This window comes from Prionailurus bengalensis, chromosome B3 (genome assembly GCF_016509475.1).
Source record: "Prionailurus bengalensis isolate Pbe53 chromosome B3, Fcat_Pben_1.1_paternal_pri, whole genome shotgun sequence".
In the NCBI taxonomy this organism is placed as follows: Eukaryota; Metazoa; Chordata; class Mammalia; order Carnivora; family Felidae; genus Prionailurus; species Prionailurus bengalensis.
The window spans coordinates 32,463,684-32,524,631 of NC_057355.1; the positions used below are offsets into that span (position 1 = coordinate 32,463,684).

At 53.9% G+C, this 60,948-nt stretch overlaps 2 protein-coding genes across 5 annotated transcripts in view; one reads left to right on the forward strand and one right to left on the reverse strand.

Annotated features, from left to right (window-relative positions):
* Positions 1-9,725, forward strand: part of INSYN1 (inhibitory synaptic factor 1) — an 11,665-nt gene extending 1,940 nt beyond the window's left edge. The window contains exons 2-3 of one of the 2 annotated variants that reach the window (XM_043555051.1): positions 8,963-9,037; positions 9,133-9,725. In XM_043555051.1, the coding sequence (XP_043410986.1) occupies positions 9,230-9,685 (456 nt within the window). In that variant the 5' untranslated portion in view covers positions 8,963-9,037; positions 9,133-9,229 and the 3' untranslated portion in view covers positions 9,686-9,725. Of the gene's footprint in view, positions 1-8,962 lie in introns of both variants that reach the window. The other variant, XM_043555050.1, reaches the window with a different exon arrangement.
* Positions 9,726-30,205: 20,480 nt separating this feature from the next.
* Positions 30,206-58,478, reverse strand: CD276 (CD276 molecule). Of its 3 annotated transcripts, none has more exons than XM_043555052.1 (10): positions 58,242-58,478; positions 44,535-44,673; positions 41,689-42,027; positions 41,168-41,482; positions 40,215-40,553; positions 39,712-40,008; positions 36,277-36,411; positions 35,329-35,370; positions 33,841-33,876; positions 30,206-31,729 (listed from the first exon to the last, which is right to left on the reverse strand). In XM_043555052.1, exons 2-10 carry the CDS (start codon positions 44,617-44,619, stop codon positions 31,707-31,709), a joined length of 1,611 nt encoding a protein of 536 aa, XP_043410987.1. In that variant the 5' UTR covers positions 44,620-44,673; positions 58,242-58,478; the 3' UTR covers positions 30,206-31,706. The 3 variants fall into 3 exon arrangements, with proteins under 3 accessions (XP_043410987.1, XP_043410989.1, XP_043410988.1); XM_043555054.1 differs by having other exon boundaries at positions 57,979-58,476; XM_043555053.1 differs by lacking the exon at positions 58,242-58,478 and adding an exon at positions 45,690-45,884.
* Positions 58,479-60,948: the final 2,470 nt, after the last annotated feature.

Below are 60,948 nucleotides of genomic sequence, written 5' to 3' on the forward strand. Positions count from 1 at the left end.
GCGTGTTGTGGGCCCGTGGCCTATGGTTAGCCCTCCGGGCTGCCAAGGTGACAAATATAGACTAAATCCTACCATAGCCTCTTAGTGGGAGACACTCTTCTGGGGCCCAAGCTGGCTTTTGACCCCACCATCTGCCTCGCAGACTCTGACCTACTCAGAAAGTGGCTCTGAGAGAGTGTTGCTGGCCCTACTGAGAAGCTCTGAGCATTCTCCAGAAATCACACAGATACTCAGGACCCTTGACCCGGGAAAAAGTTAAAGCCAGCTAGGCCTGCCCTGCCCTGAGGTGGGAATGTGTCTGGGGGGCCACTAGTGGGTACCAGAGTTCCTGGGTACCTTGGCAGGGGCAGGAGTCTCGTCTAGAGGCATGCATCCCCGTCCACAGTTGTGAATGTTTTTGCCAAGGCTGAAAAGTCACTGAGAGATCCCGGGATGTGTGTCCCCTCTGTCTAAGTGGAGCCCGGTTTAATTACTGCTTCCCACATCGCTGGGGTAATGAGGTACACACGTCCTCAGCCCTGCCCCTTGGGCTGTGTTCGAGCCCAAAATGCATGACCAGCGTTCTGGGCCGCTGGCCTGAATTTGCCCACTGGGTGCCATTAAGCCGGCCAGGTGGGCTTTAGGCAAATTTCAACTCCCTGTAACCAGGGCCCCTGCAGAGACAGCAGAGAGAGTGATTGAATGGGAGTTATGGGTTCATTCTTTCCGCAGCCAGCTGTGCAGGGAGGCTCCTGGAGGACTGAGGAGGGAGGTGGGGTGATGGTGGGTACCCACTCCGGCCTGGAGAGCCAAGGAGCAGGGCATGTTTGAAGGGAGCTGTGTCCCAAGCAGAGGGGTTGTGGAGAGGCTGGAACAAGAACTGAGGTGAGGCAGGGCAGTCCCCTCAGCCCAGAATCAGCATTGTGGTCGAAGACCAGATGCCCCTGAGCAACCCCCAAACTCGTTGGTCCAAAGGACTACAACTCCCCTTCATCCGTCTCTACCCCATCTTTTCCAGATGCTCCTGTGGGTCCGTCAGGGCCATGGGAACCGTCCAGAGTCTCAGTCTTGGGCAGGGGCATGGGACCTGTGCCCCAGTAGGCCCACCCAGAAAAGAGCCAGGATGGACTCTAAGCCTGAGAGTCCTATGGCCCGGAGCCTACTCTCAACTGAGCATCTTCTGAGATCTGCCTCTCCTGTCTCCCCAAGCATAGTCACCCGGAGCTTAAAGACATCTCACAGATCACCCATACCAGCCCTGTCCATTTTCTGTTTGAAGAAACTGAGGCCCAGAGAGGGCTGGGGGCTTATCCAAAGTCACAGAGCCTACCAGTGGCAGAAGTAAGCCCAGAACTCAGGTTCCCGTGGCCTATTCTGAGGCTGGAGCAGGGGGACTAGTGGGTGACCTTTTTGCATTTTGACAGGGGCCTTCTAGAGATGACACCTTCTGCTCGCGCTGTGATGCTCTGAGGGGATGCCCTTTCGAGGATGAGGCAGGGAGATCAGAAGCACTAGGATTTATCTGCAGATCTGTTACATGTTCCCTCTCTCCCTTCTCAGCATATATAGACCCAGCCCCATGTCCTGCACAGCAGAGCTTCAGGGTCACAGGCCGTGCAGCCCAGAGGCCTGAGCCAGGACAGAGAGAGATGAGTTCCCTCCCCCTACACACCCTGTAGGCCATGTGCCTCCACCCAAGACTTTGGCAGGTTGCTACGGCAACCAGCGTCTACCCCGTATGCCACAGCCTGCCCGCTGCCAATGGCACCCAGCTGGGAGGGGGGCAGGCCTCAGAGCTCCCCCATCCCCCAGGCAGGGTCTGGACATGGGGAGATGGGCAGAAACAAGTGTTGGGGAAAGCAGGGAAGGCTCTGGGAGGCCCAGGCAGAAGAGGAGACACCATAACTGACTTCCTGTGGGATGGGGTTTATCAGGAATGGGGTTACCCGGTGGGGGTGCCAGGCATTAGTTTGGGGTAAAGGGTTGCAGCCCTCTGTTCCCTAGAACCTGCAATCTTGGCTCTTGATCCTGAAAGGGGGCTTATAAAACTGGATCTACCTGGCTCTTCTCAGTCCCTTTGTGTGGCGTTTTTCCATCAGGGGCATGGGTAGACCCAAGGTCTAGAGGGTGGCAGGCACTTCTTCCCTCATTATACCCCCTTCCCCAGATACCACCGGGTCAGCGCTCATCAGCTGTGTTGTCATCAGGAGAGCACATACCACTGATCAAGGCAAACCCTCCTCATCCTCTTGAGCACAAAGCCTGAAACTCACAGAGAGAGATGGGAGACCCTAAAGCACTTCCTCCTGAGGCCCCTGAGCCTCAGTCTACTCATCTCTGAGATGGGGATGCTGATCATTCACATCTCAGAGTGGTCTTGCAAGGGTTTATCAGAGGCTTGGCACGTGGCAAGGTGGGGGGGGCGGGGCGCTAACACTCACACCCCTAAAGGTTTTGGAGTTCCCTCTCCCATACCTCCCTCACCCTCCCAAACCCCTGCTGCAGCTCTGTCACTGGCTCCCCAGGTGATAGGGAGCAAGTTCCGTCCCATGGGTGAGGAAAGTACCCTCATGGACTAAGTAAGGTGAAGAATGTAAACGTGCGTTGAAAGCTGAAGTTGTGTTCCAGAGGGATGTGACTGTCAATCATTAATTAGCCCTCATCCCTCCTAGGCTCCCCAGTACTCCAGGACGCCAGGCCAATCCCAGCAGGCTCTCCAAACTCCTTAAATTTCTGCGAATCTCAACTTAGATAGAGATGCAGCACAGCCTTAAGGCCAAGAGCGTGGGCTCTACAGCCAGACGTCTCGGGTTCAAATCCAAGCTCCACCCCCTTCCTAGCTGTGTGAGCTTTGGAAAGTTACTTCACCTTTCTGGGCTTCTGTTTTCTGGCAAATGGGGATACTGAATCTTATGCCTGCCCACCTGCCCCAGGGTTGTTGTAAGAATTAAATGTGATACCATGTATAAATTACATGCACCGTGAGGGACACCAAACTAGCTCCACATCTTTTAGAGATTATTAAGGAGATATTCTTGCACCGGCCGGCTTCTTACTCCATGGATGGCCTCGTTCTTTTGGAGTCACATCAGCTTCTTAGCCATGATCAGAGTGGTCAGAGCCAGGACCCTGGCCTCCTGGCTGGCACCCTTCAGTATCTTCGGCCGTACGGCAGTGTCGCCCTCTTCCAGCATGGAAAGAGGTAGAGAGCGATGGTGATGGGGGGGGAGGGGTCTCCAATAAGATGCCTTTTGAACAGAGACCCAAAGGGGAGGAAGGTACAAGACAAATGGGTATCTGGGAGAAGAGCCTTCCGGGCAGTGGGAGCAGCCAGTGCAAAGGTCCTGAGAAGGAAATGTGGAAGTGAGCTCGGCATGTTGGGAATCAGCAAGGAAGCCAGGGCGGCTGGAGTGGAGTGAACCAGGAGGAGAAAAGCAGGAGGAAAGGTCAAAGACAGAGCCGGGAGCTAGATCACACAGAGCCTTAAAGGCCTTGGTATGAAATTCAGATTAATCCTCAGTGAGAATCCCCCACCATCTCCAGGAAGCTCCTGCTTGTGTTTCTGGGTGGGAATCTGCCTCCCCATTGGGCTCCCTGTTCCTCACCAGCTGGGGGACCCCAAGGGCAGGGGGAAGGGCCCTCATCCTTGGCCCCTTAGATGGTGAGCATATCTTAACCAGGTACTTGGCCTCCTCCTCCCCCTCCTCCCCACGATGTCACTCAGCATGGGGGCTCAAAAGTGATCCTCGAGTTCGCCGCTGGTGACTGTCATGTCGTCACTGACTCTTGGGTGGGACCTAACTTAGGAGCACAGTGGCCCACCTGGCGTGGCAGCGGAGGGTCCCCCCACCTGATTTGCATGGGGAACAGGCCCAGTGGCAGCCGTGCAGTCCCATCAGCAAGGTGCTGCGTATGACGTGGCATGGAAAGCCAAGGGCTTTCATGAGATGAATGTGGCCCAGCCAAGAAGCAGCTGGGGCAGGAGAGGCTGGGGACCACGGAGCTGTGCCAAAGTGGGTCAGCGCCATCACCCGCAGCTCAGCAAGAATTGTGCGGATTTTTTTCTTCTTATTTTTTTTTTTTCCCTCACCTTCCTTTCCTCCCTCTTTCCCTTTGCGTTCTCCTCCTTTGGACAGATTCACAAAGCTCCCTGGCCAATTAGGCCAAATTGCAGGATGAGAGTCATGAATCACAGTCAACTCTCCCCACCCCCTACTCCACAGCCCCCCCCCCCCGAAGACAATAAATAACATAATCACAGAATTAAAAAATAATCAGTGGTCATAAATAATGCAGATCCCCAGTTATGTAACCAGCTGCCTGGGGAGCTGGGTGGGAGGGGAGGAGGTAGCAGCTTGTTGAGTGAGGGGAAGGGGCCAGAGGTGAGGGAGATGCTCGTTCTGGGACTCCTGGGTCCTCGGTCCTGGCTCTGGGGCCTTAAGGAACACAGATGTGCTTTCCTTGGAGAGGGGGCTCAGCCAGGGCTGGAGAGAGGGCTGGGGCGGGCAAGATAGGACCATGCAACTCCTTCTCAGAAAAGCAGCCCCAACGGTTTTTATCAGCTTCCTGTCTCAACTCATCCACTCATCCCATGGCTGTATTTGTGAGGAGTGTGCCAACCCCTGTGCCAAGCTAGGGGTGCCATGGCGGGCAAGATGCTCCCAGTCCCACCCCTCATGGGGCTTACTGTCTAGTGGGAAGACATCAATCCTGTAACATACATGTATATGCAATCGCAGCAGTGATAAATATTGGAAAATATTTTAAGGAAAGGTGCGGAGTGCCTTGAGAGCCTATCCTAGGGAACCTGTTCCCCACGGAGGATCAGGGACAACTCCTGATGGAAGTGAGATGGGGTGAATAGAAAAAGAGGGAGCATTCCAGGTGAGGCCCAGAGGCCGAAGTGGGCTCGGTGGAGTGGGTAGAGCTGGGGAGGCCCGCCTGGCAGGGCGGTGGCTGCCTGCTGGAGAGAAAAGTCCCTGTGGCCAGAGTTGTGGGGTTTGTGTTTGAGACACTCGGGGGTTTGGGGAGCAGGGCGGTGCTGGAAGCAGAGGGGTGACGCGGTCCTGTTGGCTGATTCTGAGATGCCCTGAATGCAGCGCGCAGCAGGAGCTGGGCAGGAAGCTGCCGGCAGATGGGTGTGGCTGTTCAGGTGAGGTTGCTGAGGCTATGAGCAGGACAGAGGTTGGGGGCGCCCTTGGGACGGGGTCTGTCACGGCACTCAGCCCTGCCTTTCTAGTGCTCCTTCTTGCCCGCTCCAGATCAGCTAATTCTTGTTCTTAAGGTGCCAGACCCAGCAGTCAGGACTCCTGACTTGTGGTCTCAGCTCTGCTCCTGCCAGTTTCTGGCCCTCAGTCTCCCCCTCAGCAAGCACAGTGAGAGGGGTGAAGCCGACAGCGACTCCAGTCCTCTGGCTTTGAGGCTCTAGGATTCTGTGATTTTTATGCTGTCATTTCTCTCTCCGTTTGCTCTCTCCCCATCTCTTTCCTTCTGTATATATAATTATTTCCCTGTCCTCCAAGACAATCCTGAATTACATGTAGGCAAAATGATTATTAAATCTCAGAGAGAAATCACAGATTTCAAGGCATCCGAAGCAGAGGGGCAGGTAACGTGGGGCCTGCCTGTCCTCTGCCCGCCCCACTGGCCCCACGAAAGGAGGTATAGGGACAGGTGGTGGGGTTTGTGGACTGACCCAGGCCCTGCATACAGGCTGGGTACCCTTGGCCCATCATTCCTCTTCTGGTCCTCACTCATGTCATTCATCAAGTGGGTGTGCCTGTCCCTAGTGGTCTGGGCCAGCTTTGCCTTTGAGTTTCATTAGCGTTTGGCATCTAGACCCTCTTCTGCTCCTGCTCTGTCCGGAGACAGAGCAGGGGACATAGGTGCCACCCATGTGCTGGGGTTCGGAATACCCAATAGGTCCCATTATTCTGCCACGAGCATTGGAAATGTCCCCATCAGAGTGCCATTCTGTGGGTGAAGAAGTGACTCCCATCAGCTCTTGGGCCTGGTGCCAGGGGCCTGGTTCTACCTTTTCACCCACTGGTGCACAGTGGAGATTGATAGTCTTTGTTGTCCTGCCTGCTTTCTGGGCATCATGTCATTAACTACTCCCAACAGCCCTGTCAGGTAGGTACTACCAGAATTCCCTTCTATGACGACACAGGCACAGAGACACCGGGTCATTTGGCCAAGGTCACACAGCCACTCGGCGGTTGCACCTAGCTAGGTCTGACTCCAGAGTCCAGGTTCGTAAGTGCTTGGCTGTGCTGATTCCACCGTTTAAATCACGTTCTATTAAACCCCCATCACCTTGGGGAGGAGAGGATTGTCCGTCCCATTTTTGTAGAGGAGGAAACAGACATGGGGAGAGAAAATCACCTGCTTCAAGTTCCTTAGCCAAGATGTGGCCGACTTGGGATTTGAACCCAAGCCTCCCTCTGTCCTGTCCCTCCACACCCCAGGATGGAACCAGAGAAGGGCGTTCTAATGGAGAAGGGGAAGGGCCTGAATGTGAAGGCTGCCTGAGCAGGTGGCCAGCCAGAAGTTCTTGGGTGGAAAAGAGTATGTCCAAGCCTGACAGCTTTAGGGCCCCTGCCCTGTGCACCCTGGGTCTTCCTCATGGGCATTAGGAGCCCAGCTTCTGGGCTTGGCCTGGCCTCAGCCAACCCTGTGTGGTCACACCCAGTCATTTAATGACATTTCTATTAGCTGTGTCCCCATGCTTCCACAGCAGAAGTCTCAGGCTGAACTTGATCAGGAGAGCCTAATTTGCCCCCAGACACTCAGGGCCTCCCCTGAGACTGGCAATGCTCCGAGGTGCTATGTCTTTACCAGCTTAAATCCCCAGACCCCTAGTCCAGTGGTTCTCAAAGTATGCCCCTGGATCAGCAACACCCAGAAGCGTGTTGGATGTGCACCTTCTCAAACCCCACCCGGGTCCTACTGAATCAGAAACTCCGGTGTGCATCAACCCACTCCGGTTTGAGAGCCCCTGCTCTGGGCCAGGACTCCCACCCCTCAGGTGGGGCTCGGGTTGAACAGGGGCTTCTGGGGAAGATGAGCTTCTCTGAGGTAGGGGGAGTCACTCGGGGGTGGGGGACACAAGAAGGGATTGCCGGATTGGAGGGTGGGGCCCTCTCCACATTTCTTGCCCAAGCCCAGACATCACAGTAGCACCTCACGGTGGTGAGCAGTCTTGCAGGGGAGCGGCAGGAGAGGGTGGGAACCTCGGCTCCCCCCTGTTACTGGTGCCTCGGGTGCAATTTCTGGAAGCTCAGGAGGCGATGATCTCATGGGTGGAAAGCCTAACGCTTAGTTGGTGCTCAGAGATGGGAGATGATGTCACTTTTATCACCAGTGCCCCACAGAGCCCCTTTACTGCCCTTCTCACCATTCCTCGATGAGGGCCCTGGTGAGGATGGCAGCCCTGGAGTCATTGTATTCAAATGGTGGCAAGTGAGGTTTGAGATCCAGAGAGGTTGTGTGACTTACCCAAGGACACACAGAGCAATGTCTAAGCTGAATCTAGAACCCAAGTGTCTTGACTCCCCCAGTTCTGCAGGCGCCAGCCAAATGATCCCACCACCCCCTGGGGCCTGGGGCCATGGGGAGTGGGTACCCCTAGGCATGGACACCCCAAAACAGCTTCCCAGTCATCCCTGTAAACCCAGAGTCGTAGAATCTCCGAGATGGAAGGAACCTTGGAAATAAACCATTCACCCAACCTCCCCATTTACAGATCAAGAAACTGAGACCTCAGAGGGAAAATGACTGATCAGGTCACCCACGTAGGACCCTCTGACTCCTAACCAAGTAAACTTCTCACTGACCCATACACCTCCTGGCCCACTGCTTATGCCCTTGCTTTTGTCTTGCATTTGGGGGCATCCCCCACCCCCACCCCTCACCAGACACCTAGCACATCACTGGACAGCAGTCATCCTCATACAAGTTTGTTGGACTAGGGGCTTCCTTAGTTAATTCATTACCTCACTGCTCTGACCCCAGGGAAAGAACACCAGAGAGGCACCGGGAGCTTGGGGACGCACTGTGTATGTTTTGTCCTTGGGTCTCTTGGTCCCTCTGCTTTGCTGTTGTTGTTGTTTTGCTGTTTTTGTTTTTGGTCTGAATCGTTTCCCCCTTCTCTTAATCTGCCCATTCTGGACCCTCTCTGATGGGGTCTCCCTTTTCCCCCTTCACTGTCTTCATCCCTGATTTCTGCACTGACAGGGTCTAGGCGAGGAGTCCTGAGGCAGGGCACCTCTATAGAGGCAGGGTGCTGCTTCATGTGGGATGGGTGGGGTCGGTGGTCTCTGTGACCGAGCTGCCCCCCACCCCCCGAGTGCATGTGATGAGCGGCCCTGGACCCAGGATGAGGGGTTTTCTTATTCCTTCCCCAACGAGCCAGGGTTGATCTCCACTCATCAGGGGGCAGGAAAGGGAAGGAAGGAGGAGGTTCCGGGGTACGTGGGGATACGGTGATGGAGACTCATGGGGGACAGTCACTGACCAGCGGCACAGGCTGGTCCAGGATGCTTTGGAAAACCTGGGCAGAGTCTTCCTCGTGGTCACCCCGTATCGTTTCCTCTCCAACTCATCCATCATGTGGTCTGCTCATCTCTCCACCGTGCGGCCTGGCTGGAGTGTCAGCTTCTGTAAATGGCCGCCTCTCAATCGAAGGAAGATGGAACTCTGAGCACCAGAACAGCAGCTGGCTTGGGGGGAGAGGGGTGTGTGCGTGGATGGGGTGTGGGTCTGGAAGGAGGGACTGAGGACTAGAAAATAGGAGAATGGCCCAGACAGGCTCTCCTCACCCTCGTCCAACGTGGGCCCTCACTGGGGCAAACGAACCTGGGACCTCAAGCCCAGTCACCATCCTCTGGGGTCATCAGCCAGGCATCTAGCAGGGTGGGACAGGGGCACGCTCACACCCACGTGATGCTAGGCCCCCCTCACTCGTCTCTCCTTCCGTGGCCAGGTGGTGAGCCAGATCGATAAGCTAACCTCAGACTTCGACTTTGAACTGGAGCCAGACGACTGGACCACGGCCACTGTGAGCAGCACCTCCAGTAGTGACAAGGCGGGCGTGGGCGGCCCCTTCGACCTGGGTCACCTAGACTTCATGACAGCTGACATCCTTTCGGACAGCTGGGAGTTCTGCTCCTTCCTGGATGTATCTACCCCCTCGGACTCCGTGGACGGCCCAGAGTCGACCCGGCCAGGGGCTGGCCCCGACTACCGGCTCATGAATGGTGGCGTGCCCATCCCCAATGGGCCACGAGTGGAGACCCCGGACTCCTCCAGTGAGGAGGCCTTCAGCGCTGGCCCCACAAAGGGCCAGCTGCCCCAGCGGACCCCAGGCACACGGGAGAGGGTGCGGTTCAGCGACAAAGTACTCTACCACGCTCTGTGCTGTGACGATGAGGAAGGGGACGGTGAGGAGGAGGTGGCAGAGGAGGAGGTGGGCCTGTCCCCAGAGCCTCCCCGTACAGAGGCCCACGTGGGCCCCCTCAAGCCCTCCCCGGCTCCCTACAAGCCAAGACGCTCTCCAGTGACCAGCCGCCGCTCAGGCCCCACCTTGGCCCCTGAGCAGACCCGAAGGGTCACAAGGAACAGCAGCACCCAAACAGTGTCAGACAAAAGCACGCAGACGTTGCTGCCCTACACGGCTGCCAGACAGAAAGCCAAGGGGAAAAACTAGGGGCTGGGGAGGGGGCTGGGGGGCAGTGGGCACATAGAGCTATAAATATATATATATATATACATATATATATATTTAAACAAACGCAGTCATAATAAAATTTTAAAATGCTAAGGATCCAACCCCGAAGGCCCCAGAGCTTTCACGGAGCTCATCTTAGACACAAAGATGCCTACTCACCATCTAGGTCCCAGGAGGTGCGGCCGGAACCACCCTCCCTTCCTTCTCATGGCAGGGCTCCCGAAAGGGGCGTCCAAAAGCATGTAAATTAGGTGGGACTCCTCTTCCAGGCCCCCGAGCACGGTGGTGGAGTCTGGCTGCTGGCCTGGGCCCTGTCCCAGAGGGGATCCATCGACAGGTGGCAGGCTCACAAGGAGCAGTGTCCAAGGCCAAGGGCTAACCGTAGGTCTGACTGCAGGATGGAGGGCCTCGGGGTGGCATCACTCCACACACACACCTCCCCCCATACTTTCCACTCCGAGGCTTGTGCCTCTCCTTCCCAAAGGCAGACTTACCTGGGGAGATACACAACCCCACCCCACTCCCCTTCCAACTCAGGGTTCCCCAGGACCCCGATCGTGCTGATGTGGAGGACGAAGAGAAGGAGCAAGCTATTCCCATGGGGCAGGCCTCCCTGCTGGGAAGCTGGGTTTCCCCAGACCCTAGAGGACCAGACTAGATTCGGAAGGGGTTTGGAGAGACTAGACCACCCCATCCTTCCAACTCCTATCCTCAGCTTTGTCCTCTAGGGCAAAGCCAGCCAGCCCCAGAGTTGGCCCTGTGCAGAAACTGAGGTCCACGTGAGAGGGCAGCCAGCGGCCACTGTGGGGCTGTGAAAGGGCTAAAGGCAGGCTCCTGAGCTCCTTCTCTAGGCAGGCAGACCCGGAGAGGAATCCCATGGCCTTACTCTGCCCCCGCTTCCTCACACAAGGACCCCGAACCCACCCTCGCAGGTCTTGAATGACACCAACAGAGACAAGATGGGAGCCTGCAGGTAACAAGGCTTCATCTGGGGTGGGGGGCCGACCCAGGCACAGCATCTGGATATCCTGGAGATCATAATCATAATCATTGCTCAGGCCTCTGGGCCACTCCTATGCTAAGTATGTTTTATAGTATTATCTCATGTAATCTTCGCAACAACCTCATGTGATAGGAACTGTTCCTTAGCCCCATTTTTCAGATGAAAAGGCTGAGGTTCAGGGATGTTAAGTCACTGGCCCGAGGTCACAGGGCCCGTGCTGCCCTGCCTCCCATGAGCGTGTGGTTCCCAGGCTATACCTGGCTTTGCTATCTAGCAGCCGTGTGACCTTGGGCGAGCCCATTTGCCTCTCTGAGCCTCTCTACCTCATCTACAAAATGGGCCTAATAATCTTCACCTACCTCACCGGCTGCTGTGGGGCCTCAACAAGATGGGAAACGTGAAAGTCCTTGGGAAGCGCCGTGGCCCTGGATAGGCACTGTGGTCAGTGTGACCCCAACCTGGATTCCAGCGTTTTTCAAGGATGAGGAGCTTTGAGGGGGGTGTGGGAAAGAAGTCACAGTCACGGGAGCTGTCCGTGGGTCACTGCTCTGCTTCGTCCTCCACATCAGCACGATACACCACCGTGCGCTCAGAACAGGGAGGTGTCGGGGGCGTCACTGTAAGGACATCAGTCCTCGTTGGGGGGGGGGGGCGGTCTGCTGCACGTTTCCATTAAAGTGGATTTACAGCCCACCGGGACCCATTGGAAGGGTCTGTGCTCCTCACAGGGGTACCTAGGAGGGCCTGACCAGCAGCCGGGTAATACCATTGTCTCTGCCCGAGGGGAGACAGAGAGATTGTTCAGGCCACCTGGAGCGGAGGCCAGGGATGCTATCTGGACGGCCCATCCTGATACGGGCCGGGTCGAGGATGTGTGGGCTGTAGTGTGGGGATCGTGGACTGAGGTCAGAGTCCTAAAGAGCTAGCCACGGTGCGGCCTCCAGGGTGGAAATCTGGGGATAAGGTGGGCCGTGCTATGTCTGCCCCGGGCCAGGCCTGAGAGCCAGGGGTCTGTCTCCGGCAGTGCGGTGATAGGACGTGGCTGGGAGCACGAATGCCAGGGGCTGCCCCGAGGAAGGGGCCCGCTGGGTTCTGCCCTATGTGACCAGGAGGAGGGGGCAGTGAGGGAGTGCCCGGCACCCCTAGCTCTGAGGGGAGACATTCACTTCTTTTTTTATATATATATGAAACCAACTTTATTGAGGTGTAATTTATCAGCTTTTTTGAGGTACCATAGCTATATATCCTTAACGTGTACAATTGGATGAATTTGAATGTACGTACACACCCGTGGACCCATTACCATAACCAAGGTAGTGAACATATTTATCACAGCAGAATTTTTTTTTTTTTAGTTTAAATCCAAGTTTGTTAACATATAGTGTAGTAATGATTTCAGGAATAGGGTTTAGTGGCTCATCGCTTCCATATAACACCCAGTGCTCATCCCAACCAGTGCCCTCCTGAGTGCCCCACGCCCCTTTGGCCCGTCCCCCCACCCAACACCCCCCCAGCAACCTTCGGTAAGTTCTCTGTATTTAAGAGGGAAGACATCCATTTCTACCTCCTAGACTTGTCCTGCCTCTCCAATGGCAAGATTGTTTCTAGACTTATAGCCTCTCATCTTTACAACAGTCAGGGGAAAGAAACCTACAGAATGGTCCCCATTTCACTGAGGAAGAAACTGAGGCCCAGAGCCAGAGATCTCTGAGAGAGCCCTGGGTAAGGCTCTGTCCTCTCCCGGCAGCCCCCCCCACACACACACCCACTCTGGCTCTGTGATCACATGTGGTCATGGCTGACATCTGTCGGTTGTTCCCTGGTCCACCACTTGGGTACTTGCCTCAAATGAGCCAAAGGGGCCAGGGGATCCTAGAAGAGGGAAATGGGTATAGGTTCTGGACCAAAAAAGTAATGGACTCCTCTCATAATTACACCACACCCAGTGTGGGCCTCCCTGACAGTGGCGTGGGATGCCCGTGGCTTGCTTATGACCTGAAACGCAGAGTGTGGCCACGCAGGGAAGGAGCTGGGGCCATCAGAGCTGTTGAGCCATGGAATGCACCACTGCTGAGTAGTGAGCTCCCTGTCCCTCAGGCAGACACAGTCATCCCTGAGACCTTCCTCCAGACCTGCCCGCGCCTCCACGGACAGCCCCCCACTGCCCTTCACCCCCACCTCCAAACCTCTGCCAGGTCCTGGGTATCCTCACCCACCCTGTCTATCAGATCCTCCTGTTTCCAGAAAATCATTTCACTAACCAGCTACTGCGTGCTCAGGCTTGTGCTGAACCTTGCTGGGGCAGAGGGGGAGGGGGGTGGGCACTTGTGGCAGAGAGAGGTCATAACGTAATAAACCGCTCACGTTCACTGAGCATGTACTATGCACCGGGCAGTGTCCTAAGCATACGCCTCCTCTCATTTATTCCCCACAGCAAATACGAGATCAGCAATTTTAGTCATGCCTGTTTTCCAGGTGAGGACAATGAGGCTCTGAGAAGCTAACTCGCCGAAGGGCACGGGGTGAGTCATGGCACCAGGATTTGACCCCAAATTCAATGAGCTGGCACTCAAACATCTGCTGCAGCCAAAATCAGTGGTGGAGCCATGGTCTCGTCTCTGAGGGTGAGGGAGGGGCCAGGGGTCTGAGAGTCAGGTGGCCCGGTGGGGATGGGGAGGTGTTGAGAGCAGGAAACCTGTGCACAACATCCAGTCTTTGGAGAGCTTGGCGATTGTTGAGCAAATGCCGTGGCCCTTGACAGAGCTTGGCACCCAATGGATTATGAGTCCGATAAATGTTTGTTCATTGAGTGAATGAGCCCCATTTGCAGAGGGGGCATCCATTGTGGCTTCGTTCAATCAACTTTTATTGTAGACCTCGTGTGTGTCAGGTCTCACGCTGCTTATGCACGGTCACACCCAGCTCCCCTGTGAGGATCTGGTCTGGTATGGCTGGGGACTGGACAAAGTCAAAAAGGAAGGGAGGGAAATTTCCGTGCTGAGAATCCAGAGGCGACACTGGGTCCAGACTCTGGTCCCCGGGAGAGGAGCCAGGTGCTGAGGCAGGAGAACAGCTTGATGAGGAGACCGCTCTTAAGGAGGTGGGCACATGGCAGGGTCCCCGGTGTCTGAGAATCAAGAGGCACCACTGTCTCCATTTTAAAGGCAATGGACAGATGATCTAGTCTGCACAAGTGATCTGATGGGACCACGGGCAGAAAGGACAGAAAACGATTCAGAGACCCAAGCGCCACCCCCCACCCTTGGAGGCAGAGCGAAGCCAAGTTGATAGAGGGGGAAATGGTGGGGAGGAAGCTGGGATTTCAAGGCAGCCCCAGCCTTACCCGCCTCCCCCTCCTGAGTTCCCTTCCTCCCTGCCAACCCCTCCCTCTCCCATTGTCCAGCTGTGACTTGTGTAAGAAAACTGACGGTTATTGACTACCTCGTATACGCCAGGCACTATGCCGCCTCTTTGAACTAACGGTAAATGACAGGTTTAGTAATGCCCAGCACATAATAAGTTGCTCCATCATTATTTATCGAATAAATGAGCGAAACGCAATCTTCATTTTATAGGTGAGGGTGCTGATGAATGAACAAGGAACGTGTTCCGAGTTGCACGGTCAAAAATTGGTGGAGCCGGGGATTTGACGTGGCTAGTATTATTTGCACGATATAAGAGCTACTGTTCACAGAGTATCTACCACGTGGTGTGCTAAACACCGTAAATGATCTCCCCTGCTCCATTGACAACGCCCCTCCAGGTAACTGGAACTATCACCAGTTTACAAATGGGAAAACTGAGACCCAGAGAGGTATAGTATCCTGTCCCAGATAACCAGCTCCTAAGTACAGAAACGAGATGTGGATGGAGACTTCACACTTCCCCTGTGCTTCGGGGGGGCCTGGAACCCCTGCAGGTTGAGACATTGCCAGAGCACAGATTCCCCACTCCCACCCCACCCCCGGCAAACTCACCAGTGCTCACCAGAGCTCAGGGCCCGCCTCCTTCCGCTCAGCCCCCTCAGGCTTCGGGGAGCAGGAGGCAGGACTCCTAGAACCTACCCCCACTCCCCTGTGGGTCTGGGGCACTGCCCCAGCAGAGAACAGCCCCAGGTCCAGAGTAACCTTTCCTCTTCTCATCTCTCTAGCAGAGCCTGGAAGACGAGACCCTCAGCCCTTTCTGGTCTGGGCTGAACTGGCATTTGTTAGGGGCTGGAGTATGTAGGAAAGGCTTCTGGGAGGAGGAGGGACTTGGAATGCATTTGCAATGGAGTAAAACTTGGGCAGCTGGAAGAGGGGGCAAGGGGCGTTTGGGGCCAGGGAACTTTGCCAAGATGGCTGGGCGGTCATTCAGTGGACAGCAGAAAGAGGCCTCGCTACAGCACAGGGTACCAGCCCTGGCACCATTTCAGAAAGATGGGAGCGTCTGCTCAGAGCCACTGCATCCTCTGGACTGTGGGATAAGGAATCCGGCTTTCCCGTCTAGTCTGAGACTGGGAGAATAGATTTAAGAGAGCTGGGTAATGCATTACCCAGTAGAGGCTATCGTGATAGGGACCCACTTTAATGCACAGATAAGAACAGCGCATGATTAGCGCATTGGTGAGTAAAATAGATATGCTAAAGCCCTTGAAAGTCATTGTGCCTTAACAGGTTAAACATCCCTCCTGCAGTGCATTTTCATTAAACCTTCCTCTCCCATCAGGACAGGGGTTGGGACACTGGGGCCACATTTGCTCCCTTCTACATGAACTAGCGGAGATCCTGATGAGACCTGACTCTGCCCACCTGCCTGCCCTGAAAGCCAACTACACAGAGGAACACAGCCGCTGTCAACACCTACCTCTCCCGCTTTACCTGTCCCCAGCCATGCCAACCAAGGAGACAGAGGTGGGTGACCTCAGGCCAATGCTGTCCACGCCCAGGCACCAAGCCTGACCGGATCTGACTCCCTGCCAGGAACACTCAAGCTCACACACCTGCCTGAGGCTCTCAGTTCCCCATTCAGGCTGCTCTCTCTCCTATCACTGCTGGAACGGGCAGAGGGCAGGAGCTCCCCGCCATGGGCAACCACACGGTGGTGGGACCCAGCAGGGCACGCTTCCTGTCACCTGCCATCTTAGAAGTGCCACGGAACTCCAGTCTCCAGGAACCAACCCACCTACTCGTTTACTCTGTTTACTCTGCCCCACCTATCCTCCACCCTCAAGAAGGCAACACAGGGCAGGGATCACTACAGGCCACAGCGTGTAGAGGAACAGTGGGAAAAGGCCTGGGGACCCTGATTTTTGTGGGGATTCTCTATGGTCAGCAGTAGGGCCTTCCTAGGAGACTTCTGTGGGGATGGAGAATTTTCCCTGATCCAAGCAGTATACTGATTATGGGAAGGGTTCCCAAGGAGGTTGTAATGCTATGTCTACTTTGGAGACGTAGCGAAGGGAAGAAGTTCACTGGTGGCCCGGGAGTGCAAGGGACAGGACAGAACTCTGGCACCTGCTCACAGATAGCAGTCTGCTCATAGTACCATCCCCCCACCGCTTGACCTCCAAGACTGACCACTCCCTCCGGGGACAATGTTGGGAGTAGGTGTATTTGCCCCAGAGACCCAGGGTGACAGTAGAGAGTTACCAAGAGACAAGAGAGGATGAGTCCCAGGCGAAGATGTTTGGGTACAGCCTGTGATCCCAGAGGCATGGGGCAGGGTGCAGGCGGGGGGGTGGGGGGGACAGGAGGTGTCTAGGAGAGGAGCCAGGAGCATGAGCTGAGAGATCTGCCTGGTGAGAAGGCGGCTTTAGGACAAGGCCCAGGGGTACCCAGCCTGATAGTCCTTCCCCAAGCAGTTCACTGCAGTGCCCCCAGTGCCCAAGAATGAGGCATGATGCCTCTCAGCATTGACTTCACCCCAAATCTGGTGTAGGCAAGAGGAGGAGTCTTTCAGGGTGAGCCCTAGCCACAGAATACATTCTTGCCCACTCAGCAAATGGGTTCCTACCTTTCTCAAAAGGAAAGTCCCGTTCAGGCCCTTCCCTCTGGCTTCCTCATAGAAGGGTTTCTTGGGCTCAGGCTTTGGCGGGGAGCTGATCAGGGAAGCTGCAAGAGGTCCTCCTGCTCCAGAGGGAGCACTCTGAGAACTTCTCTAGCCCAGAGATCCCCGCCTCCAGCCAATTTTCCTGGGCATTTCTCTTCCTCTCATGCAGAGGTTGCACATTGGTGGCCTGCACACCTGTTTTGCTCCCCACACGTTTTGTTTTGTTTTAAGTGGATTTTACATAAAAATCAGATTTCAGTTTTTTGGGGGAGAAAAATCCCCTCAATTTCGCTATTAAAAAATTGTCTTAAAAAAAGATCTGACATGGGGCGTCTGGGTGGCTCAGTCGGTTGAGCGTCCGACTTCGGCTCGGGTCATGATCTCGCAGTCTGTGGGTTCGAGCCCCACGTCGGGCTCTGTGCTGACAGCTCAGCAGACAGCTGGAGCCTGTTTCAGATTCTGTGTCTCCCTCTTTCTCTGACCCTCCCCTGTTCATGCTCTCTCTGTCTCAAAAATAAATAAGTGTTAAAAAAAAAAAAAAGATCTGACAATATTGGGCTGGTATCCCACATGGAAACAGCAGAAACGGAGTGGCCAGGACCCCCTCCAGGTGGGACGGGCGCTCACCAGTCCCCACAGAACCCCACCTCCGGGCTACCTCCCCTGGAGGCCCTCAGTCATTTGCCTTGGTCCCTTTAGGTATGCAAGTCTGATAACCCTGCTGCTCCCACCTGCCCTCAGTTCCTTTTTTTTTTTTTTTTTTTTTTTTTTTTTTTTAGTGTTTATTTATTTACTTAGAGCGAGAAAGAGCACACACAGGGAAAGGCAGAGAGAGAAGGTGAAACAAAATCCCACACAGGCCCGTACTGTCCAACAAGGGGCTCGATCTCCCGAACACTGAGATCATGACCTGAGCCAAAATCAAGAATAGGGCACACAACCGACTGAGCCCCCCGGGCGCCCCGATTTCATACTTCTTAATAAAGGAATCTTCAAATCGAATAGGTCTTGTAGCTGTTCCATCAATCCACTTGGAGCACCAGTTGCAAAGCTGCCCTACTCTGACTTGCAGCTTCCTGCCCCCCTCTGTGCCTCGCCGGTGGGCACCAGTGAGGGCTGGGCTGGGCTGGGCGTGCCCTGCTTACCTGGTCTCCTCAGACCGCTTCTCACTAAGACCCCACCTGGGTGTGGCTGTGGCAGGGCCTGGGGTCTGAGCTCTCTCCGAGAGGCCCAGCAGAGGACACCCACTCCAGGTCGTCCCTCTGTGCTCCCCCACCCCCACCCCTTCCCGGTTATCAGGGAGCTATGGGTTTGTAATGAGAGCTTCCTTCCTTATGGAAAAAGCAGCTTAGTGTTCTTAAAACTCACTTTGCTCTCTTCCCCCACCCCTTCCTGCTCCTTTTCCTCCTCGGTCCATCAGGTACAAAGCGAGCATTGTCCAGTCATCCTGCATGAGGAAGCTGACACTTCTCCACTTTTTAAAGACGTGAGCTTGAGGCCACGGACACAGCAATAGAGAACATCTGTATTGAATGAACCGTCCTCTCATCGGAGTGCCCCAGTGACCAGTGGCATGCCTAGGATAATTGGACGAGATAAGGACTCAGCGGCTGGACAGGCTTAGTCTACACTCGGAGTTAGGGCTCAGGAAGAGGCCAAGGATAGGACTCAGTCTAGTATAAAGGTAGGGTTTAGTCTATGATCAGAGGCCAGGGTCAGGGTGTGACCAGGGTCAGGACTCAGTTTGTGATCAGGGTCCAGGGTCAGTATGTTACCAGGGTCCCAGGTCAGTGTGTGACTAGGGCCAGGGCTCAGTGTGTGACCAGAGTTGGGACTCAGTACATGACCAGGTCAGGACTCAGTCTGTTCTCTCTGACTCAGCTCCCCAATCTCTAGTATAAGCCACTCTTTACATACAAAATGCAAAATAGCTTGTCACCGTCCTGCTTTAAAAGCTCTTTTGAGGGGCACCTGAGTGGCTCAGTCTGTTAAGCATCCGACTCTTGATTTCGGCTCGGGTCATGATCTCACGGTTTGTGAGATCAAGTTCAATGTCGGGCTATGCACTGACAGTAAGGAGTCTGCTTGGGATTCTCTCTCTGCCTCTCTCCCCACCCCTACCCTGCTCCCATGTGCGTGCACACACGTGTGCTCTCTCTCTCTCTCTCTCTCTCAAAATAAATAAATAAATAAACTTTAAAAAAATTGTAAAGGGGTGCCTGGGTGGCTCAGTTGGTTAAGTGTCCACCTTCAGGTCATGATCTCGCGGTTCGTGGCTTTGAGCCTCGTGTCGGGCTCACTGCTGTCAGTGTGGAGCCCACTTCGGATCCTCTGTCTCCCTCTCTCTCTGCCCCTCCCTCTCCCTCTCTTTCTCTCTCAAAAATAAATAAACATTTTTTAAAAATTAAAATAAAGTAAAAGCTCTTATGAAAAGAAGGAGGAAGAGAAAGAAAAGAAAGAGAAGAAGAAAACTTCAGTGGTTCCTTGGTGGCCTTTAGGACTACGAGCATTACCCGGACTCGGCCAGTCTCAGCTTCCATTCAAGGCAATGAGCTGCTTTCAAGGCAACGAAACAGGCTTCAAGTGCCTGTTTCCCTCATGCCTTTGTGCTTTTCGGGACCGTTTCCCTCATGGACTGACCCCGCTTCTCCTCGGTCCTGTATAGCAGTTAGAACTCGGGCTCTGCAGTCAAGCAAAGCTGGGTTCAGACCCTGCCTTTGGCGCTTGCTTGCTGTGGGACTTTGGGCAAATAGCTTAGCTGCATGGGATTACAGAGGACAGTTAAACAACACCCGCGCGTGGGCCGGGGTGAGGCTTTCAGAGTACGCCCACAGACAGGTTTTAAGGCATATTACTCATTGTAATCATCCATTATTCCCCGCTGGCTGACATGTTTGATCAACACTCAGCATCCCATTCCTGCCCCCTCCTAGTGGCCTTGCTGGCCGTCTGTGACTGGAAAGCTAAAAACGACACTTCCCAGGCCCCCTTGCAGCTGAGACTCTGTGTGTGAGCTAGGTTCCAGCAATTAGAGGCACTTTGGCAAGACTCGGAAGGCAGATTTGGAGGCTGTCGATGGCTGCTCTGGGCTGTTTTCGGCCAGCAGCCCAGTTGTGGAAACGCAGGAGCATTTCAGCATTGAATCTTCAAAGTCAAGGGTGCGGAAAGGCAGCAGCACGATCTCTGATCCCCGGGCCTGGTTATGGCAGCATCGAACCCACTGATTCCAATGATTCCTCCCCCCTTCCCCCATATTCTTTCGTCACCATAACTGATGACCACAATTTAGAGGCTTAACACAACACAGATTTACTCTCTAATGGCTTTGGAGGTTGGAAGTCCAAAATCAATCTCACTGAGCTAAACTCAAGGTCAGCAGTCCTGTGTTCCTTCTGGAGGCCCTAGTGGAGAATCCATTTCCTTGCCTTTTCCAATTTCTAGAGGCTATTTGCATTCCTTGGCTTATGGCCCCTTCTTCTGTCTTCAAGTCAGTTTCTGCTTTTGTCATCCCATCTCCTTTTTTGTTTTCTCCCTCTTCTGATTCTGCTTCCTGCCTCCTTCTTATAAGAACCTTGTGATTATATTGGGCTCTCCTGGATAATCCAGGGTGCTCTTTCCATCTCAAGATTCTTCACTTAATAACAACCGGCAAGTCTCCCTTGTCATATAAAATAACATTCACAGCTTCCGGGAACCTGGTGGGATATTCAGCCCACCGCAATGCCTTTCTGACCGTGTCCCAGCTGGTTAGTTCTGTGGTGTTCTGGGAGGCATTCTTGGAGACCCAGCCTCAAGCCTGCTCCTTCAGCCCTTCCAACAATTTCGTAAACACCCAGGACCCTGCATTCAACCTCTTTCTGCTTAAAACCCAGTGCCTCTGTTTCCTGCACCCAACCATGACTAAAATTCCAAGTAACCTCCAAGACTCAGTTCAAATGTCACCATCTTTGGGGAGCCTTCTCCAATTCTTCCAGGACTTCTTCCTCCTTCCTCTGGACCCCATAGCTCTTCCTACTTCAAGTTTGTATAAATGTTATCTCCCCTAGTGAATCATGGCCACTCCATCCAACCATAGCCTGGGATCTCACATAAAGGAAGGCTGCGCAAAGAAATGAACCAGAGGCCACTGGCTGAGAGCCACTTCCGGAGCATCAGCCTTGGATGCGGGTAGAGGCAGGCATGCCCTGGGAAGGACAGGGATCAGCCAGGGTGGGGCCAGGTGCCTGGACAGCCAGCAACGCAAGGGGGAAAGCCAGGGATGGGAACACGATCTCAACCCCACAAGCCCGTGAGGCTCAGAGGGAAAGCAAAAGGTATTTTCAGATATCGAAGAAGCAAATGGGTAGGCGGACACATGTGAAGCAGTACATTCTTCAGCTCTAGAGCTGCTGCCCAGTCTGGGCCTTTGTGGCCCTGAGTCCAGAAATGCAGAAATGATGACATGGCACAGGAGGATAAGGCCTCGATACCCAGAAGAGTGTGGAGGGTCAAATCGAGGAAAGATACCAGTGAGCAGAGGACCCGTCTCCCTTCACTGGGGTGCAGAAGAAGCAACAGGCCAAATGATGTCCCCAGTCCATGGCAGGCCCTGACTCTACCTTGCCTGGGACGGGACAAGCAGTCTATCCCCAGAACCCAAAAGGGGACATCCGTGCCTGGGTGTAAATGGAGCAAGAAAATGGTCCTTAAAGTATCAAATCAAATTCTGTGTGCCAGCACAGATGAGGTAAGTATGACGATAGGGCAAGAGAGGAGGAACCACCGCCTGCCAGAAGGCCACCTCCACTGGCAGGCAAGAACTAAAGAGCCTGAACTGGAAAACCCAAAGTTTCTGCCCTGCGTGCGGCTGTTGTGTGCTGTGACATCGGGCAGCGCCTTCCCCCGCCCCCGCAGGGTCATGCATATCTATAGTGGGAGCTGTAGACTCTGTGCTGAAGGACTCTGTGGACAAGGAAAACCAGAAAGAGCTGTGCCAGGCAAGGGGTCAGGAAGGGCAGAGGGTGGGAGATGCAGGCCCTGGGCCATGGCAGGAAAGAGGCTCCGGCCGGGCAGGGAGGCCTGGAAGGCCTGAGGTGTCGCTAATGAGGTCCCGACAGACGGAGCTGGGCGTGAGTGAGCTTAAGGAACCAGCCCTCCTCCATCCCGGCACTCAGCACACTTCAAATTAATAATTAAAATGCTTCCTGTCAGATTCCAGCCTGACACATAATTAGAGCAGCTCCAGGCTTTAGGCGATGGTGATGAAAACAGTTCTTGTTAGAAAGAGACTTTTCCGGGCATGAACAGGATAAGGATAGAACCCTTCTCTTCAAATTTCTCCATCAGGGCCTCCCCTCCATTCCAGACAGATATGGACAGAGGCTTTCCTTTTAGCTTGAGGACAGGTGGGGGCGTGGGGAGGGGCAATCCGTGTCTCCATCTGTACCGGAGGAGGTAGGACAAGGTGCCACCCTAGCTGACATGAGGGTGCGGCACAGGGATTTGTACAAGAAGGTGAGCAGGTGGGGGCTCCTTGGGGTTTCGAAGGCCGGTCAGACAAATCTGGAGGCCAGCTGCCGAATCCCATCCCCAACATGAACACACAAAGTGTTGATATCATATCTTTTCCCCACAGGGCTGCTGGGAAGTCGCTGAGCTCAGCTACTTACTATTCAGGGGCCAAGGCGCCCCTGGCCCCACCCCACCAGCCCATGGCATCCATCATTTCCTTCTAGAGCACAGCCTTCCCCCACTCCTACCAACAAAGTGGGGCATAGAACCAAGAGTGCTAGCTTGTGGGCCAGCAAAGTGGGGCATAGAATCAAGAGTGCTAGCTTGTGGGCTTCTCAGACCCCCACGAGCAGAGGTCAGAGGTGCTGTCCATGGTTCCAGAGAAACTCAGTTCAGGCTCCTCTCTTGTCAGTTCTCCCAAGAGCCTCTGCCAGTCTCCTCCCTCCCTTGAACCATGCCCCCAGATGCCAGATGCCAGTCCCTGTGCCCTGTGAAACTGTCACAGCTCCACACCTGCCACCAGGCCAGGCCCCCCAAGAGAGGGAAGGGATCCCACTGCTTAGCTCATTGAAGGAGAACCCTTTACCTTGATGGGCCTGCCCTCGGGAGTTTGGGACTTGGAGCTCATGCCAAAGCCACCAATGAGCAAAAGAAAATCATTTTAAAGCAATGTTGTGCTACTTCATTGACGTTGCCTTCATAAATATTTCAAAGGTGTTTATTAGGAAAACTACAGGAGTGGAGAGGAGGCTGCTGAGGCCCGGCTGCTGAGAGATGCCCCGAAAGGTCTCAGCTACCACTGCCACCACCACCAGTGAAACATGTACTCCTTCTGAGGGGCTGGCCTGTGGGGGCTGCAAAGAGAAGGCCACTCTGTTGGGCAGCCGACCCCTTGCAGGAGGCAGCTGCTCAGAAGCCATGCTCCTATCCTCAGATTGAACCCCATAGGGCTATATAACAGAGTCCTACGGACACAGCACTGAGCTGGGGGCGGGGGCCTCCTGGGTTTTCCTCTGAGCTTTGCTGCTCATTGCTGGGCAATTGCTCCCCTCCTCTGAGCTCAACAGTACAATGGAGAAAGGCTGAGAGTCCCTTCCTGGGCAGGCTGACATACCCAGATTGTGGATGCTGTCCTTTGCTCTCCTCCCCCAACACCCCCACCCCGCCCTCGCCAGCCAAGGCCGAGTCGGACCAGGAGCGGCAGGGCCAGAGCAGGTGCACAGGGCCAGACTACCCCCCTTCCCCGGAGCAAGTCTCGGCTTGCTTCACCCCCTCCAGGGGGCAGGGTCTGGGGAGGGGGTAAGAATGGTATCTACCTGCTACCCCACCATCCCTCTCGTGGGGGTGGACAGGCATGGAGGCACCATGGCTGCCTCCGATGCAACACTCTCCTCAGAAAGAGCTTCTTTCTCTTCCCCAGGCCAAAGCCAACAAGCCAATTAAACCCCGAGAAAGCAGGATCGATCGGCAGGCCAAAGGATTACATTGATCCACAATACTGGTACCCAGGGGGCCGTGGCTGCTTCTCCCTTGCACCTGGGGCTCCTTCAACTGCCATCTTCCGCTGAGCAATGAGCAATCCTCCCCGCCGCTGTCTCCATCCTCCCCCACCCCACCCTCACCCTGTCTGTCTGTCCCGTCTCTTTTGGTCTCAAGTCATAACTGTCTCCTTTATCTGCACTGAGCCTAATGCCATCGGCGCCGACTTCCCCTTTCACACTGTGTAAGTGCAGGTGAGGTGGCCCCATGACACCCCTGTCCTTTGGGTGATCTGTCCCCATCTCAGTCAACCAGGGAAGGAGGGTGTTCCTCTCCACCCCATTTTACAGATATAGCTTACAAGGACACAAAGCATTTAGTACCCAGCTCCCCAAGGGTTAGCGGGTAGTGTTTTCTACACAGAACGTGGGAGTGGGCGAAGGGAGCTTAGGGAACCTTCTCTGGTAAATAAAAAAAAAAAAGAAGAAGAAAATGACTTGCAATTACCATATCAATTGTTTCTGGGTAAATAGGTACTTCTAAGAGATTTTTAAAATAGATTATTCCCTTAAATAGGTTAAGCACCCTTTGGCAGCCTCATTTACATTACTCATTTGCTGGGAAATTCTTCTTTCAGGGACAGTGCAGAAGTAAACTTCAGCCTCAGTCCTTTCCCTTCGGAGACCGGATTAAGGTGGTCTGGGCGCTTCCTGGCCTGCAAAGCACAGGGTCTGCTCTGTGCCAGGGCTGGGTGGGGGAATCCAGACCTGCTCTGGGGAGGAGGTAAACTCCCAGAGAATGGTGAAGGAGCCAGTGAAACACCGAGGTGCCGTCAGAGATGGGGAGGTGGGGGAGATCTGCATAGGAGGGAGGGGAGAGAGGGCAGATCCCCTGGGAATGGGGGCAGGGAGTGGGGATCTTGAGCAAACGCTCGTAAATAGGAATGAATGTGGTGCATGCAACTTCTGGCACTCTATCAATCATCTCTGTCCCCTTCTCCCTCATCACCCATCACCCATTCTGTCTTCCACACAGAGCAGAACGCACTCACTCCTCTCTCAGCACTGCAGAGGCCATTCCACAAATGCCCTGGGTCTGGAATCCCTGGCTGCCAGCATTCTCTTGTGCTGACCCAGATCCTCCCAGCTGCAGCAGGCCGGCGGACACCCAGAAGGGCAGCATGGATAGAGACGCCAAGGAAATCAGCACCCCAGCCATGTCACCCAGGCCCTTAGCATGGTCACCCAAGGAGGCTGAGCCCCATCTTGCAACCGGGGCCCCTTCGGGTTCCTGGAAGGTTCTCTGAAGGTGCCATCAGTGAGCACATGGACTTCAAAGCAATTATGAAAACTATAGGGGAAAAAAAAAATCGTGCGTTCATTCATTAGCAGCAAATTACACTTGATTATCTTAGCGAATAAGGCAAAATGTCAGGTCAGCGACTGGCAGAGACGCATGCTGGTCCTTCCTCCAGCACCCTAAGAATGGGGGTCACATTCTGCAGGAACTGCAGAATTTTGGAGAGAATACCTAAAAATGAGAGCAGGAAAGGAGCAGAGTAGGGTGCAGACCAGGCCCCCCGGAGAGCCCAATGGCCCAGGGAATTAGGGGACCAGGTAGGCAAACTCGGGAAGGACTGGAGGCCAGACACCCCACAAGAGGGTGGTGGGGGGCAGTGGTTGAGGAAGGATGTTAGATCTGGCTGGTCTGCCGTATAGCGGAGGCTTGGGATATCCTGGTGCAGAAGCAAGTCTGAGACACGAAGGGAAGGAAGCTGGAAGAGTACAAGGCTGCTTCCTTGAGCCTGGCACAGGCGCGCAGGGAGCGGGACAGATGGTCCTTCCCTCTGTGGAGAACGCGGTGCTCAAGGGAGGGAGGGAGCCAGAACCAGCCACGTGGCTGTGCACATCTGGAGGCCTGGGGGCGACCAGAGATGGGGGGTGGGGGGGGGAGAAAGGGAGGCAGTGGGAGGAGGAGAGGGGAGGGGCCCTGTTTCCTACACTGAGCTGAAGGGTCTGAGCCATCATCCATGGCACCCCATCCTCCCTCATCCCCCCTCTCCCCCCAGAGCCTGGGTGCCCGGTCTGAGAGCAAGAACTCAGGATTCCTCCTCTCCCCTGGGCCCCACAACACAGGGCCCCCTTTCTTCATGCACGTAGGATCACAGATTCCCTCAACCTTCTTTGCACCTGTATTTTCTGCACTTCCTGTAGTGAGAAAAAATGCCCCATGGTCTGATACAGTGATCACTGAGAACAGTTGGCTTGTGTCAGGTGCCTTGTCTCAAAGGTCTCTGCCCTGGATTGTCCCTCTGAGCCCTGTTTTGCATTAACTTGTACGCTAGGCTGGAGCCTCTGGGTCACACATATCAAATATTTAGCAATGATCTCAACCAGTGGCATCAGAACTTCTAGGAATGGAGCCAAGGCAGCAGTCTCTTAAGTGATTCTAATGGGCAGACAGGGTTCAGAACTACTGGACTAATGGAATCTGGAGTTGTATCACCAGGAGCATAGTGCTCAGGATCAAGGAGGTGAGAGAACGATCTATTATGAGCTGAAACATTATCAGGCCAGGGCCTCACTCTGAAAGGACAATGATGAAACATGGCCAGGGGAGGGCAGTGGGGGTGGAGAAATCATACCCGCCAAGGAAAGTTGAGGAGAAGAGGATGTTTTGCTGCTCAGACACTGGGGAAAGGCTGGGAACAAAGGTCGGAGACCCTCTGTCTCTGAGGGCTGGGATGTATCTACCCCATGAGATCCTGTGTTTTTTTGTGTTCTGATGAGCACCATCTCATTAGTGGCGAAATAGTCACCATAACTACCTGGAGGTAGGGGAGCCAAACGGCAGGTTATGAACATCCTCAGACACAAAGTGCAAAAGACTTAACTTGCCCTGAGGCATCCGCATCCGGTGAAGTGTTGATAAATATCCCCCTATCCATTACCCAGGTGTTCTGGGTACAGGATGTAGGAGGCAGCCTAGCCCGAGCACACACTCAGACCTCCACGCTGCCCCCACCCCATTCAGCAGGAGGCAGACACACTCACTTCCAGAACTGGAGTCCCAGAACCATGAAGACAGAGGCAGCAGGCTGCCACAAGGCAGATGCTGAAGGGGAAGGCGGTTGGTCCAAAGTGGGTTGGGGAGGAAGAGATGACCACAGACCCCCCACCTACTCCTGGGTGGGGCTCCATCCCTGACGTTCCTTTAAGCCCATCTGGGAATTCCCAGCACCCTTCCTGCCCTATCTAGAATCCATTCTGCTAGTGGCCCTGAGTGCTCTTTGCCTGCTCATTCTTGCTGCCACAGGGACTGGTGAAACAGGCTGTCAAAACAATCAGCAACTATACCAACAATTAAAAGACACAGGCCTGTGTCCCTGAGATCTCTCCCCAGAAGTGCTCCCATACTACAGAAACTCAAGCACAAGTTTGTAGTATTTGTATCCAAACTACAGGAACGGGCAAAATATATTCTAGAACAGCAGTACTATGAGATACTTACGTACCCATTCAAAAAGAATGAGGGATGTCTTTGCAAGAAGCTAGACACAAAATAGTACGTACTGTAGGATTCTATTCACATGAGGTTCAAGGACAAGCAAAATCAACCCATGGTGAAAGCAGCCTGAATAGCTGCAGTTGGGGCCATTGAGTGGGAAGGGGCACAAGGTAACTTTCTAGATTCTGAAAGTGTTTTATATCTGGATCTGGGTACCTTACCTGGGTAAATGTGGAAAAATCCATGGGGCCATACATTGAGGACCAGCATCTTTTAAACACTAGACGCATGTAACACCTCAATATAGAAAGTAAAGAAAAAGAAGAATTGTGTGGGGAAAATGGGAATGAAAACAGAACACATAGCAGGACAATCCAGACGGTTTCGGTTGTAGAGAAGTGTTAGCCTAGGGAAAAGTCTAGAAGGATAGCAAGCCCTTAATAATGCTTCCCTCTGAGTGAAGGGACTGGAGGTGAAGACAACTCTACATTTTGTTGTTAAATAAGGAAATTTAACCAAGTAAATCTGAAGATCTAATTGGCTTTCTTAAATGATTTGGGCCCTCTAACCAGTAGAGGGAAGCTCCCCGGAGTTGTACAAAATGGGGGGGGGGTTTTACAGGAGGATGGGGCAAGGAAGTTTTTGGGAAAAGGATGTTCCGGGCAAGGCTGCTTTCTCTGGGTGGGGTAGAGCAACAGGAAGAGCAAGGGATCTACCGTGCAGATGACCTCATCTTCCTTTGGGGGACAGAGAGGGCCCACGTGGGCAGGTTCATTGACGACCATCAAGAAATCCCCACTAAGACTATATTTCTGGGGGAGGTCGAAAGTGCAGTTAGATTGTGTATTCAGTCCCGGTTTAGGGACTTGGCCTAAGTGAAGCCATGTCGGGCCTGTGGCATTTTGTTTTTGTTTGTTTGCTTATTTGTTTAACACAACATTGTTCGCATTTAAACTGTTTAATCGGCTGCTCCCCCCTGTCCCCCCGCCCCAATGCAGCACATTACTTCACGGCTCCTTTGGTTCCTGCTTCCCTGGGAAACCCCTGCCCTTGGAGGCCTGGGATTCTGCTACTTGGGGCAGACTTTGGCTTCATGTTTAAGACTTGGGCTCTGCAGGAGGACCTCTGGACACTGCCCAGTTCGGAAGCTGCCAGGGTCTCTGCTCATTGGCCTGCATACTCAACGACGGCCTCCTGGGACAAGCCACGTCAGGTCCTCCCTGTGAACAGACCCCTGGAAGGCATGGCTCCTGCCTGTGAGCAGAAGCAGAATGCTCTGAAAGAGGCGACAATCAGGTAGAGAAAGGCAGGATGACTCAGGGCCCCCCCCAGCCATGCTATTTTCACCGCCTACCCGGTCTCCTCGGAGTGATCAGATCCACTAAGTGGTCTTCACAGCCATGGTTACAAATGCTCCTGGAGGTGAATTCCGGTCACACCTCGAGCCAGGCAAATGAACCCTTGCTCTGTCCCCTCTTTAATATGGATGTGACACCTGCAGGCTACAGCTTGTCGCACTGTGAAAATTATTTCTCCATTAAAATGCAGAAGTTGGAGCTTTGCCCAGGAAGGCAGCTAAAAATACGGCTCTCTGGGGGCACTTGTCACACGGGACTTGGTGGCCACCTTCCTCGCCCCTCAGCCCCCAGGAACGCCCCACCCCTGTTGGCTCCCTCCTGCAAGCACTTGATCCAGTGTCTGAGGCTTATCCTGCCCCTGTCAGAAAGAAAAAGCACGGGTTACCATGCCTATTTCACAGATGGGCAAACTGAGGTCACTGTGCCCCGTCTGCAAAATCGCCTAGGGAGTGAGAGCCTGCAGCCCCGGCCGCGGGGGAAGGAAAATAACCCCTCACATGCACCCAGCGCTTTATAGTGTGCCGTGTCTTCTCACCCACTGTCTTGTCCAACTCTCAGAGAGATCCCGTGAAACAACAACTACCATCGTCCCCGCCTTGCAGGTAGCATTTAGCCTAGTGAGGTGAGCAACACGTTTGAGGATGCAGGGGGTAGTAAGGGGCAAAGGCAGAGCCCCGGTATGAGTCTTTTGATGCTAAAACATACCCGAGAACCAGCAGTGGGAGGTGCTCACCTCAAACGAGGTGACCCGTCTCAATGCTGGGGCCTCGGACTTTATAATAGGTGCCCTGGTTGGTGAAGAATGCCACATGCATTTCAGGGGAGGGCTCAGCACCCTACTTCATAGATAAGGAAATTAAGGTTCAGAGGTATGAAGGTCTTTGTCACAAGTCAGTAGTAGAGCTGGGAACAGACGTCAAGTCCTAACCTCCAGCCCAGGTTCCTCCAGCTGCCCCAGGGGCTGTGGAGCTCTAGGAATGACTGGCTGGCCAGGTGCTGAGACCCTGTCACCCAGGGGCAGATGGGCACAGTACACCCTGCAGGGTCCCGGTCCTCTGGAAACCTGTTTGCTGCCTCTCTTCTCAGTCTTTGGAGGTAGAAGATGGTGAAATCCTCAGGCCTATTTTTCATACAAGAAAAGTAAGGTCCAGAGAAGGTAAGTTTCCTGCTCAGAGTCACAGGGCAGAAGGAGGTCCCGGACCTGGATCTCTGATTCAAGTCTGGTGCCCATTCCACGGGGTCAGCCAACAACAGCAGGCTAGAGCTCCTTCCCTGGCATCAGCTTCTTACCACATTTCAGCTTCCACATCTGTAAATGGGGGCACTAGAAGTGGCCCTTAAGAAGCCCAAGAGCTGAGTCTTTGGAGACAAAGAAATTAGGTGATGCTTCCAGAAGTGGGAGGCATCCCATACACTGACCGAAAGCTTGGTTTTCTGGACAGCAAATTTCACTTTACCAAGAAGGAAACTGAGGCCAGGGAGGGGCTGCATGGCCACAGAGATCCAGTGGTTTAAGGACGGCGAGAGGGAGGAGATACAGGCATCCCACTCTGGCCTCAAATGTCCGGGAGGGAATCCTTCCTGCCAAGTACTGTGCCCAACCTGCTTCCACACACTTCTCGGAGAAAAAGCTTTCTACAAAGCCATTTATTTTTCCCAAAATACACCCCCAGTTAACAAAATTCCTCAGAGTCCCACATTTAAATTAGACATGCCACCTCTTCCGTTCCTGGGGAAGGAAGAAATGTCAGCGGGAGGACATCAGAAGTTTTCCGGAGGCTGGAGGCCAGCAAAGGACAAGCCAGGAGATGTCTTCCCAGCCCCAGAATAGCACCGTGGTCGGGGCGGGGGGGTGGGGAGGGAGAGGGGAAGAGCTGTGTCCCTGCGGCCCTCCTGCCCCATCCCCAGGCTTCACTTAGGCCTCTGCTCTTCGGGGTCCAGAGTGCCATGGCCACCTGCCCACCTGCTCACGCCTGGAAAGACTTTGGAAACCATCAGATTCTCAGGTCTAGCAAGAGGCTCTGCCCCTCTCTCCGGGTTTCTGCCCGCAGCCCCTGCTCTGGGTAAGGATTAGGGAGGGGGTGGGAGTGAGGTATCCAGGAAGCTGTGGGCACAGAAAAGGGGTACAGTAGAGAGCAGGGCAGGAGCCCCCACACGAGCCGCAGGCTGTAGCAGGCGGTTGCAGGTTTCCTGACAGTTCCCAGCTGAAGGGCAAGCTCCTTAGAGAAGGGGCCTGTCCTCTCACGCTGGGTCCCAGGTACCTAACACAGTGCTGACACCCCACGGAGGCTCAGTGACTGTTACTAGAATGGATGAACCAAAGGAAAGGAGGGGCAAACAGCGGGATAAAAGCTGACCCCCAGGGGGCCCACGCGGACACCCGGAGACCCAGTGTGACCAGCACATGCTTCCCGTGGAGGGGGAGCTCACGGGGCACAGCCCACGGCACCACGGAAGAGACTGGGCTAAGGGAGGTCCGAACGTGTCCCAGCACGTGACCCAGCACATGCGCCTCTGTGCCTCCACAGGCCCGGGGGAAGGGCGCTGTCTTCAGTCAGCGAGGGAGGGAAAGGCCGACGCTGGGGCCAGAGGAGGGGCGGGCAGGAGGGGAGCCGCCTCTGGACTCGAGGAGATGCTGAAGGCTCAGGGTCCCTGTCCGAGCAGACGGGCTCACAGGTGGGTGGAAGAAAAGGCTGAGAAATGATAACTAGTATATCAGGGCCCCTGGAGAACCAAGGCTGGGGGTGACTGTGTATCCTGTCTTTGGAGAAAGAAGGCAGAGCATCAGTCTGAATACTGAGTCCTTTGGAGACATAAAGGCAGCCAGATGGTCCGCGCAGCATATCCGTTGGAGAAATAAGGTGGCGGGGTGGTCTCTGTGTCATGTCCATAAGAAATAGGACAGTAGGATGATTTACGTATCATGTCACTGGAGAAATAAGGCAGCAGGATGACTTGGGAGTCACGTCCATCGGAGAAATAAGGCTGCAGGGTGGTCTCTCTGTCCTTTGGAGAGTGAGCAGGACCTGCCAGAGTGGGAGGCATCTGTCGGAGGCAGGGCTCACCCCGAGGCCCCAGTGCAGCCAGAGGTGGGAGCCCCCAGGCAGGGGCTGCAGCCCCCTGGTGCTCGCCGTCAGGCTATTTCTTGTCCATCATCTACATTTCACGATGGAAAGAAAAAGCAGGGGAAAAGGCATTAAATGCAGGAGTTCTGCTCTCGGGCCAGGCACATGGTCACACACTTTTGGGTGCGGAGTGTGTCTGGCGGTGGCCGCCGCAGTCTGACTAGCAGCTCCCTGTGCTACGCACTGCCCTGGAGGCCCAGACCAACCCCAACACGGGAGCTGAGCATCAGACGGACCATGAAGTGCCTGAAGGAGGCTGCCTAATCTTCCCCAGTCTACCCGCCCCACACCCTTCCCATCCACTGTCCCCTCTCCCTGGCACACGTGTCCCCTCCCATCACCACCTCCCTTTCTCTCCCCCTCCGTCATACCCTCCCCTCCACTAGCAAGAAATCCTTCCCAGCTCCCCCTCCCACACAGAGCTCCCCAAGAGCAGTGCTGTGGGGAACCTCCCTCCCTCTGGCTCTTGTCTCTACATGGGGGGCACCCAGTAGACTCACACCCTTGGCCTCGCCCCACTCCCCGACCTGAATGGGGAGCTTAGAAGGAGGACCAGGGCATGTGTGACCCTTCCGCTCCCACCCTTTGGGCTCCGTGTGTCCCAGGGAAGTAGTCTTCCCTTCCGGATACTGCCTCTGGGTTCACCCAGCGTGATCAGAGACTGGGGGGCCAGGCTGCCACACTCAGAGCAGGACCGGGCCATTCTGCAGCTCTCTTCCGGAACAAGGCTGACATGTTCATCTCCAGCTGCTCGATCCTTCTATGCCTCATTTGGTTCAGAACAACAGAGAGGCAGATCACTTATCTCCATCCTTCTGTACCTCAGCACAGGCCTCCATTACTGCCATGGAACATTCTACAGCATGTAAAAGACTTGCTTGACAGAGCACTTTTGCATTTGTCACCCTGCCTAATCCTATCACAACCATCTGTAAGTGAGGGGCTCATTCTGCAGATGAGGAAACTTCCTGGAAGGTCAGGGGCAGAGACTAGACCCAAGGTCTCCCCTCCCAACCCAGGGGCATCTACCTTCTGCACAAGGCTGCCTTCCTAAACACCTCTTACTGCCTTTCGTGAAAGTCTGAGTCTATGGCCCTCGTGTACATGTATTTTGTGCAGGTTTCGGAGGGCCCCATTGCCCCCTGCCTCTGGAAGTTTCCAGGGGCTATGTCCTTCCCCTCTCCCCTAAATGCAGGGGTGAGCCTCCAGGAGCTCAGTGAAAGTTTATTTCCTGACAGGGACACCAAGGAACCCTTAAGAAGATTTAAGTTTCCTTTAACTGTTAGCAACCAACTTGGACTTCTAGGCGGAAGCCATTCAGATCTACAGCGATACTGCACCAAGGAACGTTCTGTTCACAAGACACACACACAGATACACGGGTATCTCCACACAAACACACGTACTCAGATGTCGCTGTTGGTTACTTTCAGTAAGGATGAATCTCAAACTTACTTCTAACCAACCCCTTCTCGATGTAACCGCTGATGCCGTATAATATGAATAACGATGATTGTTAACATTGATTAACCACCTACCATGTAACGGGAACATGGCTGCCTGGCTGAAAACCGTATTTCCTAGCCTCTCTTGCGCTAGGTAGGCGTCGTGTGACTAGGCTCTGATCGATGGATGTAAACCGGAGTAACAGGAGCTATTTCTAGTCAAGCCCTAGGGAAAAAAACCTTCCTCCCTTTCCTCTTTCCCCTTCCGGAGGGGAGGGGCGCGGGGCCACAGGAGCTGGAGCAGCCTCGGAACCGGGGTGGAAACTCCGCGCGGAAGGAGGCAGACACCAACAAATGGAACCTGGCTCCAGGACATCAGTGGCCTTACGATCACCTAATGCTTAGACTGTTACAGGAGAGAGAAATAAATTCGTGTCGTTGTGATGCCTCTGTCATATCTGCAACCTATTAGAGCAGCCGGGACCTCGGTTACTCTGCCTGCTGCCGTTGCACCAGCGGGGAGTCAAGGCTGCTCCCCCAGGGAGGAGTCAAGGCTGCTCCCCCAGGGAGGGAGCCTCAGGTCACCAGGTGGTGAAAAGGTGATCACCACCCCCACCACCAAGGACCCTCCCCCAGCCTCCTACACACAGATGTGCAAACACACAGACACATGTTCTCAAGCACCACGTGTCTTTACCTTCTTTGCTTTCCGAGTGTTTCAGAGGCCGCAGGGCTGCAAAAAAGGAAGGGGCACATGGTGAGGGGGAACCACGGGAAGGGGCGGGGGACGGGGTCCCGCAGAGGGACGAGAGCTGGGGAAGAAGGCGGGCCTGGATGACTGGGAGAAGCTGGGAGGATGAGGGCCACGTCCCAGCACCAGGGGAGGGTCTTAGGCCACTGTCCCGAGCCCTGGCTCTGCTCTGTAGCCTGTCACTCCTGTCTGGGCCTCCGTTTTCTCCATCTATACAATGGGAACAGCTACCCTGCCCTCCAGTGAGCTGGAGACGTGGAAGGACACCGAGTTTGCCCTGCAAATAAGGGCCAAGTAAGAAGCTACAGGAGGCTGCAGACGATCCCAGGTGGGCCTGGGGTCATGCAGACCTGACACCGAACAAATCTCTAGGCCACCCTCTTCTCCCCACCCCTCCCTCTCTCAACTACATCTGCCTCTGAGCAAGAAAAATGAGGCCTGATCCCAGGGCTGTCTCCACACCAAAGGCAGAAAATTAATTGGCATAATTTGCGGCAGTCCCCAGGTGTCCGTCTCCTGCTCTTCCTTCCTCGGGGGTGGGGAGGGGACCGGTGTCAACTGGCACCAGCCCAAATGATTCAGCGGGAACCTGCCTCTCCCAGCCAGGAGCCCCAGAAGGGAGGGCGGTGAGGCCTGCGGGGGCCACGAAACACCAGTGCCTCGGCACCGGCCCCAAGCTGGGCTCCAGGTCTGTGTCCCCAAAGCCCCATCCCCTTTGCAGACCACCCATGTGTCTGGTCACTTGAAAGAGCTTCAGAACAGCCCTCTGGTGCCATCAAGGCAGCGTCGGGATAACACTTTACAGATGGGAAACTGAAGCCCAGAGCAGCAAAGCACTTTGCCCGAAGTCGCACAGCCTCTAACCAGAATGGGACTGTCTTAAACTGTTTGCCGACTAACACGACTCCAAGATATCGAGAGCACTTACCGGGCAGCAGGTATGGCACTAGGCCCTTTACATACGTTATCTCATTTAATTAACCCACACAACCTATGAAGGGAGGCAGTCATTAGGAGGAAACCAAGACTCAGAGATGGAGAAACGGAGGCCCGGAGAAGCAAAGTGACTTGCTCAAGGCCACCCAGCCTACAGGCTGGAGCTGGAACTTCAACCCAGGATGCCCTTCTCTTGAGTCCTCACTCTGCTGCTAGGAAGCCACCAGACCCCACGGCGCAGGGTCACTCAGAGGGGACCTGGCCCTGGTAGAAAGGCAAGGCAGGCAGGAACGATGCAGCAGCCCCTGGGAGGGAGTCTAGGGAAATCCAGATCCAGGCCTAACGCTAAGCAAAGACCAGACTCACCTGGGTAGGAGGCCACAGTCCATGAGACACTTCATCAAACCTCAAGTGAATGTGGCTCCTCCAGGTCCTAGAGTCCTCATCCTGTCCCTGTGTCCTCTCAGCCAATAAGGCCAGCTCTAAGCTCAGACTCACCTGTTTTGGATCCTTCTCCATCCCCGTCCTGGTCCTCGGCACCTGGAAGACAAGGACTCAGCGAACAAGAGACCTTCGCCACCCACTGTCACTACTGCACTTCCCCATCTGAGAGCGCCCACCGCTCACCCAGCCAAGCACCTTCCTCTCACCCCTCCACCCACCCACCCACCCACCCCATCACTCCCCCATCCACTCACTCGCCAAGCCCGTCCACCACCAGCCTCCAACATAAGCACCACCCACCTGTCTGTCCCTCCTCCTCCACATCTGCACCCTCCCTCCCAATGCCCAGCCAGCTCCCACCTCTCGCCGTCTACGTTCACGGTCGCCCCGGAAGCCTGTGCGTACCCACGTGCCACCAGCCGGCACCAAAACCCCACTCACTGGTGTGTGCTCACCTCCCACCATGCACCTGAGTGGTCATACTTACCGGCCCAGCTCAAACTACCTATCTACCAATGCCAACTCACCACCTGCCGGTCACCAAAGTCAACCCACACTGACCCCAGCCTAGCTAACGGCAGCTGCTTCAGACTCTGCCCACCAGGAGGCGGACACACCCTCGCACAGTGAGACCCGAAGTCATGCAGCATTCACGCACGTGTCACTAAACTTTCACGCTCTACACCCACACCGCCACTCGCAGACACGCTCATATGACCTCCACCCTCACCATTGCACTTGAGCCCCACAAGTCCCCACCACTCTCTTCCAGTCCCACTCACACCCACGCTCAGCCTGCCATATTCCCACCCTGAGAGGCAGGCTTGCACCTGTTCACACACACAAGCCATATTCAGCCTCAAGGTTGCACGCGTGCAGTCCGACCCCATGGGCACACTCATGCTCATTCTGTCACTAGGAAGCGACCTGCTTGTTGATGTCACAGACACACCCACATGCCCAAAGACACGTGTGTGCATGCACACACTCTCTCTCGCTCACCTGCATTCTCCTCCTCACAGCTCTGCTTGATCTTTCTCCAGCACACGAAGGCCAGGGCCACCAGCAGGGCGACAAGGCAGACAGAGAGCCCCACGGTCACCCACAGGGCCTCGGGAGGGAATGTCATGGGCTGCCCTGGGAGGGGAAGTGGGGAGAATGGGAAGAGACGGTCATGCCCAGCACCCATGGCCCTGAGCACAGCACACCCTGGGGCCACAAGGTATGAAGGGAGCTCCCACTCTTGCTGGGCTCCAGCACTATGAAGAGACCTCATTTCAGTCCCCACGCCCCTTCCCCACACACTGAGACACATCCAAACCCTGACACAGCCATGGCTGGTGTGCAAATGCTTCAACCCCGGCAGGGTTGAAGAGTCTGAAGTTGATGATGCTCTAGAACCTTCTACGGCTCCCCACTGACACTTGAATAATGCTTCAACCTTCTGGAGGACCTCTATCACGTGGCTACCGCTTACCCTCCCCCAGCCTTCCTTTCCAATTCCACTCCAGGAACCTCTGCTCCAGCCGAGCTGGTGTCCTGACCATTCTCTGCACAGACAACTGGTTCCTTCCAGCCTCCACACCACTGCTGTCAGGTTCCCCTACCTTAAAAAGTGCTGCCAAACTCTCACCTAGTTTAAGATTCCCCTCCTCAGGAGGACCCTCCCTGACTGTTCCAACCCCACCTGGTGATATGCCCCATCCTACAGATCAGGAGTCGGCAAATCATGGTCTGCGAGCCAGATCTGGCCTGTGGTCTGTGTTTGTACAGGCTGTGGGCTAATAATAGTTTTTATATTTGCAAAGGGTTACAAAAAAAGAAACAGGAGGCGCAGAAGGGGAAGGAAAAGCAGCAGCAGCAGCAGCAACAGAGATTGTACGTGGCCCACAAAGCCTAAAATATTTACTATGCAGCCCTTTACAGAAAGTGTTGGGGGAGCCCTGCACATAGATGGGGGTGGGAACTGAGGGTGCCCAGTGAGGGTTCTGGGTTTACCCAAGAGGAGGAGACTTGCCAGGGGAATGTTTCTGGGAAGCGTGGGGGCCCTCCTGTGAGCTATCTCGCAGCAGAGGGAAGGGCTTGAGGCGCCCGCACCTGGGTCAGCCCCAGCAGCTGTTCTGAGCACGCCAGCCATCCGCCCAGGCCCTGGGCCCGTGCTGGGTCCTGGGCAGAAGCCTTGGGGACATCAAATCTAACAAAAGACAGAGCTGCTTTCCTCTGGTCTCTGGAGACCCTGAGCGCCCAGGGCATCGGCAGTCTTGGGGGGCCAGCTGGTTCTGCAGAAGTCACTGTCATTGCAAAGAGCCGTGCCAGGAGGACCTTCAGCGAGCAGAGGCCCTGGCAGGGACACAGGCATGTGCAGCAGATGTTCCCTTCGGCCGGCATGGCTGGCAGAGCTGACACTCAGGACATTGCAAGCAAAGGGACACATCACCCAGGAGAGCAGGAGAGGGCAGCAGCTGACATGCAGGGCCAGGAAGGCTAGTCCACGAAGCCTGGGAAGGAAACCCCTGGGGATCCTCAGCGGGGCTCCTGTAGCAAAGGAGGGCACAGAGCCACAGAAATACCAAGGAGAGGGGAGGACCCCTTTCTACGTTCACCCCCTGACTGGTGTCAGTGCCTGGAACACAGGTCAGACATGCCCTCACTCAAACCGTAAAGAGCAGGGCTCAGACCTGGGTGTTGAGGTTCCATTTCCAGTGCTTGCTCCATAAAGCCCCCTCCATGCACAGCACATTCGACTTCACTAACCTCCAGCAGGTGTGGGAGAGACCAGGCTGGAGGACTGACAGCCTGAATCCCAGAATGTTTTACACAGCACAAAGCTGCCTGAAGTGAAATACAGGCCAAGGGCTCCAAAGTAGGCCAGACCTGCTCTTACAAAACCAGGAGGCTGGGTGGTGGGGAGAAGAGAAAATTAGGCTGAGAGGCTAAAGGTTGGATTCTGGTCCTGGCTCATCTGCTCACCGAAGAATGCTGGAGTCAAGGGCCACAGACCCCATGGATGAGTTTAGAGGGGCCATGCACCCTCTAAACGTCAATGCAAACTATTGTGTTTATCATGTATCCAATTTTCAAAGAGGTGCCTGACCCCCCCAAATAGAGCCACTTTGCCGGAAAGTTCTCTCTCCTCGCTGGGCTTTGGTTTCCTCATCTCTGAAATAAAAGCACTCTCAATGTTACCTACTAAAGTTTAAAATAAAGGTTTTTTTCCCCCTCCTAGGTGGGCTAAGCATTCTCCCTACAGTTCCACTTACACCCATAGACCCTTTCTGCACAGCGTGGCAAATATCCAGTTCAGCCCAGTGTGCCAATTATCAAAGTCCACCAATCCTTCAAGACCCTCTCAACTCCTGCCTGTCCCTGGAGACCTCTCCTGACTGCTCCAGCCCATTCTTTTTTTTTTTTTTTTTTCAACATTTATTTATTTTTGGGACAGAGAGAGACAGAGCATGAACGGGGGAGGGGCAGAGAGAGAGGGAGACACAGAATCGGAAACAGGCTCCAGGTTCTGAGCCATCAGCCCAGAGCCTGACGCGGGGCTCGAACTCACGGACCGCGAGATCGTGACCTGGCTGAAGTCGGACGCTTAACCGACTGCGCCACCCAGGCGCCCCTGCTCCAGCCCATTCTGACTCCTGACTCGTTTCTCAGAAAGCTTCACTTGCTCCGTTGACCTCACTCTACCTGGTATTTCTTATCTTCTCTGGAAACACACCAGGCAAGGGAAAGTCATGGGAAGGGAAAAGAGGACAACTAGACAGACAGAACCTGCTATCCTGACACCAGAGTATGTGGGGAGGCCCCCTCATCACACCCCGAGACACAAGGAGCACCCACTGATGTGGACACTACAGAAAGGGAGGGCGTTTGGGCTCGGACCCCAAACAAAACCCCAACCAGATAGAGGGAATCCCCAAGAGGGCGGCATCAATCTGGTGTTTGACCACATGGGGGCAGCAGAGATTTCCGCCCCACCCACAACTGCTGCCTGGGTTGAGAGCTCCCGTGTGCAAGAGCTGCCACGGATGGGGTGTGGGGGACTGACCACCTGGACAGGCCCAGCTGTCCCTCAGGGCCTCAGATCACAGCAACACCTTCCCATCGCCCTGCCTCGCCATGCCTTGTGTTTGCTCTGGAGCTCCCACTCACACCTCCAGATTCCAGGCAGCTACTCCCTCCCCCGTGTAAGAAGCACAAGTACCACCTAAGGCGTTCTTAGGAGGGCGAATATTACAAATGGCTTTTATCAGCTCGTTAAAGAAAGTCCCCTAAGGACTTCTTGGTGAAGAATCTGAGACAGCTGAAATGTACGAGAATGTTTTTAAAAAGGCTTCTGACCACCCAAACCTACCTAAATTGCAGCTCTCAATCTAGAAAAAAAGGCAGCGGCTCCCTCCATCCTCCCCATCTGTTCATCTGCCCACTACCTACCTGTGATGGTGACGGAGCCATGAGCGTCCTGCTGCAGCACAGGGTTGCGCACCAGGCAGCTGTAGGTGCCATTGGCGCCCAGCACCACCCTCAGGACACTCCGCACGTCGAATAAGCCCTGCTCATTGGCCATCTGCGACGTGGTCACGTTGCCGGTCAGGGGCGCGCCCTGCCCGTCCTGCCAGAACACCTCGGCCTCCGGGTAGCCCCGGTAGCTGGAGCACGTGATGGTCACCATGTCCCCGGGCCGCAGGTCCTTGTTGGGCTCCAGGGTCATGCTGGGCTTCGAGTAAGGAGCTGGAGTGGGGCAGAGGGCAGAGGGCAGAGGTCGAGGTAAGGCAAGGATGGGGATGGGGGTCCGCGGTGCAGGATAGGGCACCTGGAGGAACAGGGGTCATTAATGGGGCTTGAGTTATGTATGGGGTTCGTGATGGCACAAGAGGTAAGGGGCGGCGGGAAGTGAGGCGTGCATCCAGGGGAGGGCGCCCCCTCCCGGCGCTCACCCGCCACCTGCAGGCTGACTGCAGCGCTGCCGAAGTCCCGGATGCTCACAAAGCAGGTGAAGCTGCCCTCATCAGCTACCCGCACTCGCTGCAGCCTCAGGGACGCGTTGCCCTGCGCCAGCAGGTCGGGGAAGAGCGCGGTGCGGTTGGCATAGGCGCTGCCCTGGTCCCGGCCCTCGGAGAAGCTGTGCACCAGCTGTTTGGTGTCCGTCAGCTGCCAGATGAGGTTGAGCTGCGCCAGGCTGAAGTCGGGCTCGGGTGAGAAGGAGCAGCGCAGGGTGGCATCGGTGCCCACCAGGGCCACCACGGGGTCTTCGGGGACCTGGACCTCCACGGCGCCTGGGGGCGAGGTTGGGTAGGCGGTAAGGAGGGGCGGGGACGAGCCGGGGTACCAGCCCACAGCCTCACAGATCTCCTCCTCTATTAACTCCCAGTTCCTGGTCCATCTTCCCAGTTTCTCTCCAGACCCAAAAGCAGATTGAGTTTCCAGATTCCCAGACGTGGAGTCACCCTAATCTTATGACAAGAATCACAGCAGCTTGGCCTTGGCCTGATAATGCCTGTCCCCGGGGGCCAGTCCTAGGGCAGCATCCAACCCTAGCACAACCCCCCTCCCCTGAGATGGACCCGTTTCCCTCTCCTATCCGTACGCTCTCTGCTGAGATCTGAATGCTTCTCCATCCTTTCCAGAGGTTTCCTGAGCCTTGGAGTCAGGAAACCCGGAGAGCGGTAGAAGGCCTGTGGTGGTTGTCCTCACCCCCCACCACCAACGTGAGTTTCCCCGCCTCCCCATCCTGTTTATCTTTCCTGTTATCATTACAAGAATGCCACTGTTCTGGGAGACTGAAGACAGGGAGCGAGATTCAAATCCTGCAGCCCCTGCTGATAGGACCCAAACCTCCCGCCCCCACGGGAGATTTAAGCAAACGAAACCCAAAACCAAAACCAAAAACCTGTGGGGCTTCTCTGGGGCGTGATGGTGACGGAGCCATGAGCGTCCTGCTGCAGCACAGGGTTGCGCACCAGGCAGCTGTAGGTGCCATTGGCGCCCAGCACCACCCTCAGGACACTCCGCACGTCGAATAAGCCCTGCTCATTGGCCATCTGCGACGTGGTCACGTTGCCGGTCAGGGGCGCACCCTGCCCGTCCTGCCAGAACACCTCGGCCTCCGGGTAGCCCCGGTAGCTGGAGCACGTGATGGTCACCATGTCCCCGGGCCGCAGGTCCTTGTTGGGCTCCAGGGTCATGCTGGGCTTCGAGTAAGGAGCTGGAGTGGGGCAGAGGGCAGAGGGCAGAGGTCGAGGTAAGGCAAGGATGGGGATGGGGGTCCGCGGTGCAGGATAGGGCACCTGGAGGAACAGGGGTCATTAATGGGGCTTGAGTTATGTATGGGGTTCGTGATGGCACAAGAGGTAAGGGGCGGCGGGAAGTGAGGCGTGCATCCAGGGGAGGGCGCCCCCTCCCGGCGCTCACCCGCCACCTGCAGGCTGACTGCAGCGCTGCCGAAGTCCCGGATGCTCACAAAGCAGGTGAAGCTGCCCTCATCAGCTACCCGCACTCGCTGCAGCCTCAGGGACGCGTTGCCCTGCGCCAGCAGGTCGGGGAAGAGCGCGGTGCGGTTGGCATAGGCGCTGCCCTGGTCCCGGCCCTCGGAGAAGCTGTGCACCAGCTGTTTGGTGTCCGTCAGCTGCCAGATGAGGTTGAGCTGCGCCAGGCTGAAGTCGGGCTCGGGTGAGAAGGAGCAGCGCAGGGTGGCATCGGTGCCCACCAGGGCCACCACGGGGTCTTCGGGGACCTGGACCTCCAGTGCGCCTGGGGGCAGTGGGGTGGGGCAGTGAGGAAGGGTGTGGACACTGGGAGCCTCCCTAGCTCTCCTCCAGCTTCCATGTTAACCCCAGGCCGGTCCAACCCTCCGTTAAGGCCTGAGACCCAAAGTAACTTTATTATCTGTGGTCCCCATTCAGTCAGCGAGACTATATAGTAAGCACCTACTATTTGTCAAACATAAGGGTTAGAAATGCAACAGAGAAGAAGACCAAGGTCACACCCTTACAGAGCTTACCTTTTAATGGGAGAGAGGGTCAAACTAAGACAAGTTCTCATTAGCGTGGGATTAGGAGTAGGAAAGCCGCAGGTCCTTGTTTCGCTCCTTGTTGGCTCATCCATACCCCGAAGGATTAGAGGTGGTAGCTTTTCAAAAATTTGACAGGTACTTTATACTGTCTGAGCTAGCCGCATTTTCTCATAAGTATATATTATCTTTATTAATCAGAAAGGAGAGTGTATATCAAATGTTAATAGTGGTTTTCTCTCCGGCACCTGGGTGGCTCAGTCGGTTGAGTGTCTGACTTCAGCTCAGGTCACGATCTCGCGGTTTGTGGGTTCGAGCCCTGCCTTGGGTTCGGTGCTGACAGCCGGGAGCCTGGAGCCTGCTTCAGATTCTGAGTCTCCTTCTCTCTCCGCCCCTCCCCCACTTGTGCTCTGTCTCTGTCTCTCAAAAATAAATGTAAAAAAAATTTTTTAAATAGTGGTTTTCTCTGGATGAGAAAGGATAACAAGTACTTTTTCATTGTTTTTTTTTTTTCTTAAAAAATTAGCTTTTATACAGGAAAGATACATTCTCACTAAAAGGATATTAAGTTGAGATTTAAAGGGAATGAAAAAGAGCTTGATATACAAAAAGCTAGTGTCAGGGCGCCTGGGTGACTCGGTCAATTGGGCATCTGACCCTTGAAGTCAGCTCAGGTCATGATCTCACGGTTCGTGGCTTCAGGCCCCAAGTCTGGCTCTGGGCTCGCAGTGTGGAGCCTGCTTGGGATCTTCTGTTTCCCTCTCTCTCTGTCCTTCTCCTGCGCATGACCTCTCTCTCTCTCCCTCTCTCTCAAAAATAAATACATGAACATTAAAAAAAAAAAAAAAAAAGAGCTATTGTAAGTGTGTTCCAGCTAGACAGAACAGTGGGTACGGAGGCTCTGAGGCAAGATTCAGCTCCCTATGTGAAAATATCAGGTAGCTGTCCGGTGTGGCAGGAGAGTCTGGATGGGAGAGCTTTGTAAGACCAGTAAAGAATTTAGGTTTGCTACATGTAATGGGAAGTCACGGGGTGGCAGGGAAGGTGTTAATCAGCATAATCTGGCTATAATAATGCTTACAACTCCCTCTGGCTCCTCTGTGGAGAACGGACTATTTCAGTGGTCCTTGTAAGACGGACACCAGCGAAGCAGGCACGCTCAAAAAGTGTGAGGATCAAGGAGTCATGCCCCAAGGCTTACTGGGATATAGCACCCGTTAAAAGTTTCTTGCATTTAGAAAAATAACACTTTGCGGTTAGTATTTTTATTGCGAATTATACACAGGGCGAGGGGATCATAATCTTTGTAGTGTGTAGAGACCTCTCAAGGTCTTAACCTGGCCCTGGATCTCTTGCTGCAATCCCAGCCCCAGGCCAGCTCTCCAACTGGTGCCCCGTGGAAGGGGCATTTGGGGAACCTGAGGAATCACCCAGATAAAGCTCTTTCTCTAAAGAAATCAGAGCAGCCGGGACCCCAGAGTTGTTTCCTCTTTATGACCAGCAGGTGGCACGAGACACTCAGCTTTGTCTTCCCCTATGGCGGAAGGAGGCAGTCTCTCCCTGTGCCAGAGGCTAAGGATTTCAAATCTGAGGATGTGGTTATTAAAAGTAATGCCATTGTTGAATGCTGACTCTGTGCCAAGAGCCGTGTGGGAAGATTTACATCATTTATTCAACGTGGTGACTGAGCACCTACCGTGTGGCTGCACCAATCCCGGCCCTGGGGATAGACCTTGCTCTTTGAGCAGAGCAGGCAATAAGCAGGTAAACCTATAACATGTCAGGTGGAGGAAAAGGCTGGGAAGAAGTATGCCGCAGTTGAGGACAGGGAGAGATGTTGTGCTATTTCACACAAGGTAGCCAAGAAAGCTTTGCGGAGGAGGTGACATAGGAGCAAAGACCTGAACAAAATAAAGGATCAAGTCGTGCAAATGTCTGGGGACAGAAAATTCCAGCCAGAGGGAACAGTACATGCAAAGGCCCTCAGGAGGGAACGAACACACACTGCGTGCTCAAGAAACATGTTAGTGCTAACATCACAGGTTTACAGAAGAGGAGACAGGCCAACAAATGCAAAGTAAGTTGCCTGTTGAATCCCAGGGATGGAAAGGCGTGCGGCCAGGGCACAGGGGAGATTGGGAGGACGTTCGCCAAAACCCTCCCCATCCCTGCTAGACAGAGGCTTAGAAGAAGCCCTGGTGGGTGTGGGCGCCCTCCCCCCATCCGGTCCCCACACTGCTCCCCTCACCTGTGACGCAGACCCACAGCACTGCCAGGGCTGTGGCCAAACGCACACGCACACCCACACCCGCGCTGGCCCAGCGACACAGCATCTTCCTGAGAGGCAGCTGACAGCTGGGCTCTCCGTAGTGGAAGGCTGCCGCTGCCTGCGAGGAAGAGGAAGTGAGGTCTTTGTCTCCAACCAACGGTCCTCCCCAGGCCCTCCCTCACCTCACGCCCCCTGGACCTGGAAGCTCCTGGAAGGCTTCGATTGCCCATTGGCAGGTCCTCCCTCCACACCCTACAAGGCTCCCCACTTGAGGGATTTTTTGAGAGATGCTGGCAAGAGGGCACTCACTGAGTCACTGGGGAGGCTAGACCAGGGTACATGGGGGCAGCTGGGACCCACCGTTTCAGAACTAAGATGTTGGTATGAACTATCAGGAAGACAGGCAAGGTGGCAAGTAGAGGCAAGGCTGGCCGGCCCAGGGCAAGAATGTGCACAAATCAGTTTGGCTCAGTTTGGCTCTAGACAACAGCTGGTGGGGAGAGTAAGGGCTGAGGCTGGAGCCAGACATAGAGATAAGCTGAAAGTTCTGAAATTTATCCTGAAGGCAACTGGGGGCCACTGAAGGTTCTGGAACAGGAGAAAGGATATGGTCAGAGCTGTGCTCCATAAAAATGATGCTGATAGCATGTACAGGATAAATGAGAAGAGATAAAGCAGGTCTGGGTGAAAACAACAGCAGTGGAGGACGTGGGGAGAGAGGAAGGGAGCCGGAAGGGAGCCGTCAGAGCAGCCACAGTTTTGAGCCCGGTGAGCAGGCGAGACGGTCGCTGAGACAGAACATGGAGGCATCCGCTGTATGGTGTGTGAAGTTAGCAACGTTTGTGCAGAAACTTCAGGGGAGAGTTCTAGGAGGCAGCTGGTGTAAGCACAGGGGGCCCAAGAGAGAGCATATTTGCTAGTTTGGCACTCTTTACTGAGTTACTGAGACCAATCGGAAATGGAAGAGGCCAGGCCTGGGGTGGACCCCAGAGGCTGAAGTCAGGACTGAGTGCGAGGTATGTGTGTGGTCACAGGTGAGACCTGAGCCAGAGACGCCCAGACCTCCCTGGGCCCAGCCGTGCTCCCAATCCTGGCTGCCCCCCACGGTGTCTCACTTGGGCAGGCCGTACCCACCTCTACCCTGTCCCACAGCTGCTGCCTGATTGTTCATGCCACGTCCTATCGGGCCACATAACGAGTGTGGATTCGGTCTATCCAACACTGTTCAACAGGAACACAAACAATTTCACATTCTCACAACCACCCAGGGAGAGGGGGGAGTTGACTCGGTCCCATTTGGCAAGAGAAAAAAATAAATAAATAAAGCCCATACAAGTGAGGGGACTTTGTTAGTGTGATATAATTTGCCAGTGAGCCCAGATGAGGAGGGTCCGGGTGCCCAGCCTCCTGCCACACCTTTCTGCCTCTCCCAAGGAGCAAATCTCACCCACAGCTGTCAGCATCATGCGGGTCACAAGGGACCTGGCCTCAGGCCTTCCAGTCCCAGCCAAGCACCTCCCCCCCCCCCTTCCCCCCAACACACACCAGGCAGCTGGTCTGAGGGAGTCCCTCAGCCAAACCGGGTGCATCCTGCCCCCCCCCCCCCACCCCAGCTGTCCACAGCGGGGAAGCCCTGAGCAGCCACTTCCTTCCCAGACACTTCCGGTCCAAACCTGGCAGCCTCAAAGCCTCGCCGCCTGCTGAGTCAGCAGCCTTCTCGCTCATTCATAAAGGCACCCTTGGCGGGCACCACATCCTGCTGACAAGGGCAACCACTGGCCACAGGAAAAGCTAGCAGGCGGCGGCCTCCCGCACTGCTCCCCACCCCCACCCCCAAGGAAGAACCAGGGACTAAGGATTAAGAAGCTTCCAGATACCAAGGCCCCCTTCCTCTCTTTCACCCCCAGACAAAACCAAGGCCTATCTGTTCTTCCCAGGCCAGTTCCCTCTCTGTTTATGCCTGCCACTCCCACCCTGACTCATGGGGTCAGCACTCCTTTGACCCACCTGTGCCCTTCCTCACTGGCCCTGCTATCTCTGCTCTGCCCCCACCAACCTCATTGTCTACGATGTCTGCTCTCAAGACCTAAGACACACGATCTCGCGGTCCGTGAGTTCGAGCCCCGCGTCAGGCTCTGGGCTGATGGCTCGGAGCCTGGAGCCTGTTTCTGATTCTGTGTCTCCCTCTCTCTCTGCCCCTCCCCCGTTCATGCTCTGTCTCTCTCTGTCCCAAAAATAAATAAAAAAACGTTGAAAAAAAAAATTAAAAAAAAAAAAAAAAGACCTAAGACAGGAATCTGCTCACATCCTTGCCCATGCTCAAGAACCTTTCATGGCTCCCCACTTACCACTGAAATAAAGCCACTTTGCTCTGCCTGGCACTCAACACCTTTCTTATGAAGTCTCCAGACATTAAGCCAGGGTCTCTTGGGAATGCCTGCCATTCCTGGGTAGGGGAGGTCAGGGAGCACCTCTCTCCTAATCAGACCTATCAGAGCTCTCCAAGGCCAAGCTGTCCTTCACTCCAGAGGGAGAATGAGAGGCTTTCCAGGGGTGGGCATTGGGCTTGCCCACCTTGATTACCTTCCTAGATTCTGAACCCAGGGAAGTTCCCACCCTCATGGTTTACCCTCGGGAAAAGCCTGACGACAGTCTAAAACCAAGATGACCTGAGAATTCCACAGCACCAAGAGGCTCCTACCCCAACAGCTGGGCCCCTAGGGGCTGAGGGCCCGAGGGAGAAATGCATCTCTGAGACAAGGTGCCACACAGGGAATGGGGGCTTGGCCTGGGAACAGAAAGCCAATCACCGCCCATTGGGAGAGACGGCTGCCCCTGTCTCAGAGCCTCATGGAGACGCACAGATCACATGCTGCATTTGCACAGCCCTGCCCACCTTCTCTACAAAGGGGAATTCTCATCCCCTGGCAGGACGGGCCCTGGAGTCAGCATGCGCCACCCCTCCCCATGAGTCACCAGCCAGCCCTCCCTCCTCCTCTTCCTTCATCCCAGTCTCAGCCCAGTGTGGGAACTCCAAGGAGCCCTGCCAGGAAAGAACACAGAGTGCCTTGGCTTTCCCGGAGAAGCAGGACTGAGGGGACCAGCCCACCCTTGGCCTGACAGTACAGCAAGTTCATCCAACCCCAGCAGAGGTGTGGCCACAGGGAAGCTCCCAAGAGAGGACCCAAGATATGCCCCCATTAAGCCAAAACCAAAAACAAGATACCCCGAACCTAGGGATGCTCAAGAGGAACTCCTTGCCCCCACTATGACCACCCCATACTCTCTTAACCCCCTGCCTCCTCCCAATCTCTGCAGGGGCCACTTGGACAATGCTTCCCACCAAGAGGGCAAGAAGAGTCAAACCGCATAACTAGTGTCAATCTGTGCTAACCAGCATAGCACAGAGGCAGAGCTTCTGAAAACAGCAGTTTAGCACCTGGATCAAGCTATGCCTGAAGCACACCTAGACTGCCCAGATACTTGAGTCATTCTTTTTTCTTTTTTCTTTTTTTTACTCAAGCTACTTTCAGCTAAGTTTTTATTATCTGCAGTTGAAGGACTCCTTGAATATACATTCATTTGTATATTCAGTAGTGCATTTAACCACTCACTGAGTACCTGGTAGGCAGGCCTACCAGATCTGGGGACAGAGAGATGACTAAGCTGTGTCTGTCCTCAAGGAGCCTGCATTCCAATAGGGAAGTGCATGTAAATCACTGCACTTCAATATAGTATATTACTTAAGACACCGTAAGAACTACTTGGAAGCACCTCAGAGACATAATAACCCTAAAGGTGAGTCCTGAAAAATGATGAGCAGCTCCCCAGGTAGACAGGCTGGGAAGGGTAGCTCCTCCCCAGCCCCAAGTGACCTGTCCTCCTGGCACTGCCTATGTGCCCAGAACCCTTTGAAATAGTGGGAAATGAGTTCCAAGTTCGGTGTTCTGCTCTCAGCTCTGACACTGCTGTGCAGTTTTTAGCAGATGACTTCCCCTGTCTAAATTCAGTATTCCTATGTATAAAAGAGATGCTTTGCTGGCACCGCCCGGGGGGCTCAGTTGGCAGAGCACCCAATTCTTGACTTCAGCTCAGGTCATGATCTCACGGTTCGTGGGATTGAGCCCCATGTCGGGCTCTGCGCGGACAGCACAGAGCCTGCTTGGGATTCTCTCTCCCTCTCTCTATGCCCCTTACCACACGCATACCCCCCCCCCTCAAAAGGAATAAATAACCTTAAAAACAAAGTACGACAAATGCTCTGCTGGACCCTCGTGGAACTCGATCAGTACGTTAAACTTGCACGTACCGTATCCTTGAGGTATAGCCAGTTTAGTTAACTACCACGCAGGTCGCATTGAAATGTACAAAATGACTGCAGTGGAAACCACCAGTTTCCCCCTATACCTACTCTCCTTCTCTGTAGAATTTTGAATTCGGCACGTGGCCACTCAGCTAAAGACTACAGAGCCCAGCCTGCCTTGCAGGGGAAACGTGTGTCCGTGTGACCATCTTCCGGCTAACAGGGTAAGAGAGGAACTGATGTGTGCAACGTCTGGGTCACACCCTTAAACAGAGGGCGCATACCCTCTCTTTTCTCCTCCCCTTTCCCACTAGCTGAAACAGCTGGGGTGGCCATCTGAGGCCACGCTGCCAAAGGCAACGCTCTGGGGACTTCAGAACAGCAAGACGCAAGGCCCCCTGAGGGGCTGCAGTATCAGCCCTGGACATACCCGGACTGTCACATGGGTGAGAATAAGCATCTACTCTAGCGTCACTGTTATTTTGGGTCTTTCTTAACAGCATCTGAAGTGACTAATTTAAGGAGCCATCCCTCCCCTCCTTTCCATCCTTCTCTCCCAGCTCTTCCCACCCCATGAAAATTGCCACTGCTCAGAGCAGCAAAAGGAACCCACATCTAAAATAGGTGTTTCAAAATACGAACTGGACACTGTGTCATTTCAGTCACTTAATGATGCCTGGGCCCAGCTCAGGAGATATTTCAAGGGTAGATGTGACCTGGCTTGGGGATTGTGTGTATGGGAAGGAGGGGCCGAAAGAGGCAAGGACATCCTGAAGGCTTGAACAAATGGGCACATGTGCGCACCCATCGTAAGATGGGGAGACCTGGAAATGAAGCATGTTTAAGAGGAAGCTGCCCACCGGGCTTGAGCTACAGGTCATCCGTGCCAAATGTCACGTGGACTCCTGGACACACAGAGCTGGAACTCAGAACAGGACAGGGAGATACCCACGCGCTCATAGGGATGGGAGCCAAAGTTGGGATCATTGAAGAAGATTTTGGAAAGAGAACAGGTCCCCCAACAAATTCTGGAGAAACTGCAGAAGTTAATGGTCAGGTATCAGAACAGGGAACCTCTCTCTGGCCACCCTCATGACCCATTTGCCCCCTCCAGTGATGGGCACCCACTACCTCCCAAAGAAGTCCGCTGGTTTGGGGGCAGCTGTCACTGGTAGAAAGCTCTGCCCTATCCTGAGCCCAAATCTGTCTCCTATACAGTCCTCCTTTGACCTTGTAGAACAAGTCTGCCTCCTCCCTGCAAGTTTTAGATCTTCTTCTCCCTTGACGAGCTCACACTGGGCAGCCATGCAATATTATTCACCAGTATGACCCAAAATAACAGAGGCCAAGTTGTGGCCAATGACCGGAAGCCATTTAGTCACATTGCTGCTGATTCTCATCTCTGCCATCCTCTTCTGACGGACTTGGGGAAGGGGTGGAACTTTATGGGATGTTTCATTCGGGTTCCCGTTACCTTTCAGCCAGCTAAGCTGAGTCCATCACTCCAACTGCCACGATCTTCTCTTTCAAATTGTGGCAAAAGGTAAGGAACGTGAGGTTTACCAGTTTGACCATTTTGAATGTACAGTTCGGTGGTGTGAAATACAGTCACAGTGTTGTGTAACCATCGTGATCTTTTCAAGTACTGTTTTGACAGTTCCTGGTACGCAGAAAGCAATCGATAATTTTTTGGTGGATGAGAACAAGAAAAATGAACGTCACCCCCCCAAAATTGCTCTCTTCTCCGTGCTTTGTTCCTCGTGTCATCAAGGTCCTCAGGAAGAGGACAGGAACAGGAAGACCCCGCAGCACTAGGTTCTGTCCCTGGATCAACATCCATCCACTATTCAGGGCTCTGAGATTAGGAGTCTTCCTACCCAGCTGCCCATCACATGTCCTATCCGCAAGGTGTCACTACTTCTGGCAGAGGACCGGTCCAATGCGGAGAACCAGGAAAAAAAAAAAGGCTCATTTGAAGAAGATGTACTCCTCTTCAAGTGCTCGATTAATGACTGGTTCCAGGATTTTGTCAGGGGTGAAGGACACGATCACCAATCTGTTGTTCCCATAATTGGCCTTCTCTCCCCTAAAACTGGCCATCTGCTCATCTCAGGCGTCCTGGCATTCACTTCTCCATTCATGCAACAAACATGAAGAAGTACTATGGGGGTGGAGGGTCCAGCAGTTCCCTGGAGGGGTGGGGAGGTTCCGAGGAGGAGACATTTCAGCAGTCTGGCAGCTTGAGCAAAGAGTGGGCCCCCACAGCACCCTCTGAGAAGACAGGGGCTCTGAGGAATGGCTGCCAGGAGACGGGGCAGGGGAGGTGGTCGGGGGGTGGTTAAGGATTGATTCTGTACACTGTGGGAAACCGTAGAAGGCTATGACCCCCACCCCCTCTGTCTACTCCAGTTGTCCTGAAATCTCCCGGACAGCTTCTCAGCTACCTTATCTCCAAGTTCACTCAGCACCAGGTCGGACAGTCACAGGGGCCAGAAGATAAATCCATGTGAAGCAGATTATCACCTCCCCACCTGGCCTGAACACCTTCTTCACAGCTTCTGCAACTTCCTTCTTTGACAAAGAAACAAAATAGATACTGAGCAGACCTTCTCTGCCTTCAGTAGTCAGTCTTGATACTCTTTGTCACTTTCCTCCGCATCCTTCATTCTAGAGTGCTTCTCTCTTGTTCTACACTGGCTCCTTCTAATAACAAGGCTCCCCTGTCCTGCAGGGAACCTAGTCCATGTGGTGCTGGTGGGACTGACCCCCAGCGTGGGGCCTCAGCGGGTGTCCAGAACGGACTCATTGGAGAACCCTCAGTGATTGGCTCTGGAACAGGCCTATGAGCCAAACCACACCCCATCAGACTTCCCAGAGCTGTTCTGCTGGAGCTAGTGGAAAAGACTCTTTCTGTAAAGGTCCAGATAGTAAATATTTTAGGCTTTGCAGGCCATCTGATATCTGTCACAACTACTCAACTCTGCCATTGTACAGGGAAACAGTCATAGACAATGTATATATGAATGAGCAGAGCTGTGTTCCAACAGAACTTTATTTATGGACACCCAGACTTGAATTGCATGTAATTTTCATGAATCACATGATTTTTTTTTTTTCAACCATGACAAATGTAAAAACCATTCTTAGCTGTGGGCTATACAAAACAAGCAGCAGAAGATTTGGCCCACGGGCTGCAGTTTGTAGGAACTGGATTACAGATCCACTAGCTCCAGTCTCAAAGACGCCCAGCTAGCAGCAAAAATGGGAAACAGTGGGGAACTGGTACATTAATTATGGTGCATCTACGTAAGGGAATAGCACATAGCTTTTGAGAAGAATGTGTACTAATATGGAAATAATTCCACGGCATATATCATGTCAATAAGGTATACTGTCAACTGTGTGATCTCATTTCTATATTAACAAATGGTCCCATGGTCCTCTCTCTCTGTGTCAATATCACCTATGTTTCAGTACAGGTCCTTCCTTCTCCAGCACTGAACCTCCTGGGGTTGGCTCCTAGGCCTTCTCCTCAAATCTCTCTACTATTTTTTCCTAGATGACTTCATCCACTCCCGTGGCTTTAAATATCATTTATATGCTGGCAACTTCCAGATTTTCTTCTCCAAGCCCACACCTCTCTCTCTGAGCTCCAACTGTCCCCTCAACATCTCTGTGCCAGTGACTCACTTTTAACCTGTCCCTCTTCAAACTGTTGATGTACCCCTCAAACCTGTTCCTCCCCAGCTCTTCCCACATGGGAAAGGCACCACTCTCCACTCTCTGCTCAAGCCAGAAACCTGAGTTTCTCTCACCTCGACAATCCATCACCAAGAACAACCATTCCTAACCCCAAAATATATTTTAGGGGTCGGCAAACTATGGCCTGAGCACCGGATCCAGCCCACTGCCTGGTTGGTTGGTCAGCTCACCAGTTAAGAAAGGGTTTACTTTCTTACGTGGTTGGAAATCAAAAGAATATCTCATGAGACACGGAAATCACACAAAATTCAAATTCCAGCGTCTGTAAATAAAGTTTCATTGGAACATAGCCACATTTCATTTACGTATTGTCTGTGGCTGCTTTTGCACTACAAACAGCAGAACAGAGTAGTTGCAATAGTCACAAAGCCTAAAATATTTACTTTCTGGCCCTTTGCAGAAAAAAAGTCTGCTGACTTTTCTGACAGTTTCACTCCTGTTTCTCTCCACCTGTGCGGTTCTCTCTGGTCTGCCAAGTCGTCATCATCTCTTGCCTGGATGACCACAAAAGCTTTCTCACTGGTCCCTCTACTTTCTCTCTCGTCTCCCCACCCAGTTGTATATTCCAGTCTTGACTCTACACAGCAAACAGAATAACTGCTATAAAAACATAAATTGCATCAGGCCAACACGTTCAATATTTAATCAGCTCCTCCATGGCCCACAGAACGCTACCCGGTCCGGCCTTGCTCACCTCCCCAGCCTCACCTCCTCCCATCTGCCCCTCGCCACAGTGGCCTCTTCTACGTCCTATAACATGCATGACATAGGTAACATCTCTATCCTGAGAGTCACCTTGGCAGAAAAGCCAGGCAGAGATCTGCCACTCCAAGGAAATCCCTGTTACTCACGGCACAGCTTTCTTTTCCTCATGTCATACTAGAACCTCCCTGAGAAGAAACAGCATCTGCTCTATTGACTATTGTATCCTTAATTCTAGCAAAGTCCCGGCTCATGATGAGTGCTCAGTGCCTTGTTGAATAAATGAAGGAGTGTGTGTGTATTTAGATAGATAGTAAGAGATGGATGTTTGTATGTGGGAAAAGGGTCTGGAAGTGTGATAGTGAACCCAACTCCGGGGCATGGGAATGAGGGTAAGCGTCTATGTGCACTTCTTGATATACTTCTGTAACTTTGACAATGAGCATGTAATTCCTTTGCAATTAACAAAAAGAAAACAGCAACTTCAAAGATTTGTATAGATTTTAGACCAGGTTCGCTCACTCACTTGCTAGGCTCCCTAGGGCAAACCCATATCTCTCCAGGTCTTTATCTCCTCAGTCCTCAAAGGAAGGTCCCACCACCATCCCGTGCTATAAGCTTGATCACAGGTTGAGCTGCTGTAGTCAGAAGAGACTTCATGGAAGAAGTGAGCCCTGGTGTTTAAGGAGATGCCTCTGGAGTCAGAGATACAGGTTTAAATCCAGACTCCACTTCCTAGTCATGAGACTTTCAGAAGACATCCTCTCTGAGGCTCATTTATAAAATGAAGATTATAAATTACCTTCTTAGGATGATTATAGGACAGCCTGCGAATGGCCCCCCTGTTGACCTTCCCTTTTCCTGATAACCTGAGTCAGTTTGGGCCTTTTGTGTTGTTAAATGGAATCGTGAGGCCACCTTGTCTGCCCCAGGATACAGTTTGGGCTTAGGAGCAGGCAGCTCCCGGTTCAAATTCTGACTCAAAAGTTTTGCTAAACACATGACCAAGTATAAATGACTTAACCTCTTTGAGACTTGGTTCCACATCTCTAAAACAGGAGTCACAATCCCTACCCCACAAAGGCTGCTATGAGAATAAAATAAGACAATATACAGAAAGGACTTGGGAAAGCACCCAGCACCTACAAACAGCAGTAATAATTGTTATTCCTGTCACGATTATTGCCATAGGCATAGGGATAAGGCCTCCTGGACCCCCTGCACTGAGCATCACCCCCGCTCCCCAGCCAGGAGCTCCTCTGTTGGATTATACATCAGGTCCCTGAGACCATTACTCCTTCTATGACCCCCTTTCCACCAAGAATCCCACCTGCACCCCAGCTCCAAAGCAGCAGACTCACAATCTGGTCCCATCTCTGTGGCTCATCCCTAGCGGTCCTTCCTCCTCCCAAATACAAGATCGCAGCACCAAGCATCATGGGCTCCAGCCCCTACTGCCCCTGCTGCTACCATATCCCCCAGTACAGGGCACAAACTCCAGTGTCCCCTGAGGGAAGGCGCAGTCCCTGGGAGGCCATGTTGACTTTAGGGTAACCTGGGAGCCCAGAGATAGTATCTCTTCCTACTCCCGGGATCCCAATAAAAAATGCTTCTCATTCCCCACCCCTAGTGGGTTTCCCTCTGATACTCTCCCTATGCCTCAGGAAGGTCAGATGCCCAAAGGAATTAGGGGCGTGGAGGAGGCATCCATTCTCTGGACCACAAAGAGAATGAGAGGGAGAGTGGGAGCAGCTGGCAGGGAACACGAGTCAGAACTGGAGAGTGGAGGAAGGGCTCTGGAGGCACGAGAGTGCTGAGGACTAGGCCTCTGGAGAAGCAAGCACTCCCAGCAATGGCCCCGGCTAGGATACCCGGGTCAGGCCTGCTCTCTCCCCAGCCTCCCGAATGAGTCCCCTCTGCCTTGCCGTCGGGACCTTTAGCACGTCTTGCCAGACTCCAGAAGCAGGGGTAAAGCCTTTCCCTGCCTCCAGAGTGGCAGAAAGAACCTGTTCTAGGGACAGACAGCATTGCAGCTCCAGCATTTGCTAGCTGTGTGTCCTTGGACATGTGACTTCCCCTCTCTGGGCCTTGGCTTGCCCATGTATACAATACAGCTAATGATACCCTACTCCACAGGACTGATATGATTCAATGAGATGATATCTACTAAACATCCAGAACAAACCTCCCCCCACCCCAAACCTGAAAACTCCATGTTCCTATCTGGAACTTCATACTGCAGGGGTGGCAAAACCAGGATGCGGCAGCCAAGGGTTGCATAAAAGCACATGTGCCCTCTCCCAAATGTTTGATCCGCTTGAGACCAAAGGAAATTTCTCAAGGATCACATCCACCAGTTCCCACCCTCTTATTCCCCCTAAGCCCAGACTATGCTTCCCCATTTGCTAGTGAACCTCCCTGTCACTCCTGGCCTGGGGTGTGGAAAAAAGACAGCAATGAGAAGTGGACACCCCCACCCAGAGGATAAGCTCATGGGCAGTGACATCATCCTGCCTGCCCTTCTTCCTCCTCCCTTGACCCCATAACTCAGGTCCACAGCCTCAGGTCCCATGTGGTCATAATCCTGGAGGCTGCTTGGATTTGGATCATTTTCTTCACATTTAAAACCCCACATGTCCAACCAAGAACCAGCCAGCAGCAGGCCAGAGACTTGTTCTACAACACTGTCTGAGAATCTCTTTGGGTGCTGTGGAAACACAGCTCTGTGATCACCCTGACAATCGGACCCCAAACGGTACTGCCCAGCTCACTGTCAAGGCCAAATCCTGCCCCAAAGAATGAAGATTTATAACTCCAGACAAGACAAGACAGACTACAGGTGAAGGGTGGAGGAATTCTCCCACGAAGGCTTCGAAGTCACCCTCACCAGAGTAAGGACACAGCCTCCTCAGAAGGGACAACATTTCCAAAAATGTCCTTTCCACAAACATTCAAGCACCCAACCTGGCTGTCAGGGATCGGAGCATCTCCAACATTCAGCCAACCTGCCTCCATTGGGTACCTGGTCAGACTGCAGAGGGCCAGGAACAGGACAGAAAAACAGGCCCCCAAATCCCAGCACTCATGCCCACCATCAGGCTTGCATTAACACAGGCTTCTCACCTCTAACAAGCCAAGCCCCCCAATGGTCTGAATTCTTGCAGCACGGGAGTCTGGAGTAAATTGGAAAGCTCACTGAAGGCAAGCAGGAGAAACCACTACTGATGTCACTGAAGAGAGGAAGAACTCCAAACATCAGTCATGGGACCAATAAAAGCATTGCTGAGGCCACTTGGTGCAAAGCTCACTCCTTCAAAAGTCCCCTTGCCCTACAACCCCTTAGCTCAAAAACCCACGTTCACAGCCCTGACCCAAAGTCAAGAAGAAAAATTTCACTGATGCCAGACGTGTCCTAATGTCAGACTATGATGTATGTAATATGAGACAGAAAGGGTTCCATGCTCGATATGTAAACATAAGTGTTAGTGCTAAAGCTTGAGAACTCCAGATATCAGGGAAATGTACTCACCCCAAAATATTCCCATCCCCAAATGAGCTGGAAATATCACTCATAGCCTACAGCCCCAGAGCCCTCCACCCCTCCCTGCCACTCAGATGGGCCCAACCCATCAGACAAGTTTTGACTACAATTTCAAGTTCAGACTTTAATTTCCCTCAGCCCCCAAAACTACAAGGAAGGCTGCACAGCATCAGATTTCCTAGGGATTTCTGGGAGGCCAGAGGGAATGAGAGGAAGTCAAACTAAATGAATAACTCTCTTAAAGACAGAACAGCTTCATTACTTTCTAATACAGAAGCTAACTTCTAAAGACATGCGTGTAAAAAAGGACCTGGGGCCTTAATTTAATGATGAAATTGACTCATTACAATTATCCACATCCAATTTGAAGGTAAATAGTTTTTCTCAATTAAGTCAAATAAACCCTTTCCCTCTTCCCCCAATGTTTTCTGCTTTACTATTTTGCCTAACGTTTTCTTTCCCTCAGCGATAGATCCATCCATATCTGAGTCATCTGTCACGCATTTCTCATTAGGGAAGGTCTGGCTTAGAAATAAATCCCCTTTTCTGGCAGTTCACTGCCTTAGGCCACCAAACCTGCCAACTCCCTCCCTAAACAGCAACCGAGGGCCTTGGAATCTCCTTGGGAGATTCAACCCCCTCTCCTCTAGTGTGTCCCCACCCCGGTCCCCACCTTCCCGCCACCGAGTCCCCCATCTCCTCTCCGTCCCACCTCACCCACCATCTCCTGGACACTTCCCGAGCCCAAATTGCCCGCCCCATCCCTGCTCCCTCGTGTTCGCCTCCCACCCCAACACCTATTCAACCTTGCACCCTGGTCAGCAGTCCCTACCGGTTCTCCGAATCTGTCCCCCTTGCTCCCGCTGCTGCCCATCAAAGTCCTCTACTCGGTCCTTCAGGGCCAAGCAGAGTGGGGCTCCCTTCTCCACCCCTCCCCTCCCCGGCAGCTCTCCCTCCTCGGGGATGGGACTCGGTGTTTTCTTCTACAGGCCCGGGAGACCCCGCTTCCCTCCTAACTCCGGCTGGCTTCCCTGAGCCTTCCAGAATCAACACAGTGACAGATCTGTCCCCACGCCCCTGCACGCCCAGGGCCTCCGGTAATCACAAGCACCCACCAGCCTCCTCCAGGGCCTCCCGGGTGAGGGCAGGTCCCTCAGTGCCCCAGCCCCCTCGGCGGCGAGGTTGAGGCGGGGTTGGATTCCGGCGGCCCCCGCGCGTCGGGGGCCCAGAGCCGGGCTGCGCCGCGGACCCGAGGAGATGGCCGGGTGCTGGCGCCCGGCGAGGGAGGGCACGGCACGCGGTTCGGCGGCCCCGCACCGCTCGGCCGCAGACAAAGGCCGCCCCCGCCCGCGCGGGCCCGCGCCACGCAAGCACTCACCGCGCCGCGCCGGCTCTCGGGACGCGGGGACGCGGGGACGCGGGGTTGGGGTGGGGGGGGGAGCGGGAACGCGGCAGAGCGCTGTCGAGTATCCGCCGCCGCGAGGCCGGGCCGGAGTTCGGGGTCGGGGGCGGCCCCGCGAGGCCGAGGGGCGGGGCGGGCTGGAGGAAGCCGCGGGCCCGGAAAGGCAGCCCGGGTGTGCCCCAGAGGCGGGATTGGCCCCGCGGCGGCGGGCCGGCAGAGGCCTGAGCCCTGAGCCCGCCCGCTGGGCAGGGCATCGGCCCGGACCCCGCCCCAGACCCCAGTCCGTGCCCTGGAGTCGGGCCAGGGGGCGCTGGTTTGATCGTGCCCATCCCCCCGCCCTGTTCCCACACTCCCAAGATCCAACGTGTAGTTTCTGCGAGAGGGGACAGGTGACTGCCCGCTGACTACCCCCACCCTCCAGCCTGCTGGCGGCAGAGCCAGAACCCGGATCCCGCTGGCCGATCCCAGCCCCGTGTTCTCCCTATGCCCCGGGTTGGTACTGCGGCCTGGAAAGGGTTAACTCGACTGCGAGGAATTAAGAGCTGCAGGGAGCTCTCTATAAATACAGTGTCGTGGGCGCCTGAGCCAACCGCAGGGTAATTTCCACTGGGCTGGTTTTCCTCTTTTCCTCCCTCCCACCCACAGCCACCCGACCAGCCCTGCCCCCAGCCCCAGGCCAGGCTCCAACAGGGGGAGCAGCTCTCACACCCCCACCCCCAACACTTTGCCTGGGCTCTGTCCTTACAGGACCCAGCTCCAGCGTGGGAGGAGATTGGGGGGGAGGGGGGTCAGGCCCTTGGCGCATCCTGTCCCTGCACCTGTTCTCTGACCTGTTCTTCATCAGTTACAGACAGTAACACCTACAGTGTAGCCAGGTTTCTTTGGGCCAGAGTCTAGTCTACTAGCTTTGCTTGCTAGGCCTCTTTAGATCCTCACAGCAGCCCCACCAGGGGTAGATAATATTATCCCCGTTTTACAGATGAGAAACCTGAGGCTGGATGAAAGGACTCTAACCTTGTGCTTTTGCCAGGCCCACCATCAAGTGGCAGCAGCAAAAGGGGAAAGGGCTCAGGAAATATAAATGAATACATACGTGTCTCTGTGTGTCAGCCACTGTTTTAAGTTCATCTACCATTTTATCTCATTTATTCTTCACGCCTCAGTGAGGTGCATACCGCCATTATGATCGTCATTGTTACAAATAAAGAAATTAAGACACAAACAGATTAATAACTTACTAGAGGATAAGACTGTTAAGTGGAAAAACAGGATTTGTCTCCTTAAGTGCTGAATGCAAACTTAATTCTGTGTGTGTGTGTGCCTGTGTGTGTGTGTCAGTGGTGCATGGATATGTGTTTGTGAGCAATTCTGTATTGGAGTCTATGTGCACTTGTGTTTCTTAATATAAACTTGATAGCCAGTGTGTCTGTGTAACTGCTTCTAGGGATGCGGGCAGAGAGCAGGCATTCAAGACCTGGCCATCTGGTCCAGGGTCCTTGGAGGTCATCAGCCTCCCCGCCAACCCATGCTGCTCCCCCTGCCCTGTCAGGGCATGTCCAGCCTGGGCCTGGCCTCATAGATATCAGGATGAGCAGCCCCCACCAAGCCCCACAATTTGGGGAGAAACATCCAAGGAACAGGTGTTGTCCCTAGGCTGAGAGCCAGGATCCCTGCAGCAGGACCCTGGAGGTGGCATTTGAACGAATCTAGAAGGTACTCTCCTTCCCTCTACCAAGATTCAACCCTGTGCCTTGTGCCCTGCAGGGGCGACACAGGTCCTGCCCCAGAGAACTCATAATTTGCAGACATATGATTCAGCCATGATGGACAGTGAAGGAATAGCACAGGGCAATTTATATTGGCATGGAGCAGGAGGGAGACTTTTACCTTAATTGTTTGAGAGTTCAGGTCAAATGGGAAGGAAATGAGTATTGCCTCTCATTACGGGAAGCAGTGGCTTGAGAGGATGCTGATCCCCCTGAAAGGGTAAACAGCTAGGGCAGGGAATAGACAGAGTGTCTGCAGGACAGGCTCAGCTGAGACTCAGACACCTGGCCTTGACACAAACAGCCAGAGTGACCATCCCAGTATACAGCAATCTCCTCAGTGCAGAGAGAATGTTTATTCTATGCCTACTCAAAAATACATCATTTCCCAGACTCCCTTGCAGCTAGGAGTAGCCACGTGACCCATTGTGGCCAATGAGATGGAAGTGAAACTCACTGGTTGGGGCTTGGGGAAAAACTTGTTAAAGGAACAGGCTTCTACTATGGAAAACAGCATGGTGGTTCCTCAAGAAACTAAAGATAGAATCACTGTGGGATCCAACAATCTCACTTCTGGGTATAAACCCAAAAGAATTGAAAGCAAGGTCTCAAAGAGATATTTGTATAACCATAGCAGCATTATTCACAATAACCAGAAAGTAGAAACAACTCAAGTTGTTTGAGTGGATAAATGAATAAATGAGTGGGTAAATAAAATGTGGCAATATGTATAATGGAAAATTATTCAGCCTTGGCAAGGAAGGAAATTCTGATACAAACCACAATGTGGATGAACCTTGAGGGCATTATACTAAGCCAACTAAGCCAGTCACAAGAAGACAGGGGCACCTGGGTGGCTCAGTCAGCTAAGCTTCAGACTTTGGCTCAGGTAAAGATCTCACAGTTTGTGGTTCAAG

Excerpts from the sequence above, each read along its gene's own strand:
- CD276 (XM_043555052.1), bottom strand. The coding sequence starts at position 44,619 with ATGCTGTGTCGCTGGGCCAGCGCGGGTGTGGGTGTGCGTGTGCGTTTG. Across the intron at positions 41,483-41,688 it reads AGTCAGCCTGCAGGTGGCGG|CTCCTTACTCGAAGCCCAGC; the intron begins GTGAGCGCCGGG and ends GCCCCACTCCAG. Across the intron at positions 36,412-39,711 it reads TGGCTCCGTCACCATCACAG|GGCAGCCCATGACATTCCCT; the intron begins GTAGGTAGTGGG and ends TTCCCCTCCCAG.